Source organism: Lepidochelys kempii, chromosome 9 (genome assembly GCF_965140285.1).
Source record: "Lepidochelys kempii isolate rLepKem1 chromosome 9, rLepKem1.hap1, whole genome shotgun sequence".
Lineage (NCBI taxonomy): Eukaryota > Metazoa > Chordata > Testudines > Cheloniidae > Lepidochelys > Lepidochelys kempii.
The window spans coordinates 7,414,740-7,484,330 of NC_136388.1; the positions used below are offsets into that span (position 1 = coordinate 7,414,740).

The following is a 69,591-nucleotide window of genomic DNA, read 5'->3' on the forward strand; positions in this document are numbered from 1 at the left end:
CTGCTGGAGAGGGTTCATGGTACCAGGGTCTGTGATGTGTATGGCCATAGCTTACTCCTGATTTTCCAACCATGGCGCTCCGCTGAGCTGTCGGGTCGTGAGACTGCGCTGTTCGAGAGCCGAGGTGCTCCACACCAGAGGTGGCTGCACTGAGGCAGGAGCTGGAATCCCATCTGGCTTATGATGCATGTTGGGGGGCCCAGGCATGTCAACGTGGCACCTGGTCTGGGGCAGCTGGAGAGACGCGCCAGAGTGACGAGCGTGCCGGGAGCGGAGGGGAGGCCCAGGATGCTCCTCTCCGGGTGCCCTAGTGCTGCTGGGACACTGAGAGGTTGGCATCAGCTAACCGGGCCCATCCGGCTGGAGCGACGGGGTGGGGGACAGCCAGGGCAGGAGCGTGCATGCTGCACTTCCAGCAACATCGCCCAGTGGGGAGCTCTCTGCACCCCAGGAACTGGCTCAAAGGGGCAGGGCCTCCTGGCTAAGCTGACCCAGTGCTGCAGTGATTTCAGGGGAACAGCCCTGCCCCCCGGCAGCAGGGTGGCAGCGTGGGCCCAAAAGGGCAGTTCATGCTCCATCGGGGGGCTCTCCAGATGAGAGGCTGCACCGCCCAAGCTGGGGCCATCCTTATGGGGCACAGCAGAGCCCCCCCTGGGGCAAGGCCGTGCCCTCCCCAGCTGCAGCCAGGAGTCTCCTGCCTTAGCTATGGCTGGAGAGCTCAGTAACGGCCCCTCTGCAATTGCCACCAGCTCTACCTGCCCCACTTCCCCTCCCCCCCACAGATCTAGGTCCCCCATCTGCCTCCTCCTGCCCCATCCCTTCCCTGCCTGCCTCCCACCTCCTTTCCGGCCCTTCCAGCCGCCCCCTTGGCTGCCCAGTTCCTCACCCTCCCACTGCAGCCCTGGTTCAACACTTACACCCTCCAGAACGGCCTTTCACTTGTCCAGGTCTTTCCCCCACTTGGCTCTGTCTGTCACTATGGCCCCCCTCCGCCCCCCACCTGCACTTCACCCCTCAGCCCTTCACACCCAGATCACAGACAGATCACCGGCGTCGTAAGCTAGCCTGGCCCCCAGCGGTACCGTGGTGTCTCTCCATGCTTCGCTCTCCTCCACCTGTCCCTCTTCCGCCCTCCCCACTGTGTGGTCTGCCCCGCCAGCCCTCCACCGCCTCCACCCCTGCTCTCACAGCCGACCCCCACTCCAGATCTCCCCCCCGGCTTGCCCCTCACCGTACAGCCATGCTTCAGAAAACCCACCCTTGGCCCCACATGCCTCTTCCAATGCCGCCCCAGCTCCCTTTCCTTGCTGAGCTCTTTGAACGCAGCTACAGGTTCACCCCACCCCACGCCAGGCTCCAACGACCTCTTCCTGGCCAAAGCTAGAACCAGCCCTCCAGCTTCCTCCCCGGCCTTCAACAGCGCCAGCCATGCTCCTCTTCTCCACGTCTCGTCTTCCCTGGGCTCCCGCCACTGTCCTCTGATCGCTGCCTCAGTGTCCCCCTGGGAGGATCCTCTCACCCCTCCGCCAGTGTTCTGTGGGGGCTCCCCAGGGCTCGCTCCTGGGACCCTCTTCTCCCTCCACACCTTAGCGCCAGGTGATCTCATCCACAAAGACAAATGCTCCCCCCATCGCCATGCTGAGGTCTTCCAGCTTCCCCACCCCCTCTGGGCCAGTCTCCTGTGCAGACTAAGATTTCAGCCTGTCTTTGACAAGGCTCAACCGGAGCTCCTAATCTCCCCTCCCAAGCCTTCCTCCAGCCCCACCACCCTGCCCGTCACTCAACTCTCTAGCCCCTCACAGCCCGGCTGGGTCCAACCCCTGCTGATTCCTTCTGCACAGCGGCTCTTGGCCCAGCTGTCCCCGCGTACGCCTCCCTTATGGCTGCCTCCTTCGCTCCAGCCTTGGCAAATGCCCCCCCCATCTCCATTCAGAACACGCTCCCCTAGCCCGGCACTGGGGCCACGTCAACCCTCTCTTCGCTCCCCCTCCAGCGCCGCACACACAAGCTGCTTGTCTTTGCAGTCCTGGTCCACCCGCCTCATCAGCTCTCCCTGATGCTCGCCTCCCATCAGCCCATGCTGCCAGCCTCCATCGCCCACCTTGGCGCTTTCTCCCAGGCTGCCTCTCAGGCCTGGCAGAAGCTCCCCGGGACCACTTCCAAAGCTACATTATCCCCTTGCAAACTCTCCTTTCCTGGGATGCCTACTGCAAACAGGGCGGGCTCAGGTGTGGGTGGGCGCATCCTGCACTGGGGCACCCGCCAGGCTAGTGTGGGGGACAGCTGGAGACGTGGGGACAACATCAAACCCAGAGACTCAATAACCAAGGCCAGGGCTCTGCCTGGAGCCTCCCATGGCAGATTTATTTTCAAGTAACACGTTCAGTTCAATTTAAGTTACTGGCAGCTTCAGGACACGGGCCCTGCCCGTCATCCACGCTGGGCTAGGGCCATTGCATCTGCCGGGGTCTTGTTTGACTCCACGCCCCCCCTAGATCCCAGCCCGCCAGGGAACACAGAGACTCCAAGGCGCTTGTCACGTGCTCCTCGTGTCTCGTGACAACCGGCCTTTCACCATCAGGGCCGGCCGGAGTCTCCGTGCCCGTCACTGCTGCTGCCCAAGCTTCTCGGGGGCTGACCGGTTCTCCAGCAGGGGCACGGAGCAGTTCAACAACTCGCCCACAGTCGGCGTCAGGACAAGAACCCAGGTGTCCTGAGCCCCCATCCCGGCCACTCTGCTGGGCATTAGCAGAGTGACCGCTGCGTGTGCTTTGCTCGTGGGATTGCCAGGGCCTCGTCCCCACACCGCACCAGCAGGGCCAGGAGCAAGGGCAGGGGCTGCAGCCACAGGCCGGGTGCTGTGGGGCTGCAGAGGTTGGGTTAGGAGAGGCCTGACGGCCGGGAACCTGCGGAGCAGTCCAAGTCCCGGCAATTAGCCAGCCACTCACACCAGCCAGGACAGGGCATGACTAGCAATCACCCATCGGGAGGGTGCCCAGCTGGCAGAGCAGCAGTGGGGGTGCAGGAGACCTGAGTGAGCGCGGGGTGTGTGTAGGGAGTCCCCGGGTGAGGGCAGCATGTGGGGAGAGCTCGGGGGATTCTCTGACAGGGAGGTGCTGAGCCAGCCCGGTCCCAGTGCCGCAGTCCCCTTGCCCGTTGCTGTGCCAGGCCTGGGGGCCGGGCCGGGCTAGAGCTCGGTGCTGGTGACGGCGCTGATGCCGTGTACCAGCAGGGTGGGGCCCAGGTCCCGGGTGAGCAGCTCCAGCTGGTGCAGGTAGCTGGGGTAGAGGCTGGTGTCGGCGGGGGGCCGGGGCAGGTAGAGGAAGCGGATGGTGGGCGAGGGGCTCTGCTCCAGGATCAGCCTGTTGGCTGCTTTCAGGTACTCGTCGGAGATGCAGGTGGCATTGCCAGGGAAGTTCATGGTTGCCTCCACCGGCCTGGCCCACTGCTCCTGCTGCTTCTGCCAGTGCAGGGCCACCACGGCGTCCCAGGGCACCATGTGGATGGCAGCCTGGATGCGCAGCTCCTTCAGCAGCTGGCGCAGCTTGTCCTCCTGCCCGCGGGTCCTGGCCCCGGTCTCCACGCACAGGAAGAGGCGGAGCTGGGCGCGGCGCCAGGAGCGTGCCATGCTGAGCACGCAGGCCATCTGCAGCAGGAAGAGGCTGCAGGTGTCGGCGTAGCGGGCGCTGTCTGGGCGCAGCAGGTTGAGGGGCCAGACGTCGATGGCGGGCGCCCGCGCCTTGTCGAAGTGCTCGAAGGAGCGAGCCAGCATCACGTTCCGTAGCATCTTCACCGCGTCGGCCACCACGGCCACGTACTCCTGGGGCGACAGCCTCCTGGGCGCCGTGGGCCCCCGCACTGGTGGGAAGCTCAGCAGCGCCGTCTCTTCGCTGCCCTCGAAGGCCGGGTGCCGCGCCAGCCTGTCCTGTGGCACCGTGCCGTCGTAGAAGCCCAGCACGATGGTGTTGGGCCGCATGCCACCTGCGAGACAGAGCGCGGCCCAAAGTTAGTTGCTGGGGCTGGCTGCTCACAGACATCACCCTGCCAACTGAGCGCTCCCGGTGTCCCAGCCCAGCCTGGGGGCGCGGGGCCAGCGCATCTGTGCCCTGCAGTGCTTGGGGGCAGCCCCTCGGGCTCTAGGTACTCTGTGCTGCCGGCCGGCCTGCCCTGAGAGCAGCACTGAGGCTGGCAATGGCCCACCAGGCCACCTTCTGCCTGCCTTGCTGACTCAGCACCTGGCAGCTGCAGTTCGCTGCACCACGACTTTGCCCTACTGTGCAGAGCCAGGGACTATTGAACCTCCGGAGCCAGGAGTGAGGAGGTGGGGATTTGCTGTAATATTGTTACCAAGCTGATGTGTGCCTCAGTTTCCCCTATATGCTGCAGGGCTATTTAGGGGGAAGAAAGGGCTGTTTGGTCTCTGCAGAGGCTCAGAGACTCATGGCTTTTGGCTGTCTGGGGCCTGGGCCCCATATCATGGAGCATTTTGAGAAGACAATGGCAAGCCCAATCACTGGGATTTTGATATCAACGCCAAGCCGTGTTTGCCCAGCTGGGGAACAAAGGCTGGAGGATAGGGGGCGAGATGGAAGTTAAGTGTGGGGAGCTGTCTGGACTCACACAACTGAACACCTGTCTGGACTCACACCTGTCTGGACTCACACCTCACAGGGAAACAGAGAGGTCACCGGCGGGAGGGCTGGGGCTCTGGCTGACCAGGATGGGCCAGGCTGTAACCGTCTTTTCTCTGGGCTCACCAAGGCCGCCCTGTGCTGTGTCCTTTGACTAATAAACCCGTCTGGGTACCAGCGCTGGGTGCTGGCGGAGGGCTGCGTTGCCCCCTGACTTTGTACAGGTCTCCCTCAGGGCTCTGCCTCAGTGGGGCTGGCTGAGCCGAGCTCACGTGAGAAGCAGGCCCAGGCCCAGCCTAAGGAGGCGGTGAAGCCGTGGGGCTCACCCTGGAGGAAGATGAGATCCCTCGGGGGTCTGGAACACTGCAGGGGGCCTCCCAGAGACTGTTCCAAAGCTGGGCCTATGGCCCCGATCCTGTGGGTCTGTGACACCAGCCCTCGCGCTCTGCCCCGGCTGAGCACCATGCCCTGGGCAAGGAGGGGTCGTCAGCTCCAGCTCTCCCAGAGAGGAGGGGGGATGAGCCAGCTGGCCTCCCAGGGGGAGCGAAGCCATGTCCTGCCCGAGCTTTCTGTCGCCATCGGCTCCCACCACCTGGCAGGGGAGGGCTGGGGTGGCTGGCGTGACACCCACACACAGAGTGTCCCCCAAGCTCAGGACGGGGCCGAGGGCAGGGGGGAACATGGGCAATCCCAGGCTACATTGGCCCAGGGCCCACGGCTGCCCTGAGCAGGGAGCGGGCATGGCAGTTCAGGCAGGCATCTCTGCCCCATCCCCACAGCTGCCAGGAGAGGCACCAGCAGGAGGTAACCCTGATGGCTGGGCCATGGGCCCCCCTCCCGCAGAGCCCAGCACAGGCCACGCGGCCGGGGGGGCTGCAGGTGGCGAGCGGCATCCGCGAGGTGGGCGGGGACTCACCCAGGCCGGAGATGAAGAGTAGCTGCTGGACGCCGTGTCTCACCGAGTTGGCCAGCGTGAGATTCACGAAGGCTTTGACGTTCAGCCTGTCGACCAGCAGGAGCCAGGAGTCGGCGTGAGTCTGCAGGGGGTCGGAGGGCAGGGAGTCTGGGGAGAGACGGGGCAGCGTCAGCCCTGTGCGCTGAGGCTGGTGGTGAGAACAGCCCCCTTCCCTGAGCTGCCAGCCCCAGGCCCCACCCCCGGGGGGAGCTCAGGTCCGAGGTCTCCTCCCTCTTGCAAGAGTGTCACCCCCAGCCCCTGAGCTCTGCTCCCCTACGGCCTGGATTGCCCGGGGGTTTGCTCTGTCACCACGGCAGCCCCCGCGTGCCAGCCCCTCTGTGCCATGGGGGCCCGGGCAGCAGGCCCTGCTCTCACCTAACTCCGCCAGCTCCACGTGGCCCAGCACGTACAGGCCGCTCTTCTTCAGGTCGTTGATGAAGCTGATCAGCTGGATGCTGGACCGGGGGTTCTGCACCATCAGCAGCATCTGGGGCGCCAGAACTTGACGTGCTCCTTACGGACGTCCAGCATCAACAGGTACTTCCGGACCTGGCGGCAGGGGCAGAGCGGAGAGTCAGGGCGGATAGACTCCCCCCAGATTCAATGGCATCTCGTTAGCCCTTGGCCGGCCTGAAGGGACGTGTACCTGACATAGGCACCTCCGCACCCAGCTGCCCCCTACCCCTCCCACTCACCCCGGCACAAGGAACAGGGGCCGACTCAGCTCTGGGGTCCATTGGGAGCCAGTGCCAGTCCAGTGGGGCAGTATCTGCCCTGTGCCAGGGTGGGGTGAGCGCTGGGGAAGGCGGGGCTGCAGCGTCTTCCCCGCCAAGTCCCACCAGCCGCCAAGCCCCGTCTACACTAGGGCACACACTGCCCCACGGGCGCAGACAGCCTCAGGCATCACCCCCTGGGGAGGTGAGACCCCCCCCACCCCAAGGAGGCTGCAGACAGTTATGGGCACCCCATGGCCAGAATGATTCTGCCCCAAGGAGGGGCTTGGCGAAGAGCCACCAGGGGCCTGAGGTCCAGCTCCTGAAAGGGGTTTTGGTGCCTAACTCCCACTGGACCCCAGTTCCAAGGGGTGACTGGGCGAGCCCAACTGGCAGGGGCTGGCCAAACGGGAGTGTCCCACCACTCAAGGCCCAGCCCCTGCGGGTGGCGCTATCTCTGCAGCCTGCCAAGCAGCCCCCAGCCACACCAGGGATGGCGGGAGCTGTTGTTTCTGCCTGTGGGCAGTGCCTAGCTCAGTGCGGGTGCTACCCCACTGCCAGGGCCTGTCTGTGGCACGCCTAGGAGCCCATCACTGCTTCACACCAGCCCCAAAGACGCGGGGGCCCGGGCCTGGGCAGCTTGGCCCTTTGCCTGTTTGTTACAGGACCCCCAGCTGGATTTCATACAGCTCCTGAGCCCTGCTCACCACTGGTCTCCCCTTGCAAAGTCTTTTTTGCTTCCTGCCTTAAATGGCTGCATGGTAGATAGCTGCCATGTTCTACCCCAGAGGTGGCTGCATTTCAGAGGTGAGGCTCTCGTAGGCACTGACTTCCAGACGGTTTGTGTGATGAAGTGGGAATTTACTGTGACATTTTTATGACCCCATGTGTGCCTCAGTTTCTCCTGTATTTCGCATGGCTACCCAGTGGCCGGGGAAAAGGAACCCTTTGCTCTCAGGGCAGGCTGAGAGAGAGACATGGGTATGAATGTCACCCGTCTGAGCCTGAATGGATCCTTAAAAGGACTGACCGAGGCTGACCCCATCTGAGTGGAAAATCTGAGAAGATCATGGCAAATCCAGTCACCAGGACATTGACACCTGGCAACTGATGCCCAGAGGGAGAGGGGTTTCCCCACCGCTCAGCAGGGAAACTGAGCAAAATCCCCCAGCTCGAGAACAAAGAACTGGGAAGGAGTGAGGTGGAGGGATCGGAGTTGGCTGTTGGAAAGAGTCGGGCCTCTCACCTGGGAACTGCCCCTGGAGGTCAGAGTGAGAGAGAGAGAGAGAGAGAGACACAAGTCTGAACATGGAGTTCATTATAGCTTGGCTGGGCTCTGAGCTAACCAGGATGGGCTTGGACTATGCTTTAACCTTCAGTTCTCTGAGCTCATCTAAGGACTTCCTAGGCTGCGACCAACTGACTGATAAACCTGACGGTTTTTGACACTGAGCGTCACTGCAAATACTAGTGCGTTAATCCCTACAGGGTGGACAAGTCTCTACCAGGGTCCGTCTCAGCTGGACTCTCTGGACGGAGCTCACAGGGTGAAGCAGGAGGGCTGGACCCCAGTGGTCCAGGCTATGGAGGTGTGTGGCCTCCCCTGAAGTGAGACCCGGGGGAGTCTGGGGTCTGGCCCGGCAAAGGGCCTGTCCCATAGCTCTGATCCTGGGGACCCGTGAGCTTTGGGATGAAATGGACAAGATTGCTGCATGGGGGGGAGGGGGGAGAAGGACAGGACACACCTGGGGAGGGGGAGGTGCTAGGTAGGTTGGGCTGAAGCCGGTCAGGAGCTTGCTTCCTCCTATGCTGGAAGTTGTCCACCCCCTCCCCCGCATTTTACACCCCCCCCATTCCTTTCAGCCCCAAGAAAACAACATCCTGATTCTCTGTAACTCAGCACCCCACTGGTGGCAGCTCCTCCACCCCCACCCCAGGGACACCCCCAGAGCACAGGCGCGGCTCACACCATGTGCTGCAGGTATGGGTGGCTTTAGTCCCCTGCAGAGGCCAGGGCTCTGGGTCCCTCCATGCCAGGGGGGAAGGCAGGCACCTGCCCCCACTCACTTCTAGTGAGCCTCAGTGGCTTTCCCTGCTCTCCCCCTCGCTCCTGGGGGGTGTGAGTGGTGCCCCGGGGCCAGAGCAATGCAAATGGCACAGCCCAGCTCCTCCAAGCCTCACGCCATTGCTTTCAATGGAAATTAGGAACCTAAATACCCTTGCCTGAGCCACGTTCACCCCGCCCAGCCAGCTCCCTGAGCCCCACAGACTAGGAGCCCGACTGATCTCACACTGGCGTCATCAGGAGTGACACCGCCGAGGCCTGTGGAGTAATGTGAGATTGCGGCCTCTGGGTGTGGCTCCCACCGGGAACAGTGCCCGCTGCTAGGATGGTGCCCGCTGCTAGGATACCACCTGCCATCAAAGGCAGCTGGCCATTCCCTGAAGCGTGTGACTCTGGAGCAGCCCCACTGACCCCACAGGGTCCCCCCGGATTTACACTGTGTCAGTGAGAGGAGACCCCCCGCTCCCGTTCCACTCACACTGCCTGGCGGAACGGCAATGAGGAGTGAGCTCCCGAACGCCGCCCCGGTGCTCCGCGCAGCGTCCGTTAAGCTCTAATGGGAGTTTTCATAGGTGATCTGACACCTCGAAATGACAGGCTGGGCGGGCGAAGTGGCTCCCGCCCCGGGGCTGGGGAGGCCGCTGGGAGCGTGAGCCCAGCGCTGGGGAATGGGGCCAGGCCCAGGCTGCGCCGGGGCAGGGGATTGCTCTGAACGAGCAAGGAGCCGGGACTCCCAAGGCGGCAAGGGGAGGGAGGAAGGTGCCCCCGATCCCCAGCAGGGAGGGAGACACCTGGGAGGGGGCAGGCCCAGCTAACCTAACTGGGGGAGGCGCCCACGCTTACCTGGTGGAAGATGAGGGCCTGGCTGATGTAGCCCCAGCTGCTGCTCGGGGACAGGTAGTGCAGGGCCAGCAGAAGCAGCAGCATGAAGGCCATGCTGGCCGAGGCGTAGATGGGGCTGATGAGGAACATCATGACCCCGCAGCCCAGAATGCCCAGCACGCAGGTGTGCCAGGTGAAGTACTGGAACGTGGGCCTGCAGGGGACAGCAGAGATGGGTCCTCAGCGCGGGCAACAGGAGCCGTGAGCCGTGCAGGCACCTGGCTCCTCGGCTAGCGAGAGGGAGCCCAGGGCTAGTCAGCAGGGGCAGGGAGAGGGCTCAGGCGGGGGTAGCCTCGGGGTCGGGCTGGTTCTAATCCAACTGGGGACTTGTGCGGGGGTGGGGGGGGGAATCTTTCCCCCAGGAGAGCAGCCAAGGGGAGAACTGGACCCAGCATGACTGACCCCTCTGGGAAGGGGCATCGGGAGAGGGCCACGCCAGGGCCGGGCTTTACAGCCGGTGGTTCCCAATCCCCATCCCAAACCTAGCGCTTGGGGCCTGTGGGATGGACCTCCTAGGCCAGGCACCACCTCGACCAGCCAGGCATGGCGAATCTGTCACAGCTCAGCTGCCCACAATGGCAGGAGCCACTCGTGCTCCGTGGCACCAGCGGGCACCAGCCCAGCCTTCTGACTGGTGAAAACGGGACAGACGCTGGCCAGCCGCTTGCCTTCATCCAGCAGGGCCCTGAGTCCGACCACACCCTGGCTGTCTCCCCACTCAGCATCCATGGGGAAGAGCCCTCCCCAGCCCCCCAGCGCAGCAGTGGCTGGATGGGAGGCATGGGCCGAAGGCTCTCATGGGCTGCTTTATCACTGGCAATCCTTAGTTGTTTTAATTTCATACTTGGGAGATCGGGGGGTCGGACCTGGGGATGAGCCCAGTAGAAATACAGTTCCCCAGTCCGGGGCCGGCACTCAAGAGGGGCTGGGATTTCCAATGGTGCATGTTATTAAAAGGCCGGCGCAGGGCTCAGCTTGGGGGGGGCCGTATATGGCTTAATTACCCAGTACTCATCTCACCCGCTGTCTGAGCAAGATTGCCTGGGAAGATTTAAGGAAGGCCGGTAATGATGCTCCCCACCCCCAGCCGCAAGCAACAACCCTGCAAACCAGAGACAAAGGCCAGAGGGGAGGGAGGCGGGGGCAGTGTGTGTGTGGGGGTTGCTTCTGCTCTAAAGGGAAAAAAGGTGAATAATAAAGTGAGATTGCGGCTAAGTGGGGAATCGATCCTCATAAACGCTCCCCCCACCAGCCCAGCAGAAGAGCCGGCTGGGATGTTAACTCTTAGGATGCTGGCAGGTGACATGCATGCTCCCCCAGGTCCCTCCCGCCCTCAACCAGGGCCCATCTCCAGGGCCCACCTGGATGCAAGCGTGCTGGGGAGGTGTACACCCGGAAGCGCCATGGTACCAGAGTGCCAAAGCCCTGACAAAGCCCTGGCTGGGATGATTTAATTGGGGATGGGTCCTGCTTTTGAGCAGGGGGTTGGACTAGATGACCTCCTGAGGTCCCTTCCAACCCTGATATGATTCTATACCAGCTACCCCCATCCCAGCACCTCATGGGGACGCTGCATTAGCCGAGGGGGACCAGCCCACTTGGGGAGCAGACTGTCCCAAGTCCCGCTCTGCCAGGACCATGCCACTCGACCCCAGCAGCACCTGTGTCGCCCCGGGGTGGGGAGCCGGGGGCAGACCCGATTGCCCGTACCATGGAGCTTTGGGCTGGGGTCTCAGCAGGCCAGGCCGCGCAGCCAGACGGACCCATCCTCTCCCTCCGGGGGGGGCTGTGGGTGGGCACAGGCCGCCCAGGGGCGTGCTGGCGCACGGTCTGCTCCTCAGCCCCCACGGCAGGAGCGTTCCCCGCCCAGGGCACCCTTCCTGGCGGGCACGGGGTCCCTTCCCCTTGCGGCTGGGCATGGGAGCCGGACCAGCCCCCCACCGACACCTGCTGGCAGGGTGAAGGGCAGCACTGAGCACGCAGGGCTGGAGGATGTGAGGGGAATTCAATGACTCGGAGCGCCGGGGCCTGCCAATCACCACGGAGAGCCGGTGCCGAGTGTCTGATAACAGCGGCAGTGATCGATTGGGGAAGGCATTTTATCCTTCATCTCCAGGCTCCCCGCGCGTAATCAAGGCTGAGGGGCCCCGATCCGGAGCTCTGCGGCACTGCCTCTGCTCTCACTGGAGGCTACAGGAGCAGGCCTGGCAGCGTCTCTGGGGAAGCACCCAGCACCCTGCAGGATGGGCCCAGGAGGAGCTATCTGCAAGGGGACACACTGCTCTGGGCTGAGGGGCTGGGAAGCCCTGGGGCAGGCAGCAGGGTGCTGACAGAAGAGGGAGACTCCTAGCCTCAGCCCCACGCCACGGCCAGACAGCATGGGCTGGAGCAGGGGGCATGGGGCTGAGAATCAGGCCCCATGGCTCTGTCATGAAGTCCCCGGGTGCTGCTCTGGAACTGCTCCCTACGCAGCCAGTCAGGACCTGGGGAAGTCTCCTCTCTGGGAGCAGCCTGTCTGCAGGACACACAGCTCACCCGGCTTCCACCTTGCTGGGTCTGACCTCGGAGCATTCAGCCTCCTCTGCCCCTCCGTGCACTTCCCACAGCGAGTCTACCCAGGCTGGGTCCTGGGGAAGCCAGAGGGTCCTGCCCCCCAACGCCACAGTCAGACGTGACTCTCAGCCAGCCAGTAAAACAGAAGGTTTATTAGACGACAGGAACATGGTCTAAAACAGAGCTTGTAGGTGCAGAGAACAAGACCCCTCAGCTGGGTCCATTTTGGGGGGCAGGGAGCCAGACAACCACGTCTGCCATTCACTCCATGTCCCCAGCCAGCCCCAAACTGAAACTCTCTGCAGCCCCTCCTCCTCTGGGCTTTGTCCCATTCCAGGGCCAGGAGGGCACCTGATTCCTTTGTTCTCCAACCCTTTAGCTCTCACCTTGCAGGGGGGAAGGGCCAGGCCATCAGTTGCCAGGAAACAGGGTGTCGGCCATTCTCTGTGTCCAGACCCCTGCACACACCTGCCCTCTAGGGCTCTGCAACAATCATACACCCTTATCCCACCACCTAGATACTTAAGAAACTGAGGCACCCCCACAACATTCAAAGGAAACATTAAGAACAGTCCCGCTTCCTCACAGGCCCCTTCCCAGCTCTGCCACTGGCTCCCTGTGTGACCCCAGGCCTCAGTTTTCCCACGGATCTTCAGGGGGAGGATTGTGTCAAGCCAAATTCGGGGCTTATTTTCCTTCAAAATGTGTCTGGATCATTAATTCCTTCTCATGGAGGCCTCTTGGCTTCCCCAGCTGGCTGCGGTGCCCAGCAAACTGGAGCGGGACAGGGACTGTCAATTACTATCCACTTAGTAATTGGTTCTTGGACAGCTGGGCCAGCGGGACCCCAGACACACCTGAAACTATCCTGAGCTCCTCGAGCCTGTCTGCTCCCGTGCCTCCATGCAGAGCTGCCCAGCTCCCCTTTGGGGAGACGCTGAAGACGTGTGTGTGGATGTGGGCACACGTCTGCCGGGGGAGGGCGCAGAGTTGGGCCACTGCCACTAGCCCCCTCTGAGTTTTAACCCTGTTGCTTCACATCTCACCAGATCACAGGCCACGCCCAGCCCAGCGCCCTGCCCGCCCAGCACTCAGATCTATGGGGCAAACGCCAGATCTCACCGGGCCAGGCCACCTCTCTGGTTTCCGAAGGCTGGGGAACTGGGGGCTCCCTTCTGCCTGCTCACCGGCCCGAGCTCTGGGGCTTCTCCCTATGAGAGGGTTTGAGCATGTCCTAGTGAACAGGAAGGGGTGCTCAGGGCCGTTGCCCCCAAAGCCTGAGCCCAGCATCCTGCGTGAATCGGGCGGGTGGTTCGGCAAGCGTAGGGCTGGGAGAGGAGACTGCAGCCAGGCAGCCCGCTCTCCTTATGTGTCAGGCTGCTTGATCGTTAGCTAATTACATCGGAAGCCGCTAATTGCTCTTTGTGCGAAAACGAGCCCAGTGCTGCTCTGGGCAGAGCAGCGAAGAGCCGCGGCCTGGAGGGAACATGCCTGATGTGTCCTTGTGTGGCTGAAGCAGCCGCCCCCAGCAACAGGCTATGTGCATGAGCTGCAGCTGGCCAGCTCCTCTCGCCCTGCTGCTGCTCCCCGGCTCCCTGAGATTTCTCCTCCTCTGACCTCTGCCTAGCCCCAGGGTAAGGGGTGAGCGCCGGGATCGCACCCGAGAACAGCTTCCCATTATCCCATTATGCTGCTTGCCCCATAACGGCCAGCTATTTGCCAGGAGCACTGGGGAGCAGTAACAGACGCTAGGCTGGGGTCTAGCCCTTAGACACTGCAGTCTAGAATGATCAGAGATACACATTGTTGCAACAGATGTTCTTGCCTGCACCTGTGCTCCATTCATGGTCACAGAGCCAGAGCCATGCCCTAAAGCAGCAGGAGCGTACCATGCAGGGGGACAACTCTGAGGCACATTCCCTCTTGAGAATCTCCTTTCCGGGCTGAACAAAAGGGCAGCGTTTGGCCGAGGAAACCCTCACAGGGCTTGCAATTCCTCACATTGGGGGAGCTCAGTGCACAGGTGCTGCAGGAAGTGGCACCCTAGTGAGATACCAAGGGGACCCCCATCTCCCATCTGAGTGAGAGAGGGAGGGAGCCAGCGATCATGCCAAAGGCTGGGAATCCCGTTGCCATGAGGCTTGGACCCATTAACTTCTTCATCCCTCATCTACCTGGGAAATGGGCACAGAGCATCGTCCCCATTTCACAGGTGGGCAAACTGAGGCAAAGCGGGGGAGTGACTTGTCCAAAGACAGAATCAGAACCCCGGAGTCCGGGATCCCAAGCCTAGGTCAGCCCGTGAGGTCACAAACGCCACCTACCACTGGCAGACCGCGAGAGCTCTTTGGGGATGATTATGGTGGTGAGTTGGAGTTCTGGAGACGGCTCCAGCAGGGAAGCTCCAGGGAGGTGGAGACGGCTCCGACAGGGAAGCTCCAGGGCATCCCAAAGTGCCAGCTACGCTGCACCCTGGGCATCGCTGCCCGGCTTCGCTCTGTGCGGGAAGCAAAGCGGCCCTGCTGGAGAGACGTCGCGCCACTGAGTTGCCTGCATTTGGTTTCAATTACAACCTGCTCTCGGCGCCGTATATCAAGGCGTTATCCGTGATTTACAGAGCGTGGTACAATATAATCACAACTCGGCAACAATGTGCAGACCAGATTTACTTCTCCCAAGCAAATATGTCTCCGCGTAATTCATTACCCAACGGGACTTCAGCTCACAACTCATCATCAAGCCATTACCCAATGAGACTGGCACTCACGACGCATCACCAACCTGCTGCCCAATGGGCTCGCAGCTCAGGACTCATCATCAGCTCGCCGCCCAACGGAAGCCATGCCCGTGCCTCGGCGCCGAACCGCTAGCCAATGGGACGCCAGCTCGCAACTCATCATCAATGCCCGGTCCAATGGGGCATCAGCTCACAACTCATGCTTAAACAACCCGACTTTGGTTTATTGTGCCCCAGATTTACGGCTTATAAACAACTTATTATCTGACACGTTTCAGCTCATTGCAAAGCCGAGCCACGGGTCATAAACAATTCATTACCCACTGCGCCGCCAACAGACTGCAGGCTGAATCAGCGCCAACCCCTGGCACGGGCGCGCCCGGCGAGCGGCACTCGCTGGAGCAGATCCTCCAGGGGCCGTTCCTGCCCTTGGCCGCACGGCTCAGCATGGGGCGAATTCAGGGCTTGGGAAGGCGGGGAGCACTCGGGGAAAACGCCCCCCCTCCTCGCCCCTTCCGACCATGGCAAAGCGGGACCCCCACCAACGGCCCTGGGGGCCAAGGCTGAAGCCAGATCGACCAAGTGCAATCCCACTCGGGCACTGAGTGACGACAGATCCGTGGCCTCTGAGGCAGGAGGCCTGGCCTCCCCAGAGCAGCTGGTCTGGAAACTGCAGAACCGCCCAGCACAGGAGTCTGCTGCTGGTGCCCGCGGGTGGCATGGGCAGAGCGCGCTGCTGCCATCTGCCCGCTACCCGGGGCAGCTGCAATGGAGGAGAGAGGGGCTGGCAGGAACACAAGCAGCGCTCCAGCAAGCCCAGAGGAGGAGCCTCCTAGGAAAGGCCAGGCTGCAGGATCCAGAGCAGGGCAAGGTGGGGAGGGAGAGGGGCACATGGGGGGCCCAGAAGGGGGGCGACAGGAAATTAAGGGAGAGGATGTTTCCGAGAGAACGGAGGACCAGAAGGAGAACCAGGGAAAGTGAAGGCAAAGCCCCTTATTTCCCAAAGACGGAGGGTGTCAATGGGGCTGGACCAGTGGCCCAGCGCCTGAAGGCCTCCCTTTCCCTCCAGAGCGGGTGCCGCCAGCCAAGCGCCCTCTGCAGGGAGCAGCCGGAAGGAGCACCCGCCAGCCTGGGGGCTACAAAGCCAGTTCCACTTGTGCCGAGCTGGCTGTGGTCGCCCTGGCGCTCTTGAGTGCGGCAGGGCTGGGACCCACCACCTCATTCTGCCAGCCTCTAGCCCCCTGGCCAGGCAGTATGCTGGCCTCAGCAGCGGTCCCCGTCCCCTGCTTGCACCTTGCCCAGCCCAGGAGAGCCAGCGGGTGGCTTGACCCAGGGCTGTGTTGTGGCTGCAGGAGCCAGCATGAAGTGGCCCCAACCGGGCGGGAGTGGCCCCCTCTGGGCTTGCTGGGTGCCAGGCTGCTGTGATCACAGGGCGCAGGGCATGGCCAGGCGTTCCCACCCCTGTTCCTCTGCCCACGGCCCCGGGAGTTGGCGGGGACTGGCATCAGCTGCGGACTAGCTGATGGCTACTGAGCCGGCCTGGAGAGCAAGGGAGGCCGGCCAGAGGCGATCACAACTCACACTGAGCCAAGGCGTAGCCCAAGGGCCCTCAGCGGACTGGAGGACAGGCTCGGCATCTGGGCAGCTACAGGTGGCTGCAGTGGGCAGGAGGTAAAAGCTATTTGTCACCTGCCTGGCCCCGTCACTGCGGGGGCGGGAGGGAAGTGGGGGATTTGCTCAGCATGGGCATGTAATACTGAGCTCTGGGAGGGGTTAGTGGTTAGAACGGGAGTGCCTGGGAGTCAGGACTCCTGGGTTCTGTGCACAGCTCTCAGAGGGGAGGAGGGTGTAGTGGGTTAGAGCAGAGTGGGGGTGCCTGGGAGTCAGGACTCCTGGGTTCTGTGCACAGCTCTCAGAGGTGGAGGGGGTGTAGTGGGTTAGAGCGGGGCGGGCGGGGTCTGGGAATCAGGACTCCTGGGTTCTCATACAGCTGTGGCATGTGACCCTGAGCTATCCTTTGCTTCAGTCCCCCTCTCCTCTGCCAGAGGAGCTGATGGACACTTCCCTACCCCAGGGAAGTTTTGGGGGGCGCAGCGCCCCCTTCTCGGGCAGGTGCCCGGAGGGGAAGCTACGTTGGAGTGGGGAGCTCAGGACAGCTGAGGGGAGAGAAGAGGCTGTGGCTGGGGGTGCGGGAGGGCCTAGGGGGCAGCTGAGTGGCCCACCGTGGCACCTCCTTGGGAGGGGAAGGGGCCATGTGAGGCAGGGCCTGTGAGTGCCGTGGAGTGGGTGGGTTGCTGTTCCAGTGGGGCTGGGCGGCGGGGGGTGTGCAGAGAAACCCCAGGCTCTCTCCTTCCATCTCCAAAGCCATGAGTTGCTCGCGTGCCCCCCACAATCGCCACCCACCCCCTCCCACCTCCCGCTCCATAATAAGAGCTTAATCACAACATCCATTAGGCAGGGCCCGGCGCCGGCAATTACCATCTCCAGCAGACCCCCGCCTGCGCTAATGCAGCCAGCTGCAAAAATTGCTCTCCGCCTCAGCGCTGCCAAGGGGCCCCCTCCCCAGGTCGCTCCAGCCGCAGCTCCCCCAATCGCCGTGGCAACCCCCCACACCCCCCATCCACGCCAGTGACCCTGGCCCCTGGGAATCGGTAGGGGAGGGGCCTGGCCGCTTGGCTGGAAAGAGACGTGCTGCCTCCGGGGGGCACTGAGTTTTCCTCCCGCACTACTTGCTCCCCAGCCCTCCGGACCCCTCACCCTAGGGGCGCTGAAGGAGGCACGCACAGGCTGGGGCGTCTCCAATCCTAGCCACAGGTCAGTGCATGGTGGGAGGTGGGGGACAGCACTGGGGTTGGGGGATATGCATGGAGCTGACAGCTTCTGCTAGCAGGGCAGTAAGACACCCTAGCACCATGTGAATGGCCACCAGTAGGTTTCAGAGTGAACGCCATCACTGCGGTGAGTGGGGCAGGTTGACCTGCTCAGAGCTCAGTTCAGGTTGGCTGCAGACTCAGACGGGCTCCCCCCTGGGCACCCTGGCTCCCGCCCTTTCATGCCTCTCCCCAAGCAGGGGAGATCCCGGCAGGCACAGCGTTGATGGAGCCGTCCTGCACTCCAGATCCATGAGCCACGAACGTGGAGCAGAACCCGCTCCCCAGGCCCTTAACCTTTAAGAGAGAGAGAGAGCGCGGCTAGAACAGGTGAAGAGCCCCGGCCCACGGGGCAGCTCCACTACGAGACGCAGTCGGAGCCAGCCAGATGGGTGCCAGCAGACCAGGGCGCCCAAGCCGGCGTGGCACGGGAGCAAAGAGGAGGCGGGCCCGCAGAAGCTGTTATTTTCTCTAATTGTTGTTTTTGCTGAAAGGTAATTAAAATCCCCTTTTTATTTCGCATGTCGGCGAGGAGCAGGAGGGGGAGCCAAGCGGTGGGGAAGGGTGGGGAGAATGCTGCATTGAGGCAGGGGAGGGGGAGAGCGATGCAGAGGGAGGGGGAGATGCAGGATGGGGCAGGCCGAGAGCCCTTTAGCCAGGCCAGCCCCAGCCCCACTCTAACCAAGCCCAGCTGCCCACCCCTCAGCACATGCTCGGGGCTGCCCCCACCATCCGGCTCTGGGGCTACCTCTCCCTGCCAGCTCTCCGTTCTCGCCCCAGCCCCGGGAACTCACGGGGCATCTTCTCACGCTGTCCCCTCTGCCTGGCACAGCTTCCTGCCACCCCTGGCCAAGCCACCGTCACCTGCCCTGTCTCTGCTCTGGGGCCCTGCACTGGAGCCTGGCCCCACGGGGATGGTGGCGTTCCAGCCGGGGCAGAGACAGGCTGGCACCTCATCCCGCAGGAGAATCAAGACCTTGGGCAGCCCAGAGGCTCTTTGGAAAGCCACGACCAGGGGACACGCAGGGCCCCACCGTCACTCGGCTGGCCCAGGGCTCAGCCAAGCTCAGCTCCTGACAGCGGCTGAACCAAGCCAGCTAGCGGGGACGCGGGTGGGCAGAGGACAGCTCCCGGCAGAGTTTGCAGCTACGGCACAGTCTGCTCTGCACGACCGCAGCTGGCTGAGTCAGCCTGGGGTCAGGAGGCGGCTGGGTTCCCGGAAGACACTGAGCTCTCGCCTAGCAGCATCCATGAGTAACGCCTCCCCCCTCTGCGGCTGAGTGGGAGATGGTCCCACCGCGGACGACGCCCCGACCTCGGTTATTCTCACCTCTCAGCAGGACGACAGCCATGTGCCAGGCTTGGGCACTGAGGCCTCAGCAAACGCCAGCCAGTCCAGCACTCTGCAACACCTTGGCAACAGGCTACCGCAAGCCCACCCCACCCATGCAGAACAGGGCCATGCTCAAGGCCTCGGCTCCTCCCCGTCAAGGCGCTCCATGCCCTGGGCCCAGGGTATCCAGAAGAGCCTTGAGCTCTGGATTGGGACCGTGGTCAGCAGCTCTGCTCCTCGGGCCAGAGGAACTCTCCACCACCAGGGTCAGGCTCATCAGTTCAGGGCTTTCTCAGGGGCCGGTCCCAGACCAACCTCCCCATGCAGGGCATGGCCCGCACAAAGAGGAATGACCCCGGTGAGGGCACCCCATGGCACCCCTAGCTCCATGAGCTGCCGGAAGGTGCTCAGATACCCCGGGGACTGAACAGGACAGACCAGGCCCGGGGGCAGGATACCAGACCAGATGGACCAATGGTCTCCTCCAGGGTGGCAGTGGCTGTTGTCCAGGGAGTGGGGCCCACTCTGGGCCCAGGGGTTCTGCCCAGCAGTGAGAGACGCTCTGGGGTCTGGTTTGGGGCCCAGGGAGGACAGTGCAGGTTTGTGCAGAGTGAAGTGGCTGAGATCAGCGCTGACATAAACAGTAGGTACCCAGGGAGAACCCACTGAGGTGCTGCCCCCCACAGCCAGGCCCCTCACCTGGGTCCCCATGGCACAGCAGGCTCCTCCTTAGTATGCCTGCAAATGCCTCTCCATTGCAATGGCAATGCAGGGAGCCACAGTGCAGACAGGCTGCTGGCGCCATTGCCATTTAACGCTGGGCAGCGCAAGACAGGGAGAGCAGCTCTCAGCAAGCACCAGGCCATGCGGGCTGTGCCACACCGAGGAGGAGTGAGACAGGATCAGCCTGACGCGCGGAGCCCTGCCCACACTCCACACCAGGGTGCCTTAGAAGTGCCAGCCCCCAGCCCCAGGTCCCCTGCAGGCAGGGGCGCCATAGCCTGAGCCATGCCAACCACAGGAACCCTGGCCTCTGGAGGGCTGTGCCACTCCCAGCCATTAACTTCAGCACGTCACCCCTGGGCCCGGGCACAAAAAACGGACAGAGACTGGGCCGTTTTCACTAGACTCTTCCTAATTCAAGTGCCATTTTCTCCAGGCCTGGGAAACCTGTGGCATCCACCCCATAGGCGCAGCACCCGCTCTTCCCCTCCAGCAGCCGGGTCTGGTAGTTAGCACCTGGAGAACCCCACCGCAGTCAGGACCCCATTATGCCAGGCGCTGCACGTGCCCATGGAGAGAGAGTCCCTGCCCCACACGCTCCCAGCCTGGATGCACGCACCAGCTAACGGGGGCGGGGAGGGGAATGTCAGTAGGGAGAGGCAGCGCAGGCTAGTGGTTAAGACGTTTTCTGAGGCTTACCAGAGCTGGGTTCTGCCCTGACCTGTGATAGGACGTCCCCCTCCCTGGGCCGCCTTTGGGTCTCCTAGACTCTAACCATGGGGTCCTCATATCAGCCTCTAGCCCCTTCCCCTGCAGAAGGGGACCCACCCCTGTTGCACGGGTGAACCCTGAGCAATGCAGTGGCTGGACCAAGGGGAATGGGGCCAGAGCCCAGGACTCTGTCTGGGTCTTCACCACCCAGCCACCTTCCTCCTCCTGAGCAGGCCCCGCTGCCCCCCGGCAGCGCCCTGCCTTTGCTGGGGGGCAGGGCAGCGGGCGGCCGTGCTGTTCCAGGAAGGAGGCTGGGCTCTCCCTCGGTTTAATTACGGCTAATGGAAGGCTTACTCCAGCCCTGCCTGGCATGCTGCCCCAGGAGCGCAGCAGGACGCGAGCCATAAATTTCCCACCAATCGCCCGGCGCGCTCGGGGCTTGTGTTTCCATTGGGCGGTTGGTTTTTTCCCTGACTAAAAACGGTATTTGCTCAAGGGCAAAAGCTTTTTAACCAGCCTCATAAATGCTTATTACCCAGCGCCCTGCTCGGCTTGATGGGATTAGAGGTGGGCAGGATTGATCACACGCGCCCCCCCACCCCCAACACCACGAGATCACACCGCGCTGGGGGTGGGGGCTCACATTGATTGGTTCGCGCCCAGCAGGGGGGAGGTTCATCGGTGAGAAGCAGGGGGGAATCTCCTCTGATACCTCGGTGCAGGCTAAGATCCCTGCTCTGGGGAGGGCTGACCAAGCCAGGAGAGCATCTCTGCCCCCCAGTCCCAGGGAGGTGGGGCAGAGGGGAGACAGCATGACCCGCACAACCCCTGCGTACGTGTCGCTTGCTGGCCAAGCTCCTGCCCCCGTCTGCCAAGCACGGGGCACCCAAGAGGGGGGACTTAGGTGGCAGCGGCTGCCAACGCAGGGCTAGGGGGACCTAAGCCCCGTCCAGTCCATCCCTCCACTCCACCTGCTTCTTCCACGCACACAGCCTGGGGAAGGGTGGCGGGGTGGGGGAGGGGATGTGGGGCTGGCAGATTCTAACCCAGTGCCGGCTGGCGGGGAAAGGCCTGCCCTCCCTCCCTGGTGGGTTTGGAGGGGATGGGGGTACCTAATTAACAGCCCAGCCTGGCCTCCCACTGCCTGGGGGCACTAGTGGCATTGCGAGTCAGGGGTTACCAGGCGGGGCACGGCACGGGGGTGTGCCAGCCGCTCCTGGACACCCCGCTAGCAGACAGTCTTCTTGCCACAGTCTCTTCCCCCCCCACCTCCCACCCCGGTCCGGGTACCTGAAGTTGGGGGCTGACGCCCACTCGAGGGCCAGGCAGGCCAGGTCAATGGTGGCGTAGACCAGCAGGAAGAAGATGGTCACAATGGCGGCGATGGTGTTCAGCTTCCCGGAGAACAGCACCAGCTGGGAGAGACAAGAGTGTCAGGCACCCCCTTGGCTGGCACAGCCCTGGGCTGAGCCATGGGGGCACCCGGGGCTGGGCGAACGGAGCCCGCACACCTTAGAGGGCTGGAGGCTACTCTGGCTGGTAGAGCAGGGCAGGATCCAGCAGCAGGGCAGGAGGCAGCATTGGGCAACCCCAAGGACACTGCCAGCTCTGACCTGCCCCAGTGGTTCTGAAAGTGCTGAGCCAGATACTGGGCCCCCATGGCCCTCTGAGGGAAGCTAGGATGCCAGCTCCCCTGCCATGGGCTCCCTTGGCATCTCTGCCCAGGGCACCTCCCCCTCCTCCCGCGCCCACCTGTGTGGCACAGAGAGACTGGCACCATGTTCACCTGGCTCCCAACCCCAGGCACGGCGCCCCACCATGCCCCCCACGCTGGCCCTTCTCGTTCACCTCTCACGGGGGGCCGCAGGAGTGAAATCCAGCCCCTCCACCCTGGGGGTCACCGCGGAGCCACCCCCCTTAGAGGAGCAGCATAGGGCGGGAGCCAGATCTGCTCTCAGTGGCCCCCCTCCCAAGCCAGAGGCTGCCACGGGGAAGCCGAGCACCGAAGCAGCAGAGGCAGGGAGCCAGCGCCCGGCCCAGCAGGCTGTCCCCAGTGCCCTTCCTGGGGGAAGTGGGTCCAGAGAGCCACTGAACAGCTGAAATCTTCCTGCTGGGAGGGGAGCAGTGCCAGGGCTGCACCCCAGCCTGAGGCACTGGCATGACACAGGCGCAGTGTGGCCGGGCTTGGGGGGGAAATAATGGCCCCTTCCAGCCTGATGTATTCGACAGCTAAACCCACCCGGCTATTACTGCTACGTCCATTATTGGGGCAGCTGGCCTGGGCGCTCCAAATCATGGCCACAGCCTCTCCCACGGGGGCCGGGCCAGCTGGCTCCAAATCAGCCCAGCCATGGCTGAAGGCCTGTCCCCACATGGGCTGCATTGCGCTGGGGGTCCCAGTGGGCTGAGCCCAGCAGCGGAGCCCGCACATGGGGAGTCCACGGGGCCATGGGTCACAGCCAGCCCAGTGTGTCAGCCAGGAAACAGCTTCTCAGAGGCTGCCCGGCCGCGTGCGTCTGGTCATCTGGGCCGGGATCTCGACTGAGTCCTGGGGGAAGAGCTGATCGGAGGCTGGGGTGGGGGGGCTCACTGAATCTGGCTCCTGCCCTGAGAACAATGGATGGGCCTGTCCCCAAGGCCCTGGGCAAAGGAGGGAAGCAAGCAGCCTGGGCAAAGGTGGGGATGCGCAGGGGAGCGTGCGGGCCACGCCCAGCCCTGGGGTAAAGGGGGGACATGGGGGGGAGTGTGCAAGCCACACTCAGCTCTGCAGTAAAGGGGGGACATGCAGGGGAGTGTGCAAGCCACACTCAGCTCTGCGGTAAAGCAGGGGACGTGCAGGGGAGCATCCGGACCACGCCCAGTCCTGGGCTAAAGCGGGGGGCACCTCAGCTGGATGGAGGGAGCTAGATCTAAGCACTGAAGAGATGTGACCGGCAGCCCCATGATCCTGAGCCTGCTGGTGCCTGCACCCCCGGGGAGGGCCTGCTGCACTCTTGGGGAGCTGCACCCCAGCCACCCCCACCCCAGTGCGGCCGGGAGCTGCTCTGAGCCGCGAAGCCAGCAGTGCAGCCTGACCCGCAGCAACCACTCCACGTGGGGCGCTTTAGATTATTCAACCCATTTCAGCAATTGGGAATTTCAGCTCGTTGGGAGCTTAATAGCGCCGAGCCACGGTAATCGTGCCTGGCTGCGCTAATGGAGGCCCCCACCCCCCGCCCTCACTCGCCCAGCCGTTTGCCTTTGATTTATAATTCAGTTAGCTGCTCATCAAGGGAAAGGATCTGAGCTGAAAGGTAGCAAACCCCAGAGCCAGCAGGGCAGGGGGGCCAGGCGTGGGGTGGGGGGAAGGCAGCAGGGGGTGCCGGGAGAGGCTGCTATCAGGGAGTCCTCAACTAGCTGCTGTTTGGGGAGGCTGGGAGGGGGAGATGAGGGGTGGAACGGAAACCTGCAGGGGGCTGGGAGCAGGCCTGGAAATGGCTGTCTCAGGCAGGCTGCCAAGGGCCATTAGCTGCTAGGACATGGGGTGACTCCCTAGGGCTGGTATGGTGCCCCAGCCCTGCCACTCCAACCCTGACCTGCCCACACAGCTCTGCCCGTGCCCCTCACTCCCGACCGGCAGCCCCCTGCTAGCTCAGCCTGGGCTCCCCACCCACCCCCCAGCTCGGCCCGGGCCCCTCAGTTCTGACCCACAGCCCCCTGCCACCCCAGCCCTGGGCTCCCCCAGCTCTGCTGCTGCCCCGGCTCGTCTGGGTCTGGGCTCCCCCACCCCCAGCCCTGCTGCTGGCACTGGGCTCTGAGCTCACGTCACCCTCTGCTGGCGGGAAGCTGGGGTTCAGCTCCTGGCCTGGGAGCCCCATCGCTGGAGCCTGTCGGGGGGGCCGCCCCCACCCTGGGCCCCGGAGCTGGTGGGGATGGGTCTGCCTGGGGCCTGTCCAGGCCGAGCTTCCCTGATTCCGGCGGCAGCACCAAGGCGCCAGCTCGGGCAGGGAGTTGGCATTTCTCTCAACAGCCGTGTGTGAGGCCCTCACCCGTGCCATGTGTCAGTGCCATGGGGCACGCTGCACCCATCAGCCAGGGCAGCCGCCCGCCATTTTGGATCTGCAGTCTGGAGCTCATGTGAGAGTCACCAGAGTGCCTGGGGGGCTGGAGAGACCCCCATTGCCTCTGGGCCCGAGCACCCCAGGGCAACCCAGCTGGGACCGATGCCAGGCAGCCAGGGCCTGGGGCAGGTCCCTCTCCATGGCAGAATGACGCTCCCCTAGCAGGAGCCCGCCCAGCGCCAGCCCCTTGAGGCAATTTTCAGCTCCCAGCTGCCCGGCCCGCACCAGCACGGGTGGGCGCTCTCCCCCTTCCCGGGGCTGGGCCTGGCCCCTTGGCGAGATGCAGCCATTAGCTAATGGCAGGGGAGGGCGATTCCTCCCGCACACCACGGGGCTTGTGATTCAATTGACTCCAGAGGAAGAAAATCTCTCAGGAGCAGCTGCCGACTGGAGCTGGCCAGGCAACGGGTCCCCCTCTCGCACCGGCTGGCGCTGCCCTGCCATTCAGCACTGGGCCCAGATGGCTGCTGCATTCAGGCCAGTGGCCAGCGTGCGGCCCACTGGCGTCTCCTGGTCTCCACCAGCTGCCCCTCGTCTTACACCGAGACTGTCAGCTCCCCGGGGCAGGGGCCATCTCTCGGTTCTGCGTTTGTATGGCACAGCGGGCTGGGACCTGGAGCCTCAACGGGCCGCAGCTCTAGCTGGACGTTGGCAGCAATCCACTCCTCTTCATGCCAACCAGGTGTGGTCCCAGACAAGCTGTCCACGTGGCCAGCGGCCAAAGGGCCAGATCCTCAAAGGTATTTAGGCTCCTAACTCCCATTGGCTTCAATAAGAGTTAGGCACCTTTGGGTTTGCGGCTCTGTCTGTGAGTCCCTGCTGTCCATCGCCCTGGTTCTCCTGTACTGGCATGGAGCTGGCACTGGGCTCCCCCCGACGCCCCGTCACGTGCCTACTCTCTGCAGGTGGGTGCTGGGAGCCCAGGCCCCAGAAATGGATTTTTATCCCAGCCACTTCCAATCAGGGCTGAGCTGGCGGAGGTCAGCGCGACATCTCATGCATGCGTGTGTCCATGTTCCCTGCCGGCTAATGGGGCAATTTTTTAGCATTACATATATTTGTCCAATTTGGCGGAGTGGAGACGAGCTCGCTCTTGAGTCGGGAGCTGGTGCTGCCTCCCCACTCCTGCAGCCTGGCTGATGGCAGGTTCCGGGCACAACGCAATGATCCATGCGGCAGCACAGCGACACCCCCCCACCCGCACGGGGAGCCCTTTGTGCATGGAATTAGAGCGATTGTTTCCTTCCCCTGGGAGGTCTCGGGGGGAGAGCTCACAGCTTCACACAGAACTGGGGAGTGAAGCCCTGGGACCCCAGCTGCTGCCCCGGGACCCCGACTGAACAGCACCCCTAGAGACACCCCCACATACAACCTAATGACTGTGACATGCTGGGACTTGAGAACAGGGCCCACATGGTGCCTGCCTGGCTGCCAAAGGGGCCAAGTGCCCCCTCCCAGTTCCTGTTGACTTCAGTGGGGGACAGACTCCTTTGAAAATGAGGCCCCAAGTGCCCCACAGGGAGCCAAGCCAAGGGCCAGATTCACCCCAAGGGGCAGAAGTGGAAGCAGCCCAGTCAAGGGGCATTACCAGGTGCCAATGCTGCATAGAGTGGCCGCTGGCATGCAGCAGTGAAAGGGTTAAGAGTGGATCCGGGATCCTGCCGGCCGCAGAACTAGAGGGATCTCTGTGCTGCGGATACCGGCCAGCCAGGAGGGAGCCCCAAGGCCCAGCTGGCCCACAGATCCAGGTGACTCCCCCTTCTGGACTGCCCAGGCCCTGGTGTCTCAGCCCCTCACTGCACCAGCTCAGCAGGGCAGGGTTGTGTGCTCACACCAAGCACTGACCTCTCCGTTTCACAGGCGGGAAACTGAGGCACAGTCTCCAAGGTCCCACAGGGAGTCTGTGGAAAGATCCCAGACCTCCTGAATCCCAGCCCAGAGCCTTAATAACAAGGCCAGCCAGCCCCTTTAAATACACTCCTTGTGCCCAGTTCACGGTTGAGATCCCATGGCCCTTCTACGGGTCTGGGCCCGTGTCCTCAGCCAGTCCCACCCACCATGGACGTGCAGCACTACGGCTGCTGCTCTCCACCCCAGAGGTGGCTGCATATCTGACTGCTGCTTGGGCCTAGCTTTGGGCTCCTCTGCGATGAGATGCCAGATGAAGAGCGCAGCCAACTCACCTGCACCAACACCCAGGAGAGGATCACAGCCACCCAGGGGTTCCCACCACGGGAGGTTTTCTTTGCTGGCGCCAGAGCTCTGCCTGCAGGGGAAAAGGAACCAGACGCTCTGTGTGAGAGAGGATTTCAAATGGGAGCAGAGACAGTGCCAGGAGGGGGGCAGGGATCAGCACCGGTTAGGGCAGGGCTGCAGAGGCCCCAGCTGGGACACTAGGCCAGCAAAGCCAGCGATCGCAGCCCGTCCAGCCCTCGCCTGTGTGACCCTCACCACAGGCATTGCCCCTCCCCGCCCCGGCCCATCACACACCCAGCGGCAGAACCAGCGGGTCCCAGCATCCCTGCGGGGGGAGGATCAGGGCCAACGCAGGAACAAGGTTCAGTCCATGCCAGCCGCGAGGTCTGAAATACACAGCGTGTGTAGCTCAGACTGGCATGGCCCCACCCCCAGCCAGCGGATCGGGGCCCTGCCGAAAGCTGGCTTGCTTTCCCAGGCAATTTGGGGAACACGGCAGCGAGGCCCAGGAACCGCGCCCACCCCACAGCCCTACTCTGGCCCTGTTACACAAACCAGCCTGGGAGCACCAGCCAAGACAGGTCCCCGCAGGCTGGCTCCAGGGGCTGCTCGCACCAGGGCCTGCAACAGCACTGGCCTCGGTGGCCACTCCACTCATCAACGGCCCTTCACCAAGACCCAGCCTGCCGGAGCAGCCCAGTCCCTAGGGGGGCGGGAGACCAGCCACAGTGTGACTGGAGGGCGCGGGGGGGCAGGAAGTGGGGAGTCCTGTGCCAGCAGGCAGGGTGCAGTGCCCCAGCATGCCAGCAGTCACCACAGGAGTGGCTCCTCCAATGGGCATTAACTCAGCCAGCACCATGGCACCCCTAGCACCACTGAAGCTTTGGGGTCAGCACTGACTGAGAGGGGACAGCGCCCCCTACTGAGCCCCCCTCTCCACTCCCTGCAGCACAGCGCCCCCTACTGAGCCCCGTCTCCACTCCCTACAGCACAGCGCCCCCTACTGAACCCTCCTCTCCGCTCCCTACAGCACAGCGCCCCCTACTGAGCCCTCCTCTCCACTCCCTGCAGCACAGCGCCCCCTACTGAGCCCCCGTCTCCACTCCCTGCAGCACAGCGCCCCCTACTGAGCCCCGTCTCCACTCCCTGCAGCACAGTGCTCCCTACTGAGCCCTCTTCTCCGCTCCCTACAGCACAGCGCCCCCTACTGAGCCCTCCTTTTCACTCCCTACAGCACAGCGCCCCCTACTGAGCCCCCCTCTCCACTCCCTGCAGCACAGCGCCCCCTACTGAGCCCCGTCTCCACTCCCTACAGCACAGCGCCCCCTACTGAACCCTCCTCTCCGCTCCCTACAGCACAGCGCCCCCTACTGAGCCCTCCTCTCCACTCCCTGCAGCACAGCGCCCCCTACTGAGCCCCCGTCTCCACTCCCTGCAGCACAGCGCCCCCTACTGAGCCCCGTCTCCACTCCCTGCAGCACAGTGCTCCCTACTGAGCCCTCTTCTCCGCTCCCTACAGCACAGCGCCCCCTACTGAGCCCTCCTTTTCACTCCCTACAGCACAGCGCCCCCTACTGAGCCCCCCTCTCCACTCCCTGCAGCACAGCGCCCCCTACTGAGCCCCGTCTCCACTCCCTACAGCACAGCGCCCCCTACTGAGCCCCCCTCTCCACTCCCTGCAGCACAGCGCCCCCTACTGAGCCCCGTCTCCACTCCCTACAGCACAGCGCCCCCTACTGAGCCCCCCTCTCCACTCCCTGCAGCACAGCGCCCCCTACTGAGCCCCGTCTCCACTCCCTGCAGCACAACACCGCACCCCCTACAGAGCCCACTCTCCACTCCCTGCAGCACAGCGCCCCCTGGAGCATTGGGACCAGCACTGACTGAGAGGTGAGAGTGCCCCCTATGGAGCCCCGCTCCCCGCAGCACAGCGCCCCCTACAGAGCCCCCTCTCCACTCCCTGCAGCACAGCACCCCCTACTGAGCCCCCCTCTCCGCTCCCTACAGCACAGCGCCCCCTACTGAGCCCCCTCTCCACTCCCTGCAGCACAGTGCCCCCTACTGAGCCCCGTCTCCACTCCCTGCAGCACAGCGCCCCCTACTGAGCCCCCTCTCCACTCCCTGCAGCACAGTGCCCCCTACTGAGCCCCGTCTCCACTCCCTGCAGCACAGCGCCCCCTACTGAGCCCTCCTTTCCACTCCCTACAGCACAGCGCCCCCTACTGAGCCCCGTCTCCACTCCCTGCAGCACAGCGCCCCCTACTGAGCCCTCCTTTCCACTCCCTACAGCACAGCGCCCCCTACTGAGCCCCCTCTCCACTCCCTGCAGCACAGCGCCCCCTACTGAGCCCCCTCTCCACTCCCTGCAGCACAGTGCCCCCTACTGAGCCCCCCTCTCCGCTCCCTACAGCACAGCGCCCCCTACTGAGCCCCCTCTCCACTCCCTGCAGCACAGCACCCCCTACTGAGCCCCCCTCTCCGCTCCCTACAGCACAGCGCCCCCTACTGAGCCCCCTCTCCACTCCCTGCAGCACAGCGCCCCCTACTGAGCCCCCTCTCCACTCCCTGCAGCACAGTGCCCCCTACTGAGCCCCCCTCTCCGCTCCCTACAGCACAGCGCCCCCTACTGAGCCCCGTCTCCACTCCCTGCAGCACAGCGCCCCCTACTGAGCCCTCCTTTCCACTCCCTACAGCACAGCGCCCCCTACTGAGCCCCGTCTCCACTCCCTGCAGCACAGCGCCCCCTACTGAGCCCTCCTTTCCACTCCCTGCAGCACAGCGCCCCCTACTGAGCCCCCTCTCCACTCCCTGCAGCACAGCGCCCCCTACTGAGCCCTCCTTTCCACTCCCTACAGCACAGCGCCCCCTACTGAGCCCCGTCTCCACTCCCTGCAGCACAGCACCCCCTACTGAGCCCTCCTTTCCACTCCCTACAGCACAGTGCTCTCTACTGAGCCCCCCTCTCCGCTCCCTACAGCACAGCACCCCCTACTGAGCCCCCCTCTCCACTCCCTGCAGCACAGCGCCCCCTGGAGCATTGGGACCAGCACTGACTAAGAGGTGAGAGGTCCCCTTACGGATCCCTGCTCCCCGCAGCACAGCGCCCCCTACTGAACACCCCCTCCACTCCCTACAGCACAGCACCCCTTCTGAGCCCCGTTCCCTGCTCCCTGCAGCACAGCGCCCCCTAGAGCATTGGGGTCAGCACTGACTCAGAGGGGACAGCGCCCCCTAATGAGCCCTGCTGCTGCCCGCAGCACAGCGCCCCCTGGCATCACGCTGGAGCTTTGGGGTCAGCACTGACAGAGGGGACAGCACCGATTCAGAGGGGAATATCGAATCAGTAACGTGCCTGTGGGCCCTGGGAGGTGGCCCTGCCAGCGTAGCTGGGGAGCTCTGAGGAGCTCCAAGCCAACGGCCGTTCAGCTGCAGGCCACACGTGCACCAACCCCCATCCCCGGCAAGCAGGCGCATGGCCTGGGCTCACGGCACGTTCAGCTGGTGATCGTTACCCGGTGGCTGATGCGCGTTACCCAGGAGCAGAGAGCCACCCGGCTGGGGGCAGTGGAGCAGGGACACGCCTTAGCACACAGGAAAACCGCCTAGAGACCGGAGTGTCGCACGTGCTGTGCCAGAAGGGGAACGACCCAAAACACGGCCCTTCGCTCCGGCCTGGGGTGCAAACTGCCACCGCACCCCCTCCCCTGAACTAGCCCCGGAGAGAGCCCAGCCCCCACCCAGCGCCGAGCCGCTATGCAAACGGTTAAGTGGCTGCATGCATTAGCGAGCCGAGAGTGCAATATTTCATGCCGCCAATGGCAGCGAGAACATAAACTACCTGCCAGAGAGGCTTTCAGAGCTGCCTGGTTTAGTCCATTCCAGGGGGTTTAGTGATTGTCACAAACGTCCTTGGGAATCCTGGCTCCAACCCCAGCCCAACAAAATCCGCCGCAGGGCACCTAATGGACCCTCCTCTCTCTGGTTACCGTCACGGCACCTGGCAGAGCCAGCTCCCCATGAGCCAACCCCTTCACCCCCCTTTGGGCTGCAAAGCTCGGGTCAGTGCCAACCAAGCCGGGCCTCTCCCCGACACCCCCACTGCTGGGCATGGGCTCAGGGAATGGCGCCAGCTGTTGCCAGAGAGACAGAGGTATCCACTGTCACAGATGCACAGGGGATCAGAGACGGGCAGGCACCAGGGCTGTGCTCTGCCCCTGGGCCATGCTGAGCCCCGGGCTCCTGCCCACCACCCGCCAGGCCAAGGAGAACGCAGCCCGGGGCAGAAGGGTGCTGCTCTGCATGGCAGGGAAGGGGCATTGCTGAGAATCAACGGCCCGACAGGAGCCAATTGGATCGAAGGAACCACATCAGCAACCCGCTCACCTAGGGTTTGAGTGGGGGGCTCCCAGTCAGCATATGGGGGTCCCACCCGCCCAGGGGCTCACTAGCCCCTCTCCTGGGATGGAACTCCATGGACACATAGGCCTGGGCATTCCTCCAAGCACAGCTATGGTCTCTCCCGGGGGAGGGCTCGGCATGGCTCTCCAGGGCATCTTGGGAGTGCTTTGTAGTGCAGGCCCTCAGTGACGACATGGGGTAACCCCGTGCTCTGCATCTGAGCATCTCCAGGGTGGGGCAGAGGTGACCCTATACTACACATGGGGAAACTGAGGCACCAAAGGCAACTTGGAGTCCTGTCTCCCACCCCCCACGCTAATCACTGCACCGTCCCCCATCCCACCCTGCAAGGCTGGGGTCTTCGAGTGCCAGCGGGGGGCTGGAAGCCCCTGGCATTGGAAGGCGGTGGTGGGGGGAGAGCAGGGAGCACCAAGGGATATTTATTCATTGGCTGGAGAAGCCCAAGTGGGCCGAGGAGCTAATGCAATCCAAGTGCCCATGCTCTTTCCTGGCAGGGGCTGGCGCTGCTGCAGCCTGGACTCTGAGTCACTGGTGCCCCCCACAGGTCTGTACTTCATGTCTTCAGAGCGCTGCACGGGCACAGCCATGCCAGCCCAGGGCTCCCTGGGACCGGCCAAGCAGCCAGCCAAGCACAAGCAACGGGCTGGCTGAGCAAAGGTGGGTGCCCGCCCCAAAGCCCCACTCCAGCACTGTAGGCAAACCTGCTGGGGAAGGCTGCCAAGGGGCCAGGGGACTTGAAAGGATGTGCGGGCACCTGCGCCTCGAGCCAGAGGGACCGTCAGCGAGCGTGGTGGGGGGTGGGCAGGGGGAGCCAGGGAGAGCAGCTGCAAGGGTCCGTATGACTGGAGCGGGGCTGAAGGGCAAGGGACTGGGATCCCCCACCACCACTAGGGACAGCCCATTTTGGGGGTGGGGAAGAGCTCATTTGGGGCGGGAGTAGGGTGGTCAGGGAGCCGAGGGCTTTGGGTGGCTCTGTGCCCAATGCGTGAGAAGAACTGCTCCCCCCAGCAGATGGCCAAGGGGGTGCCCTTGGAGTGGGGGGGGGGGCTGGCGTGGCTGCTGCAGGGGCCGAGGGCACCACAGGGCAGACCCAGGGGGTTTGAGAGTGGCACCCTCCCAGCAGCGAGGGTGGGGCTGGCTCACGGAGGGACAGCCAACCACGGAAAGAGCCTTCCCTGAATGGACCATCAGACCCTACCCAGTGCTTGTGCCCTGCCCACTGCCCTGAGTGACAGGGCACTGTATGGACCGGGCGGAGCAGACGGAGAGGGCCAAGAAGCCCAGTACCACCCTCCCCTGCTCACACAGGACTGGAAGCTAGAATCTAAGCCACCTCCATGTGCGGGTGGGTGGATGTGTGTGGCTGTTTTCCCCACTGCCCTCTGCTGGATGGAATCAGAACTGCTCACCCACGTCAGAGGCCCCGTACAGTTCACAGCTTGTGGAGACTCCCCCGAAGAGGCTCCAAGTTCTCTCCCCGGCCACACCTTAGTGACGCTGTATCTGGCCCAGGCCCACAGGGTGGCTGCACAGCAGATGGCGAGGGGGGTTCAGAGCTGTTCCCCCAGGGAAAGCCCAGGCAGGGTAGCAGGGAGTGGCTCGTGCCCCGGGGACTGCTCAGTGCCCCTTGTGTGGGCCTCAGTCCCTGCTCCTGGGGACAGGTGCACAGCATAAAAACCACCCACACTGGTGGCTCTCCTGGCTGCCTTTGTGGGGTGGGGCTGACCTGACACGCCCCTTCCTTCTCCCATGGACTGTGCTGGCAGTGGGCTGCCCCACCCCAATGAGACGGCAGCCAAGTCAGCCCCATACAGCACTGTCCTGGGCGCTGTCTCGGAGCATGGGATGGCTTCAGTGCTCATCCTGTTAACCTGGGGGGAGGAGTATCCCAAAGGGCCAGCCCCCCGTCGTTCTGCAGTGGGATCCCCACTGATCTAGGGGGCTGGGGGAGGGATATTCCCAGGGCCTAGACCCTGTCACTCTGTGGAGTTGTGGGGGGATCCCCACTTATCTAGGGGGTTGGGGGAGGGGTATGCCCAGGGGCCAGCCCCCCTGTCGCTCTGTCGAGTTGGGGGGGATCCTCACAGACCCAGGGGCTCGGGGACGGGGGGCACTCACCGAAGATGTCGTCCTTGGCCAGGGCGTAGAGGATGCGGGAGGCCCCAATCAGGTTGCTCATGGAGGCCGAGAGGGTGGACGAGTAGATGCCAATGATGACAAAGGGGGGCCAGATGTTGATGTCCCGCAGGAAGCCATAGTCCTTCTGGAGCAGGGTCCTGTCGACGGGGCGAGAGGGGTGAGCTGGGGCAGCTCGGCGAGAGCTTGGGGGCACATGCCACCCCCAGCGGCACCCCCACATGCATGCCGCAGGCCAACCAGCCACCCTTGCACACTTTGCCACGTGCACACCCGTACGTATGCCAGCACACACCGACACGCCCTGCACACGACATGCCCAGGGGCACACCCACATATGCCAGCACGCACCGACACGCCCTACACATGCACATGCCCGGGTCACAATGAGCAATTAACCCACCCACCCCACACCGGGCCGTGCACAGGCAGGGTGAAGAGTGGCTCCAGCAGCTGGTCTGTGCCCCCCTCTGGCCAGGACGTCTCAGGGAGTTGGTGGGGAAGAGATCTCCCCCGAACCCTCGTACCAGCTTCTGCCTGGGTCCTTGGGCCCCCTTAGCAGCACCACAGCCCCCGCTCCTGGAGCCAACCCCCTCCCCCGGGGCACCTCTCCCGCACCAGCTGCCCTGCCCGATGGGCAAGATGAGGACAGAGGCCATGGGAGTGGGGGAGCCGGTGTAGGGGCTGGGTGTCCACTGTAGGGGGGCGCCGTATGCCTGGCAGGGCTGGCCCAGGGAAGCAGGAAAAGCAGACGCCAGGAGGATCCAGGGGCAAGTTGGCCGTGGAGCTCGTTGGAGAAGCAACGATGCTAAGAGCAGCCATCAGTGCAGAGCCAGCAGCCCTGGGCAGACACAGCGTGACCTGGCACTGGCCTCCCCACCCAGCTCCAGCCTGACCTCACTACACCCCCCTTCCCCGCAAGGCACTGCCCAGCCGCCTGGCGCCTGCGCTCTGCCCACGCTTCTTGGACCAGAGCCATGAGCAGAGCTGAAGAGGAAATCTGCCCCATCTCCCCCGAGGAGCCAGGCGCAGCCACCCCCCAGAGAGGGGAACTGGAAAGCTCTGGCTGCAGGACAGACACACCTTGCTACTCCATCACCTACACGGAGGGGTTTGTTATTGCAGGGTCTCTCCCAAGCACTGTGTTTATTGTTTGTTAGTGCGGGGGCCATCATGAGCACTGTGCAGGCGGGTGCAGTAGGGTTGGGGGTCCCCAAGGGGACAAGGAGATGGGCACGAGGGGGGGGGCTCCCCAAAAGGCCAAAGGGCCAGGTTTGGGCACATGGGGAGGGTCCCTGATGGGCCGAGGGGCAAGCACGGGGTTGTGTGTGACAGGCCAAGGGGGCAGGTGCAGAAGGGTCCCCGACAGGCCAAGGGGATGGGGGCAGGAGTGGGGGGGGGCCCTGACAGGCCTTGGGGACAGGCACAGGAGCACGGGGGGTCCCTGACAGGCTGAGGTGGTGGGGGCCAGAGCAGGGGGGTTCCCTGATGGGCTGAGGGAGCGGGCATGGGGGTGCCCTGCCCAAGCCCCTGAACACTGCAGCCCTTGCAGAGCTCGATTCCTTCAGCGGGGCCCCCAGGCGGCTCACTGGTAATTGCTCTCCCAGCCCATTACCGTGCCAGGGCCCAGCAGAGCCAATTGCTACCATCAGTCTCCCAGGAGGCAGCGGGTCGGGCCAGGGCCAATCGATAGCAAAGCAGTTACGGCCAGGCTGGCAGACGGCTCGTGCTGGGCGCTGGGTTAATCAAACCATCCAGCCCCGAGGCAGCTGATTTCCAGGAAGACCTAAAACACCCCCCCTTTCCCCACCCTCATGCTAGCTCCGCAGCAGGACCAGCTCTGCTGGGGCACGTCACTGGCCAAGTCCTGTCCCGGAGCAACGATGGGGGTGCACAAAAGACACCGACAAACCCAGCCTGGCATCGGAGACAGGGTCAGGGACACAGGGATGGAGTGCCTGGGATCAGGCTGGCACCGGGTGGCGCTTCCAGCCCGGGGTTTGTTTTGTAAAGGCGGCAGGGCGAGGAGCCCAGGCCACGCAAAGTGGCCTCCCCAGCATGGCATCACGCCCATCCCCGCGCACAAAGCACAGCCACCGGCGGGCAGATCAGTGGCTCCAACACAGCCCTGCCGGTGGGGCAGCCTGCTGGGCCCAGCTCCGGGCTCCCCAGGATGCTGCCCGAACGCTCTGCCAGGGCCAGGCTCCGCTCCGGGGGAGAGACATGGGCAAGGGAACCTGCAGATTTTACCTTCTGCACATCAGGGTGTACCCCTGAGTGACGCAGCTGGGCGGAGTGCCCCAGGGCTGGGCTGGCAGGGGGCTGCGGGTCAGAGCTGTGTGGGGGCTGGATGAAGCAAGACACCACGTATGCCGTGTCTGGCTGAGGCGGGCGCCCTGTGATTTGCATCACACTGGTGGCTGGAGTCTCTAATACTCCCAGGGAAATCGCAGTGGGAAGGGACATCCAGGTAACTCACCCGTCACTTGCAGAGTCAGAAAACCAGCGTGGGAGAGACCTGGCCCCGCCAGGCCTCTGTGTCCGCTCCTAGACATGTGGATTTCAGGGCTACTCTCTCGGAGGCCCTGGGAACCCCTCCCCTGGGGGAGTATGGCCAGGCCAGCTTGCGGGCGAAAGGAATATCCTTTCTGAGGCAGCATCCGGGCTGGGGCATCAGCTCTGGGGTCCCACAGTGCCCAGTTATGGCCTGTTTGCCCTTTGGATGCCCGCAGGGTAGCACTATTGCTTGGTAGGAACATCCCGGGCCACGGGCCCCGCTGCAGCCAGCAGACACAGCCTCTTGGCAGATTCCTGCTGCTGGCACGAAGGGTGGGTTCTCAGAGCCGCTCGGCAGCCAGAGCTGCCTGGCCACGAGCATTTCATTGTGGGTTGGAAGCCACAGGAGCCATCGATCAGCTGGAAGCCACCTACCCGGGGTTTACGAGACAGCGGCCCATATAGCCCCGCAGCAGCCAACTGGCCAAAACTCAGAGAGGAACTAAGCGGGGAAGGAGCCATTTGCCGATGCTTTACAAGGATACAAATGGCCCAGCCTTTAATTGGATTTTAACTAGAGTCTGAGAGCAGGTGGGAGATAAATTAGCCCAGATCTGAAACCTCAGTGTGTCTGGCAATTAATACCTAATTATCTGGAAATTGATCACCTTGCTCAGAGTGGCAGCAGAGCACTGGTCCAGTGTGGGGGCCCAGGACAAGCTTCCCCCACCCCGGCTTGCAACACACCCACTGGGGAATCCTGGCCAAGCCCCACTGCTCTGGCTGGCTGCCCCCTGGCTGCATTTCAAGGGCTGGCTTGACCTGCAAGGCAGTGAGGGTGGGGGGGGTCGCCTAGCCTCTCACCCACCAGGCTGGACAGCTCCAGTTCCATTGTACGGGGCGTTTGCACCAACCCTTGGCAATCAAAGTCCTGCCTTCTCCACAGGGACAGGAGCCCCCCAGGACCTCTCCCTTGGGGCTGGTTTGCCCCGAGTCTTCGTGCACTGCCCGATGTCCTCCTCCCCAGAGCAGGCTGCTGCCCCTAACCTGCCAAGTAGCACTGCTCGGGCGAAGGAAGGGGGTGTGGTGCCTGCCAGCAGGGGGCGTTGGGGAGGTGCCCCCGCCAGGCAGGCCCCAAACGGGCAGGATGTGGGAGGAGCTGTAGAAAGAATGGTTGGTGAGGCCACCCTAAATGAGAAGAGGATTGTTTTTGTGTAGGTCCTACCTAAATAGCAGCTCCTGCAAGCTTGTTCTCAAGGCTGACAGAGCCAAGAGTGAAACCTCGCCCCCCCCTGCCTTATGCTAGCCTATCTCCCCTGTATGGTGGGGGAATGGGGGTGGGGGGAGAACCCGCAACTGTAGGCTCCAAGCCAAGCCCAGAAGTCCTCACACGGGACGGGGGTCCACCCCCGTCCCATGCCAGCCCAGGGCTTGGCGGAGCTAGGCTGCCAGGGCAAGGCTCCCAGCTACCCCACCCCGGGGGGAATGGTCTCCAACAGGGAGCAGCCCCCTTCCTGGGGAGCCACGGGACTTACAGCAGGGCTGAGTCAGACCTATTATCCCTAGTGACTAGAGGGGGAAACTGAGGCAGAGCCTTGTCCGTGGCAGCGGGGGGGGGGGGGGCGGGCGCTGGAGGTAAATCACAGCCCCCAGGTTTCCAGCTCCCCATCATGTGCTCGCTCCTGACAAAGTCTGGTCAGGCCAGCCCCTGCGGAGCTGGCCCGCTGGGCCCAGCTCTGAGCAGCGAGCAGGCTGGAGCTATCCACCGGGAGGGAGGCTGGGGAGGGGAGTGGGGGCCCCCCTAGGGGAGCCAGAGGGCTCTGGGGGGCAGGACTGGAGCCAGAGCCCCCCCTCCCCCAATGTTATCCAGCAGGCACAAGGCCACTGCCCTGGATCTCACTGGTGGAGCTGTCCCTCCGCACAGCCCCTGGCATTGCCCAAGCTCTGCCGTGCCGTGCCCACTGCCTGCTGCCAAGGCACTAGGTGCCCCAACATCGCTCAGCCAGTGACACCCCACCCCCGCACTACCCAGGGGTTGGGGGCAGGGATGGGGCCCATGCCCTGGGACTGTCTCGCTAATTAGCTGGGGGGGAGGGGAGGCGAGCGAAGCCCACGACCCATTCCTGAGTAGCAGCCCCACACCGGCCTGTCCCCTGTTGCTCTGAGCAATGGCTGTGCATTAAGATATTAGCTGCTGACAGCTATAACTCTCCCGATTCCTGCCAGCCGCCTGCCACCGGCCCGATTTATGGCACCACTTTCCAGAATGGAAAATTAACAGCTGAGCTCGGGGCGTGCTCCGGGCAGCCCCCGGGGCCGGCACAGCAAGGCGGGCCCTGCCCGGCAACCCTGCGGGGCCCCAGCTCCAGGACGGGGAGCGCAGCTGGACCAAGCAGGTGCTTCCGAGCGGGCTGCCATTGGCACAGCGGCATGGCATGAGCTTATGATGGGGCCCGGGCACCCAGTCCTTGAGAGCTGCAAGCCCAGCGCTGGGAGGAGCAGGCCCCCAATGGCTCTGGGTGACCCCAATCCCAGGGCCTCCCAGCCCGCCCATGCCTGGCTGCCTGCCAGCCCCAAATCAACGCGGCTCTTCTGCAGGTGGATTGCTCACCAGCCCCCTGGCCCAAGCCAGCCTGCGGCCCGTCAGCTCGGCCTTCCCTGGGCTCCGGCTCCACTCCGCCCTGATAGCTGGGCTCCCCCGCACCCGCTGCCTCCAGGGAGCTGGGCTTCCGGCAACCCCCCACGGCACTGCAGCCCGCTCGCCCCGGCGGGGGCTGGCACGGGCCGGGGGCACGTACCTGTCGCAGGTGCAGCAGAGTGTGACGGCCAGCAGGTTGTAGATGACGTAGGTGAAGAGCACGGCGGCGATGGTGCCTCTGGGGATGGAGTAGCTGGGGCGTTTCAGATCCCCTGCGGGGGGAAAGCGAGGGGACGCCGTCAGCCCTGCCCCATGGCCCCCGGCCCCCCTGGCCTTTCCCCTCCCCCGCCCGCCCGGCCCCCTCCTCACCAGACATGTTGGAGCCGGCCATGATGCCGGTGCAGCCGTTGAACATGACGGCAAAGACGGTGCTGAAGCTCATCAGGCGCCCCGTGGTGTAGTCCACGCCGTAGGCGGCTGCCGGGATGGAGGGGAGAGGTGAGGAAGGCCCAGCAGCCCCAGCACCAAGCCCCCAACGCAGGCCGGACCATGGGCACCGGCTCTGTCCCCCCACGACCCCCGGCTTGAGCGCTGTGTCAGGCTGGGCTGAGAGCGTTGGGCAAGGGCGGGGCTGAGGTCAGCCCGGCAGACAGCTCTCTGCCGAGCGAAACTGGCATGGGAGCCTGCTGGGTGCGGGGCAGCACCACTCGGGGCACAGCCCTGGGGGGGCCGCGGCCGCGCTGCCAGGGAGCTCCCCAGTGCAGCCATGCTGGCAGGGTGTAGGGCTACCCTGACAGCTGGGGCGAAGCCAGGGAACAGCCCCTGCCATCTGCCTCTAGTGGCACCAGGCAAGAGCAGATTGCGGGCACGGCCATTCTGGCAGTAAAGCTGGAAGACGGCTCATGGCCTGGGCCTTTAAGGGCTGGGGGAACTGTAACTCCCAAGGTGAGTCCCAGCAAAGTGCCAGGCTCTGCTGGGCAGGGCAGGCAGAGCTGGACGGGATAAGGTGTGCCAGGGGGTTGGGGGGAAGCTGGGGGCAGGGTTAGGTGGGGAGCCTGGAGGTGAACTGGGGGCAGGGCCAGGGGCCGAGTGGGGTGGGAGGTTGCTGGGCGGGGTTGGGAGGGCTGGGTTGAAGGTTGCCAGGAAGGGTCAGGTGTGTGGTGGGCAGGCTGGGTGAGGGGTTGCTGGGCGAGGGGTGATTGGATCGGGCAGGCTGGGTGAGGGGCTGCCACGCAGGGTCGGGCGGGTGGTGGCCAGGCCGGGTGAGGGGTTGCCGGGTAGGGATGGGCATGGGGCGGTCAGGTTGGGCAGGCCCGGCGAGGGGTTGCTGGGCAGCATCGGGCGCGGGGCGGTCGGGTAGGGTACGCCGGGCAAGGGGTTGCCGGGCAGGGTCAGGCATGGGGCGGTCTGGGCGGGCAGGCCGGGCGAGGGGTTGTCGGGTGCGGGGCAGTCTGGGTGGGCAGGTCTGGGCGGGCAGGCCGGGCGAGGGGTTGTCGGGCAGGGTCGGGCGCGGGGGGGTCGGGTCGGGCAGGCCGGGCGAGGGGTTGTCAGGCAGGGTCGGGTGCGGGGCAGTCGGGTCGGGCAGGCCGGGCGAGGGGTTGTCGGGCAGGGTCGGGCGCAGGGCGGTCGGGTCGGGCAGGCCGGGCGAGGGGTTGTCGGGGAGGGTCGGGCACGGGGCGGTCGGGTCGGGCAGGCCGGGCGAGGGGTTGTCGGGCAGGGTCGGGTGCGGGGCGGTTGGGTCGGGCAGGCCGGGCGAGGGGTTGTCGGGCAGGGTCGGGCGCGAGGCGGTCTGGGCAGGCAGGCCGGGCGAGGGGTTGTCGGGCAGGGTCGGGTGCGGGGCGGTTGGGTCGGGCAGGCCGGGCGAGGGGTTGTCGGGCAGGGTCGGGCGCGGGGCGGTCTGGGCAGGCAGGCCGGGTAAGGGGTTGTCGGGCGTGGGGCAGTCTGGGCGGGCAGGCCGGGTGAGGGGTTGTCGGGCGCGGGGCGGTCTGGGCGGGCAGGCCAGGTGAGGGGTTGCTGGGCGAGGGGTGATTGGATCGGGCAGGCTGGGTGAGGGGCTGCCACGCAGGGTCGGGCGGGTGGTGGCCGGGCCGGGTGAGGGGTTGCCGGGCAGGGATGGGCATGGGGCGGTCAGGTCGGGCAGGCCGGGCGAGGGGTTGCTGGGCAGCATCGGGTGCGGGGCGGTCGGGTTGGGTACGCCGGGCAAGGGGTTGCCGGGCAGGGTCAGGCGCGGGGCAGTCGGGTCGGGCAGGCCGGGCGAGGGGTTGCCGGGCAGGGTCGGGCGCGGGGCGGTCGGGTCGGGCAGGCCGGGCGAGGGGTTGCCGGGCACCGTTGGGCGCGGGGCGGTCGGGTCGGGCAGGCTGGGAGAGGGGTTGCCGGGCAGGGTCGGGCGCGGGGCGGTCAGGTCGGGCAGGCCGGGCGAGGGGTTGCCGGGCAGCGTCGGGCGCGGGGCGGTCGGGTCGGGCAGGCCGGGTGAGGGGTTGCCGGGCAGCGTCGGGCGCGGGGCGGTCTGGGCGGGCAGGCTGGGCGAGGGGTTGGCGGTCGGCGTTGGGCGGTCTGGGCAGGCAGGCCAAGCGAGGGGTTGCCGGGCTGAGGGCAGAGCCGGACGGTGCCCACCTGCCAGGTTGCCCCGCAGGGTGGCAAGCCGGAAGCCGGTGAAGGAGCCATTGACAGCCAGCGAGCCGTTGCCCTGAGGCAGCGGCACCACGGTGGGGCCCACGGCGAAGAAGCTGACGAAGACGGTGACCAGCACCAGCATGACGATGAGGAAGATGAGGAAGGTGGCCTTGGCGTAGATGGAGGCACCCACCAGGCAGACCAGCAGGCAGACCAGCAGCAGGGCCGTGCCGTAGAGCAGCTCGTACCAGTAGCTGCGGGGCAGGACCTGGAAGCCGCTGCCCATGGTCTGACCTGCCGGGAGATGGGGCGGTTAAGGGGCCCAGAGTGGGCATGGCATGGGGGCAGCTCCCCACACATCCCCTGCCTTGGGACGGGAGCGCAGGCTTGTGCTGAGGCTGCCAATGGGGGAGCCAATCCATGCCAGCCTGAGCCCTGGGCATGCCAGGGTGGGGGTTACCTTCACCCCTGCTTCAAGAGGGCCATCACTGCCCCGGCACAGGTAGGTAACCCGGGTTGGGGGGGGCATTCCTACCTGGGAGTGGCAGGCTCCTTGGGGCATTAACCTTTCTCCTCCCCCTGCCCCACATCCCTGTGCCAATGGGGCTGATCAGAGAGAGCAGCTGGAGGGCTGGTGCAGCCAGGAGGGGAATCGGCAGGCAGCTGCCAGGGGCCTTCCTGCACCTCCGTGGGCCACGTGAGGGGTAGCTGGAGTCCAGGGGCCATGGGGATGGCAGCCATCCACACCCAGCACAGCACTGTCGCTGCCAATAGCACCAGCAGGTGGCGCTCAGCCCTACGCAGCATAGTCCCCGGCTTTGGCAGCCCCACGGCTGCCCTGCCATGCCCGGCTCCCCGGGCTGCTCCCCCCGTACACCATGCATGGACAGAACCCCACAGGCGCCTGCAGGTAAGGCCGGACAAGCCCTCTTTGTAACAGCAGGGGAAACTGAGGCACAGAGCAAGGCAGGGCCTTGCCCAAAGTCAGGGAGGGAGCCAATGACAGAGGCGGGCAGGGACCCAGGCGTCCAAGACCCCTGCTTTCACCGTTCGCGCAAGGTCCCCTCCCTGCAGGGTGGTTCGCGGGCAGTCTCCTGGGGTCTAACAGCAGCCTCGCCCACTCCCTGGCTCCCTCTCTGGCTACGTGGGGAACTGCAGCCCCCAAACCAAGGAGTAGCTCTGCAGGCCCATGAACCCCAGGCGATGCCCCTACCTCAGCTCTGGGTGGGGGAGCCCTGCCTCCAGCCCGCCCACCCACCCACCCTGGGCACCGGCACAACGGGGGGGGCTGGAGCCAGGATCAGACGGGCCCATCCTGGGGCAGGCAGTGGAGGAGGGATTGACCGGGCAGCCGAGCTGGGCTGTTGGTGGGGAGGGAAGGGGGACCCCACTTACCTAGAGGGATCCCGAAGATGTCGACGATGGCCTCCACCAGCCCCAGGATGTACAGGGCGCTGCCGCAGACGTTGGCCAGGAAGAACATGATCCCAATGCTGCCCCCAAACTCGGGGCCAAGCGCACGGCTGATCATGTCTGCGCTGGGGTCAAGGAACACCAAGGGTGCGGGGGGATCCCAGCGTCAGCAGCTCCTGCCCAGCCCCCCGGGCCTGTGGGAGCCCAGGGAGATGCTGGCCACGCAGGGCCAGGCGCTGGCAACAGCCTGACAGGCCTTGATTCCACGGCAGGAGCCGGCCCATGGCACAGAGTGTGTGTGTGGGGGGGTGTCCCTGTGCCCGGCACAGCGGCTGCCCTGGGCGTGGCACATTCCTAGCGACCTGGATCAGCTCCCAGCTGGCTGCAGTGAGCAGGGCGGGAGCCCAGTGCCCTCAGCTTCCCTTTTCTAAGGCACTTCCAGTTAAAGCTGGTGAGGATTTCCCCTCCCCGCAGTGCCATGGGGACGCCTGAGGCCACCGCCCAGCTGGCAAGGGGGCACGTGCTGGGAAGAGGGGTGGGTGCAGAGAAGCAAAGCCTCTGGCTGGCAACCGGGCACAGCTTGACCCCACCCCAGGGCACACGGCTGCCAGCCAGAGGGCACGGGCTGTGGGGATTTCAGTCTGTCTGCGGAACCCCAGGCCTCGCCCCCCACAGCACGTGCCAGGGGACCAGCTCTGCCAGGCCAGGCTGCTGCCCCCCAGACCCAGACCAAGGGGAACTGGGCCGGATGGGCTGCCGAGAGAGAGGCAGCGCCGGGGCGGGGGTGCCAGGGAAGGATACAGTAGGCTCCGCCGGCGTCCAGCGCCCCATTGGTGGAGATGGCGCACACCGACAGCACCGTCATGCCGATGATGACGTAGGCCACCACAAACATGCCCAGTGCCTCGTACAAGCCAGCCTGGCCCACCACAAACCCTGCCGGCAGAGGGGGGAAGTAAGGGGAACGTGGCACGGAGCCCCCGCCTCCTCTCAGTTCCCTGTGAAGCCAGGCCAGCCCAGCCTGCCCCCGCCCCCCGGGGCAAGGGTGAGGGACATGGCGCAGGGGCCTTGGGCAGGCCAGGTATCTGTCCTCCCGCCCCAAGAACCTGCCCCCCATGGGCCTGCTCCCCCACTGTAGGAACAGCCTTCCAGCTAGAGACCAGTGGGGGACCCGCTAGGGACCTGATGCTAGGGGTGCTGGGAGCCTGAGCACCCGTCCCCGCTGTGCTGAACGGCCCAGCCATACTGCGCCAGCAGCTCCGCTCCAGGGAAAAGAGCAGTTATCAGAGCCCACGAGCTGCGGCACTAGGGGCTTAAAGCGAAGCACCAGGGGGATTAAAGCAACGCTCAGCCCCACGCGCAGGGAGAGCCTTTAGACAGCATGGGGGGGTGGGGGTACAGCGCCAGTGAAGGGCTGGGGGGGGACCAGCAAATCACCAGGGCGAGTCCCTGTACATCTACCCCGGCATGGTGTCCCCAGGGAGGGGGAGAGCCGGAGCAGGGAGGAATCCAGCCTCCAGCAGGGACAATGCCCTGGGCACTCCCTGAGCTCAGGGCGATTGGGGGAGGCTGGCATACCAAGCTGCCCACGGGCACTGGCATCTGGCCTCCCCCCCCCCCCCCGTGGGCTTTCTGCTTCAACCATGGCTATTCGGTGGCTGCTAAGTGCCTGGCCCCCTAAGGGGTGTGAGGGAGAAGCAGCTTCCATCTGGGGCTGCTGGGAGGAAGCAGTCACTGCCCCCACCTCCCGATCCTCCTCCTGTCATTGTGCCAGCCTTCCCCCCCCCTCACCATCCCAGACGCAGCTTGTGACGAAGTGGGACTGTTCTTAATGACAGGTTTCAGAGTAGCAGCCGTGTTAGTCTGTATTCGCAAAAAGAAAAGGAGTACTTGTGGCACCTTAGAGACTAACCAATTTATTTGAGCATGAGCTTTCCTGAGCTACAGCTCACTTCATCGGATGCATGCAGTGGAAAATACAGTGAGGAGATTTATACACACAGAGAACATGAAACAATGGGTGTTACCGTACACACTGTAAGGAGAGTGATCAGGTAAGGTGAGCTATTACCAGCAGGAGAGTGTGTGTGTATGGGGGGGGGGCGACGACCTTTTGTAGTGATAATCAAGGTGGCCATTTCCAGCAGTTGACAAGAACGTCCAAGGAGCAGTGGGGGGCGGGGGATAAACATGGGGAAATAGTTTTACTTTGTGTAATGACCGATCCACTCCCAGTCTCTATTCAAGCCTAAATTAATTGTATCCAGTTTGCAAAAAACTGCAATTCAGCAGTCTCTTGTTGGAGTCCGTCCCAAGTTTTTCTGTTGAAGTATTGCCACCTCTAGGCCTGCAATCGAGCGACCCGAGAGACTGACGTGTTCTCCAGCTGGTTTTTGAATGTTATAATTCTTGACGTCTGATTTGCATCCATCCATTCCTTCACGCAGAGACTGTCCAGCCTGACCAATGTACACAGCAGAGGGGCACCTTGATTATCACTACAAAAGGTTTTCCCCCCGGCTGGTAATAGCTCACCTTAACTGATCACTCTGTGTTACAGTGTGTATGGTAACACCCATTGTTTCATGTTCTCTATGTACATAAATCTCCCCACTATATTTTCCACAGTATGCATCCGATGAAGTGAGCTGTAGCTCACGAAAGCTTATGCTCAAATAAATTGGTTAGTCTCTAAGGTGCCACAAGTACTACTGTTCTTAATGGTTCCTCTGAATAACGCGGGGGTGCCTCAGTTTCCCCATGCAGTTCTTAAGTATCTAGGTGGTGGGATAAGGGTGTATGATAGTTGCAGAGCCCTAGAGGGCAGGTGTGTGCAGGGGTCTGGACACAGAGAATGGCCGACACCCTGTTTCCTGGCAACTGATGGCCTGGGCCCTTCCCCCCTGCAAGGTGAGAGCTAAAGGGTTGGAGAACAAAGGAATCCGGTGACCTCCTGGCCCAGGAAAGGAACAAAGCCCAGAGGAGGAGGGGCTGGAGGGAGTTTCAGTTTGGGGCTGGCTGGGGACATGGAGTGAAGGGCAGATGTGGTTGTCTGGCTCCCTGCTCCCCAAAATGGACCCGGCTGAGGGGTCCCGTTCTCTGCACCTACAAGCTCTGTTTTAGACCATGTTCCTGTCGTCTAATAAACCTTCTGTTTTACTGGCTGGCTGAGAGTCACGTCTGACTGCGGAGTTGGGGGCAGGACCCTCTGGCTTCCCCTGTACCCCGCCTGGGCGGACTCACTGGGGGAAGCGCACGGAGGGGCAGAGGATGCTGAATGCTCCGAGGTCAGACCCAGGAAGGTGGAAGCCGGGTGAGCTGTGTGTCCTGCAGATAGTCTGCTCCCAGAAAGGAGACTTCCCCAGAGTCCTGACTGGTTTCATAGGGAGCAGTTCCAGAGCATCGCCCAGGGAGTGCGTGACACAGCTCTTGTAGGTTTTGCTTTCCTGCGCTGGGCAAGGACGACACCCGCCCAGCTCCCTGCAGCCCCACGGCTGCTCCTGCTGGTACCAGCTACCTCTGGGCACCACAGGACAGCTGCCCAGGAGGGAATCGCTGCAAGGAAACATCCAGCTGCTCTGGTGGAACATCAAAGTGAGACTCCCCGGACTTGGGTCACTGTCCCGCTGGGTCCCACATGTGGGCAGAGCACCACGGCTCACAGCACCAGGCAAAGCCAGATACCACGTGCCCCTGGGCTGCATTCACAGGCAGCGCCAGATGGAGCAAAGGGCGGAAGAGAACCGCTGCCATGCGAAGAACCCGGCGCACTCAGGCTCATCCCGGGGAATGCAGGAAGTGGCCCTGTTCCACAGAGAACTGAGACGGGCACAAAGCGGGCAAGTGATGCCACGTCCTCTCCTGCCCACCCAGCACCCTGTCAGCTTTAACTACGCACCAATAAGCTACCTGCATAATAAGCCCCCATATGAGAGTGGGCAAAAGGGACAGGCACCGTGACCCACCGCATGGAGACGGGACGGGCGTGTGACAAAGTGGGACTGTTCTTAAATGTTTCCTCTGAATAGTGTGGGAGTGCCTCAGTTTCCCCTATACAGCTCTTGAGTGTCTGGGTGGTGGGGTAAGGGTGTATGATCACTGCAGAGCCCTAGAGGACAGATGTGTGCAGGGGTCTGGACACAGAGAATGGCCGACACCCTGTTTCCTGGCAACTGATGGCCTGGCCCTTCCCCCTGCAAGGTGAGAGCTAACGGGTTGGAGAACAAAGGAATCAGGTGACTTCCTGGCCCGGGAAAGGGACAAAGCCCAGGGGAGGAGGGGCTGGAGGGAGTTTCAGTTTGGGGCTGGCTGGAGACATGGAGTGAAGTACAGACGTGGTTGTCTGGCTCACTGCCCCCCAAAATGGACCCAGCTGAGGGGTCCCGTTCTCTGCACCTGCAAGCTCTGTTTTAGACCATATTCCTAATAAACCTTATCATCTAATAAACCTCTGTTTTACTGGCTGACTGAGAGTCACGTCTGACTGCGAAGTTGGGGTGCAGGACCCTCTGGCTTCCCCCGTACCCTGCCTGGACGGACTCGCTGTGGGAAGCGCACTGAGGGGCAGAGGATGCTGAATGCTCTGAGGTCAGACCCAGGAAGGTGGAAGCTGTGTGTGCTGAAGACAGGCTGCTCACAGAAAGGAGACTTCCCCAGAGTCCTGACTGGCTTCATGGGGAGCAGTTCCAGAGCATCGCCCACGGACTCCGTGACAGGGTGTCCCCAGCACAAATCCACCCCAGGGGCAGGCCAGAGGAGAGAGACAGCTCTAACTTCCAGGCACCTTTTGGGGGATCTTGGCTGCAACCCCGCTGAGCGTGGCTATGGCGCTGCGCCAGGTGAGACAGGGTGTTTGACGGTGCAGCTCTGAAAGGCAGGTTTACAATGCTTGTGGCTGCCTGCGCCCAGACTCTCTTAGTAAACAAGGAAGGGTTATTTTCTCCTTCTCATAACACAAGAACCAGGGGTGACCCAATGAAATTAATAGGCAGCAGGTTTCAAACAACCAAAAGGAAGTATTTCGTCAAATATCACACAGTCAACCTGTGGAACTCACTGCCAGGGGATGCTGTGAAGGCCAAAAGTATAGCATGGTTCAAAAAAACAAAAACAAAAACTAGATAAGTTCCTGGAGGATAGGTCCATCAATGGCTGTTAGCCAGGATAGGCAGGGAGGTAACTCCATGCTCCGGGTGTCCCTAGCCTCTGATTGCCAGAAGCTGGGTGAGGGCGACAGGGGACGGGTCAGTCGATCATTGCCCGGTTCTGTTCTCTCCCTCTGAAGCATCTGGCACCGGCCTCTGCTGGAGGACAGGACACAGGGCTAGACGGACCCATTGGGCTGACCCACTGTGGCCGTTCTGATGCTCTACATGTATGTGACTCCCGTGGGGGAGTCGTCCCCAAAGGCCGGTGCAGAGGGGAAATTGATCCGGCAGCACTGACTGTAAACACCCACTGGGAAGGTGGGGCCTGGGCAGGGCAGTTTGAGGGATCGCGGGGACTCCGCTGAGCGCCCGAGACCCCCGCAGCCTGCGCAGGCCCCAGATGGAAGGCGCTAGGCAGGGTGAGCCTCTGCTGACAGCCCTGTTCCCACAGCCCAGGGCTACCCAGTCTGCCAAGGGATCCAGGCGAATCACACCCACCCCCAGGAAAGGGCCTGGAGACTCCAGCCAGGAAGAGAGGCCACGGCCATGCTGGGCACCTGGGCCAAGGAGCGGAAGAGAAAAGGGGTGGCGGGAGGGGAGATGGCCTGCCTGGGCCACGTCATTTCTGCACGGATAGTCAGCAAGAACTCAGAGACATCATGGAGAGGAGAGACCAGTTCAGTTGGGTCCTCTCCATGGGGTCTGGGATAACTCCCTCCCTCCCTCCCACCAACCCCAAACTGGGCCAGGATCACTCCCTCCCCACCCCCCCCAAATTGGGCCAGGATCGCTCCCCCACCCAACTGGCCCCGGCCAGGATGCTCCTCCCAGGAGTAATTCCCCAGTTTCAGATCTGACACCTGGGAGAGGAATGTGAGCTGTGACAGAGGCCTGGCCTAGCCAGGGCGGCCTGGCAATGCACTGGCCTGGTTCTCTGGGCAGGTGCGTGTGTAGTTACTGTTTGCGCAACATAGGCTGTAAAGTGCCATGTCCAGGCCACCTGTTGCCATGATCAGTGTGAGAGAGAGAGCACCACTGCCCTCTGCTGGATGGACTCAGAACTGCACACAGGAGTGGAGTCATAGGCCCCACGCCGCTCCCAGAGACTCTCCCTTTGCTCCAGAGGCAGAGCTTCTGGAGCAGGGGAAGCTGAGTTCTATCCTTGCCACCGCCAGGAAGTCATCAGGGGCCATGGACCAGTTACCGAACAGGCCAAACGAGCCACGCTGCAAGACCTGCACCGCCCAAGAGCAGGGCTCCCCTCCCCAAGCATGTTCTGGTATCCTGCTAATTAGACTGTGACCTCCTTAGGGCTGGGGCTTGGCACTCTAATGGCCCATAGAGCCCCAGGCACGCCAGCAGCGGGGACTCAGAGGAGACCTTGCAGAGGGGTGGGAGGGAGCCGGCTTGGGAAGTGATGGAATGGGGGGGTGCCTGACAGTCAGGACAGCTTTATCCCTCCATGGCCGGGGAACAGAGCAAGACAGTGCAGAGCAATCGGCAGCTTAGATCTCTCCTTTTCCTGCGTGTTGCCCCCTCTTAATGCCCATTACCGCCACATCAGCCGGCTGCCTGGATAGACAGGGAGCACCGGGACGGAGGACGTAAGGCCACTGCGCTTCACTAGAAAGGTTCTCCCAAGCTGGGGAGATGATGGAACTAAAATCCAAGTCACGCCGGGCTCAGGCAGCCGGGCAGATGCAGGAAGCGAACCAGACAGGAAACCCACATCCCCCGAAGGGGAAGCAGCAGGCCATTGCGCCTCACCCTGAAGGCTACCTCAGCCAGGCTCCTGCACGTACGGAAGAGCTCCACAGTGACAAAGCCCCATGGTGAAGGAGCTGGCTCCCATCCTCCTGGAACCGACACACGGGATGGTGAGCGCTCCGTGTTGCCATCCCAGGATGCAGGGCGGCAGATGGTCTTGCCAAGTACACTGACCTCCCTTGTACTTAAGGCTTTGATGCACATGGCTTGACGAATTTAACAGACGTGAATCCTGTTTGCCAGAAGGCAAAGCCGGGGCGAGGCACGGGGGCCGGCCCACAGCATCCAGGGGCTACACCCTGCTGAGGCACCATCCCCATCTCCCCCTCCTCCCCAGTTCCTTCTGCACCCCCAAAGCCACAAGATCAAACTTCAAGATGCAGCATCTAATCGGGGGGGGGAGGAGCTCCCCTTCTGGGTGCCCAGCTTCAGACACAAGGGCCTGACTGTCACCGGTGCCCATCAAAGCAGGCCCAGAGGGAGCAGGAAGCGCTCGGCACCTCTGACAAGCTGGCACTGTGGGCCCGCTCCTCCTCCACTCAGTTACACCAGTAGGAGCCAGGAACAACTCACAGAAGCCAATGGGACTGTTCCGCTACATGGCTGGGGCAGGCAAGATCAGAGACAGGCCCTGGGGGTCCCAAAAGAAGAGGCCACTGCTGCAAAATCAGCCCCTGGCATCTCTGCAGCCGGGCTCACAGCTCCCCAAGGAGCAGCATGAAGGTGACCCAGTGCTGGTAACTTGCAGGGCTTCCCCCAGTGCAGCAGTGTGAAACTGGCGAATTTCACACCCTGGAGCCCACTCCAGTCACATGCACATGGCTGTTCCCACCATACAGGCTAGAAACTAGCTTCTAAGGCTTCTGTTCTGCAGAAGCTGGAGGCTCAGGCCTGCCCCGGCCACAGCAAGCTTCCCTTTGGTCATAAGCCAGGGCAGAAATTTCCCAAGTTGGGCTTTAATAATTATTGGTGGGACGCGCTTGACAGGCACTCACAAAACGACAGATTAAGGAACCTAAATGAAGGAGAAGGGGGGGGGGGAGGGGGAAGGGTGAGAAAACCTGGATTTGTGCTGGAAATGGCCCAACCTGATGATCACTTTAGATAAGCTATTACCAGCAGGACAGTGGGGTGGGAGGAGGTATTGTTTCATATTCTCTGTGTATATATAAAGTCTGCTGCAGTTTCCACGGTATGCATCCGATGAAGTGAGCTGTAGCTCACGAAAGCTCATGCTCAAATAAATTGGTTAGTCTCTAAGGTGCCACAAGTACTCCTTTTCTTTTTGCGAACCCCAGAGAAGTGGATCTCGCAGGACTCAGAGCGTAAAACCCTTCGCCATTCAGTGTTGGCTTGGCCGCAGTTACAGTAATAGAGAAGTAAACAGAATTGCAGGTTGCCTGGCCAGCAGGATTTACTCTTGCATCTGCCTGGGTTTTCCTACCAATCCAAGACTCAGCACGGGGTGAGAACACAGGCTAAAACTGTCCCAGCGTTTTGGAAGAACTCCTCGGCACTGGGGAAGGCCGGAGTTTGCTAGGGTGTGCCCGCACAGCAGTCCCGGGGCAGCTCAAGTTAGATGTACCCAAAATGGCTTTAATCCAGCTAGCGGGTGTACAAACAGTGGCAAAGCTGCGGCAGCTCGGTGAGAAGTTACCCAGGGCTCTGCACGGTACAGTCCACCCCAAACCACACACTGCTATGGCTTCTCTGCTCCAATATCCAAGCTAGATAGATGAACCCCCACCCATCCCAGCAACCGTGGTACAGACACACCCTTAGACGGAGGTGCTACCAGAGGATCAAGCCTTAGCCTAAGGCTAACAGCATTTTGGGCTGTATAAGTAGGGGCATTGCCAGCAAATTGAGGGACATGATCATTCCCCTCTATTCAGCATTGGTGAGGCCTCATCTGGAGTACTGTGTCCAGTTCTGGGCCCCACACTACAAGAAGGATGTGGAAAAATTGGAAAGAGTCCAGCAGAGGACAACAAAAACGATTAGGGGACTGGAGCACAGGACTTATGAGGAGAGGTTGAAGGAACTATGGTTATTTAGTCTGCAGAAGAGAAGAATGAGGGGGGATTTGATAGCTGCTTTCAACTACCTGAAAGGGGGTTCCAAAGAGGATGGATCTAGACTATTCTCAGTGGTAGCAGATGACAGGACAAGGAGTAACGGTTTCACGTTGCAGTGGGGGAGGTCTAGGTTGGATATTAGGAAACACTATTTCACTAGGAGGGTGGTGAAGCACTGGGATGCGTTACCTAGGGAGGTGGTAGAATCTCCTTCCTTAGAGGTTTTTAAGGTCAGGCTTGACAAAGCCCTGGCTGGGATGATTTAATTGGGAATTGGTCCTGCTTTGAGCAGGGGGTTGGACTAGATGACCTCCTGAGGTCCCTTCCGATCCTGATATTCCAGGATTCTATAGTCTAGCTAAGGCTCCAGTAGCTGACATGGTGTTAAAGATGCCAGAAGTGGATGGGGCCTGGCACTGGGGCTCCTGCCAGTGGGCATCTGTCAAACCCCATGGTGGAGCGAAGCCCTGGGTGTACATGAATGGAGACAGCGAGGCTAGGAGGAGTCAGGGGCAGCAGTGCTGGCTGACCGGCCTGGCAGAGCAGGGAGGGGGCACGGAAGGGAATGATTTGCAGCACAGCTTGGAAGAACCAGGAGTGGGGCAGCAGCCCCGGATCTCTGGAGGCAGACAGGTCCAGAAGGGGTGAGAAATACAGGAGGCTGGATTTCAGCCAAGTGAATTTGGGGAGGAGTCCGCTGAGGCAGGGGAACTGGATCCAGCAGCTTGTCTGTACGTAAGCCATTGTAGGTTCAGGCTCACTGTGTCACAATCCATCTGGAGGAGATTGGCTCAGGTGAGAGGCAAAGGGATGTTTTCTCGAACAGTCAGCCCTGCAAACCCAGCCTGGGCTCCCAGAGTCACGCTGGGCTCCCTCTGGCTGGGGCAGCGTCACCCACTGAACAGATCCTGCAGGATCGATTCTGCCCTTGGTTACACCCATGCCATCCCCCATTGTCTTTGGGGGTGGGGGGGGAGGTGGGAGACAGAATCCAGCCACACGTCTTGGTTTACACCCCAATCCAGTGACTGAATTTGCACAGGCTCAGGGGTCCGCAACACCTTAGCTGATGACCCTGCTACCAGAGGACAGACTCCAGATCGCTCTCCCATAGCGCCAGGGGCCAAGAACCACTCCTAGCAGGAGTGAAACACCTTTGGGCATCCCTGAGGTCCCAACAGATGTGAGGCGGATACTCCCTGAGAGGGGATCGCACTAGGCCGGTGGGTCTTTGCCCTTGTCAGGGGCATCCCACATGCCAACCCAGGATCGCGGTTCATGACCGCCAACTACGGGCATCCACCAGACCAAGGGGGAGACAAAGAGAAAATGGCACAGAGATGCCAGGCTGGGGTTTCCGTGACGACACAGTTAGACGTTAAGGGCTGGGAGCAGAAGTTCACAGCAGGTCCCTGAGCCTCAAACTTCACGAGAACCACACCCAGGAGCCAGAAAGTGCAACTGAAAAGCAGTTTTACTTCCACATGCCCAGCTGGAGAGGCTCCAGAGGGTGCTGCTCGCTCATTTCAGCCCAGCCCCCCCGGACAAACCCAAGTTTCTGGCGCTTTGTCTTTTCTCAGTTCTGGTTTGTATTTGTACTAGGAAGGTGGAGCCCAACCGCAAGCAGGCAGCAGTTCCCCAGCCACCAGCTTTGGGAGCCATTTCAGGCTCTGTCTCCAGCAGGTTCTGCCTGTGCCCACCCACCGTTCATGAACACAACCGGGGGCTTTCCTCCAGCAGGAGCCCAACATTCACCTGCCGGGCGGCACAAGGGAACTCTGCAGAGCCGGGCAGCTCACACCTGGACCACTGCGGGCTCTGGGCTTTATTTTCCCAGCCGCTAAAACTTGCTCCTCAAACTCTGGGAAAAGGCACCTTAGTCTTACAGGGCCTGGGCTTGAGGCAGGATCTTTGGCGATCCAGAACACTGGACACAGGCCGCTGATTTGGACAGGGTGCCAGGGATATCGGGGTGCTGCTAGACCAGGTTTGGGGATGTGGACGGAGGGCGGGGCTGGGGATGGTGGGGGAGGGGTTGGGGGGATGGTAGGACAGTGGGGAGCTGTAGGCGATGGGAAGTTAGTGGGGGTTACAGGAGCTGGGTGGGATGAGCGGGTTCAGAGCTGTGTGGAGATGAACTGGGGAGTTCGTGAGGGGCTGTGGGACAGGTGTGAGGATACTGGCACCCTCATGCCCAGTAACCCCCGGACACCCCAGGACAGCCCATGGCAGGAAGGGGGGCTGAGAGAAGTTAGGTCCCAGGGTATAAGAGGATCAGGAGGATAAGGGCAATAGAATAGCTTCAGGGGGTGGTTACTGGAGTGCCAGGTTTGGGGGCTGGTTACTGGGGGGCCAGGCTAGGGGAGATCTGGTGTGAGGGTCATGGTTGGCTGGCTGGGTTAGGGGGTGGAAGGTCACTGGGGGGCTGAAGTTGGATGCAGATTTGGGTGTTGGGGGGGTCACTGGGGGCAAGGGTTGGGGTACCCCTGGGAGTCCTCAGGGATCCCAGGTGGGAGGCAGGCTGAGGGGTCCCGGTTGAGGACCAGGCTGGGGGGGGTCCCAGGTAGGGGATCCTGGGGGCCCGGGCTGAGGGGTCCCTGGGGAGGGGGCAGGCTGAGGGGTCCCTGGGGGGCCGGGCTGAGGGGGATCCTGGGGGGCCGGGTGGAGGGGTCCCTGGGGAGGGGGGAGGCTGAGGGGTCCCTGGGGGGCCGGGCTGGGAGGGATCCTGGGGGGCCGGCTGGGGGGGATCCTGGGGGGCCGGGCGGTCCCTGGGGGGCCGGGCTGGGAGGGATCCTGGGGGGCCGGGCTGGGAGGGATCCTGGGGGGCCGGCTGGGGGGGATCCTGGGGGGCCGGGCTGGGCGGTCCCTGGGGGGCCGGCTGGGGGGCTGCCCGACTCACCGAGCCGCAGGAACAGCACCACGCTGAACATGGAGAGCAGGGTGGGCACCACCACGCCCAGGAAGGTGCGGAGCTTGCGGGAGCCCCGCGCCGCCGGCCCGGGCTCCTCCACCGAGGTGCTGCTGCAGAGGCGGTAGGTGAGCAGGGGGCTGCGCTCCGAGCCCGCCATGGCGCCGCCCGGCCCGACCCCAGCGCCCGGCCCGGCCCGGCCCGGCCACCTCGGGGAGTCGGGGGCGGGCCCGGCCCGGCAGCCCCGCCCGGCCGCTCCGCCCCGCCCCCGGCCCCGGCCCCGGCCCGGGACAGTCCTCCTAGGTCCGCCGCTGGCCCCGGCAGCCCCGCCCCGGGCTCTGGGCACCTCCCCGCAATGCATCCCCTCGTGCCCCCATCCCCCTCACTGCGTCCCTCCCTATCCCCCTCACTGCACTCATCCCCCCTCACTGCATCCCTCCCCGTCCCCCATCCCCCTCACTGCATCCCTCCCTATCCCCCTCACTGCACTCATCCCCCCTCACTGCATCCCTCCCCGTCCCCCCATCCCCCTCACTGCGTCCCTCCCTATCCCCCTCACTGCACTCATCCCCCCTCACTGCATCCCTCCCCGTCCCCCATCCCCCTCACTGCGTCCCTCCCTATCCCCCTCACTGCACTCATCTCCCCTCACTGCATCCCCCCATGCCCCCATCCCCCTCACTGCGTCCCTCCCTATCCCCCTCACTGCACTCATCCCCCTCACTGCATCCCTCCCCGTCCCCCCATCCCCCTCACTGCGTCCCTCCCTATCCCCCTCACTGCACTCATCCCCCCTCACTGCATCCCTCCCCGTCCCCCCATCCCCCTCACTGCGTCCCTCCCTATCCCCCTCACTGCACTCATCTCCCCTCACTGCATCCCCCCATGCCCCCATCCCCCTCACTGCGTCCCTCCCTATCCCCCTCACTGCACTCATCCCCCCTCACTGCATCCCTCCCCGTCCCCCCATCCCCTCACTGCGTCCCTCCCTATCCCCCTCACTGCACTCATCCCCCCTCACTGCATCCCTCCCCGTCCCCCCATCCCCCTCACTGCGTCCCTCCCTATCCCCCTCACTGCACTCATCTCCCCTCACTGCATCCCCCCATGCCCCCATCCCCCTCACTGCGTCCCTCCCTATCCCCCTCACTGCACTCATCCCCCTCACTGCATCCCTCCCCGTCCCCCCATCCCCCTCACTGCGTCCCTCCCTATCCCCCTCACTGCACTCATCTCCCCTCACTGCATCCCCCCATGCCCCCATCCCCCTCACTGCGTCCCTCCCTATCCCCCTCACTGCACTCATCCCCCTCACTGCATCCCTCCCCGTCCCCCCATCCCCCTCACTGCGTCCCTCCCTATCCCCCTCACTGCACTCATCCCCCCTCACTGCATCCCTCCCCGTCCCCCCATCCCCCTCACTGCGTCCCTCCCTATCCCCCTCACTGCACTCATCTCCCCTCACTGCATCCCCCCATGCCCCCATCCCCCTCACTGCGTCCCTCCCTATCCCCCTCACTGCACTCATCCCCCTCACTGCATCCCTCCCCGTCCCCCCATCCCCCTCACTGCATCCCTCCCTATCCCCCTCACTGCACTCATCCCCCTCACTGCATCCCCCCATGCCCCCATCCCCCTCACTGCTTCCCTCCCTATCCCCCTCACTGCACTCATCCCCCGTCACTGCATCCCTCCCCGTCCCCCCATCCCCCTCACTGCATCCCTCCCTATCCCCCTCACTGCACTCATCCGCCCTCACTGCATCCCTCCCTGTCCCCCCATCCCCCTCACTGCATCCCTCCCTATCCCCCTCACTGCACTCATCCCCCCTCACTGCATCCCTCCTCGTCCCCCCATCCCCCTCACTGCATCCCCTCGTGCCCCCATCCCCCTCACTGCGTCCCTCCCTATCCCCCTCACTGCACTCATCCCCCCTCACTGCATCCCTCCCCGTCCCCCCATCCCCCTCACTGCGTCCCTCCCTATCCCCCTCACTGCACTCATCTCCCCTCACTGCATCCCCCCATGCCCCCATTCCCCTCACTGCGTCCCTCCCTATCCCCCTCACTGCACTCATCCCCCCCACTGCATCCCTCCCCGTCCCCCCATCCCCCTCACTGCGTCCCTCCCTATCCCCCTCACTGCACTCAACCCCCCTCACTGCATCCCTCCCCGTCCCCCCATCCCCCTCACTGCATCCCTCCCTATCCCCCTCACTGCACTCATCCCCCTCACTGCATCCCTCCCTGTCCCCCCATCCCCCTCACTGCATCCCTCCCTATCCCCCTCACTGCACTCATCTCCCCTCACTGCATCCCCCCATGCCCCCATCCCCCTCACTGCATCCCTCCCTATCCCCCTCACTGCACTCATCCCCCGTCACTGCATCCCTCCCCGTCCCCCCATCCCCCTCACTGCATCCCTCCCTATCCCCCCACTGCACTCATCCGCCCTCACTGCATCCCTCCCTGTCCCCCCATCCCCCTCACTGCATCCCTCCCTATCCCCCTCACTGCACTCATCCCCCCTCACTGCATCCCTCCTCGTCCCCCCATCCCCCTCACTGCATCCCTCCCTATCCCCCTCACTGCACTCATCCCCCTCACTGCATCCCTCCTCGTCCCCCCATCCCCCTCACTGCGTCCCTCCCTATCCCCCTCACTGCACTCATCCCCCCTCACTGCATCCCTCCCCGTCCCCCCATCCCCCTCACTGCATCCCTCCCTATCCCCCTCACTGCACTCATCTCCCCTCACTGCATCCCCCCATGCCCCCATCCCCCTCACTGCATCCCTCCCTATCCCCCTCACTGCACTCATCCCCCCCACTGCATCCCTCCCCGTCCCCCCATCCCCCTCACTGCGTCCCTCCCTATCCCCCTCACTGCACTCAACCCCCCTCACTGCATCCCTCCCCGTCCCCCCATCCCCCTCACTGCATCCCTCCCTATCCCCCTCACTGCACTCATCCCCCTCACTGCATCCCCCCATGCCCCCATCCCCCTCACTGCATCCCTCCCTATCCCCCTCACTGCACTCATCCCCCGTCACTGCATCCCTCCCCGTCCCCCCATCCCCCTCACTGCATCCCTCCCTATCCCCCTCACTGCACTCATCCGCCCTCACTGCATCCCTCCCTGTCCCCCCATCCCCCTCACTGCATCCCTCCCTATCCCCCTCACTGCACTCATCCCCCTCACTGCATCCCTCCTCGTCCCCCCATCCCCCTCACTGCGTCCCTCCCTATCCCCCTCACTGCACTCATCTCCCCTCACTGCATCCCTCCCCGTCCCCCCATCCCCCTTACTGCATCCCTCCCTATCCCCCTCACTGCACTCATCCCCCCTCACTGCATCCCTCCCCGTCCCCCCATCCCCCTCACTGCATCCCTCCCTATCCCCCTCACTGCACTCATCCCCCCTCACTGCATCCCCCCGTCCCCCCATCCCCCTCACTGCATCCCTCCCTATCCCCCTCACTGCACTCATCCCCCCTCACTGCATCCCTCCCTGTCCCCCCATGCCCCATCCCCCTCACTGCATCCCTCCCCATCCCATCCTGCCCCCCTACATACACATCCTGTCCCCCTTACAGCGCTTTCCCACCCATCCTCTCCACCTCCCAGAGCCACAACCCCCATGTCCCTCAACCCCCACAGCCCTGCATCCCATTCACCTCCATACACTGCTGCACTCCCGTGATGTCCCTATACACCCCGTGCCCCCCACATCCTCATGCACTTGTAGCCTTCTGCTCCCCCTGCATCCCCATTCACCCCACATACCCCCGCCACACCCTCCTCTCTCCTTGAACTCCCCCCTCTCACCCCACCCCGCTCTCGGCCTTGGCCTCTTTTCTGCCGCATGCTCTCTCCTCCAACCCCCCTTCCATCCTTTCCCCTCCAGCCCACCCGCTTCCCTTCCCGACTGGGTGATTTAAGCAGCCCCTGGAAGAGTGGAGTTCTCCCGGGCACCATCATAATCAGACAGAGAAAATAAAAAGACTGTTAAACCAGACAATAAAACTCAGCCAGCAGCCCGGGGCCCAGGCAGAGCAGAGCCCCCTCAGTGCCAGGCGGCCAGCCTCCAGCCCCCTCGCTGTGGGGCCCAACCTTCACGCCGGGCACAGCAGCGCTGCAGCCCCCTGGGCGAGGGGCCCGCGGGCACGGGAAGTCTCCTGCAGCGGGAGGAGGGAGTGGGAGGCCCCAGCCCTGCGGCAGGCCGGCCCAGTGCACAGCAGCCAGGCCAGGGCCAGGACCACCCAGCTGAGCTAGGCTCCTGCCAGCGCAGGCCAGGGTTCAGTCACGCCCAAAGCTCCACAGGAACCGACCCCGCCAAGCTCTGGCTGTCTTTGTATCCCCCCTGCGACTCCAGTGGGCTCCAGGCAGCTGCAGCCGGGAGCTTGCCACGGATCCACAGGATCGGTGCTATGCCCCAGCTTTTCCCCCATCTCTGAGAGGAGCCCCTTCAGCGTGCCAGACCCCCCGCAGGCTCCCACTCTTCTGCGAGGACAGGCCACACGGCCTCGCCACCTCTGACACGGCCCAGGGAGCCCACCTGAGACAGACTCTGCTCAGAGGCATTGCCACTCTTCAGGGACCAGTGCACCTCAGCAAGGCCTGGCAGCCTTTTCAAGCCAGAGCAGGGATCCTGGCTAAGCCACCACTTATTCCAGCCACCGGACACCTCCCCTGTCCCTTGCCCCCCTCCCCGCCCCCGCAGCCCCAGGCTGAGTTCACACGCTCCTCTTGTTGGGTGTGGGTGGTTCAGTCCTGGGGGCACCCACTGTCATTGCATCCCAGGCAGCTCCGTGGCACCTGCCCTGCCCCAGGAGCCCCTGAACCCGAGCAGTGCCCGGGCCCGTCAGTCGCTGCCATGCGTATCATGCCTGAAAGTAGCGCAGATCGTTCCCGCTGCATCGACTCCTCCAGCCACCGCCCTGCAAGAACCCGGCAGCGATAACCCCTCCGTGGCCCGGGGTCGGCTCGGAAACACTGCGCCCGGCTTGCCGACCTCCCCCAGGTCCCACGGAAGCAGGGCTGAGCCTGAAATGCAGGCCACTGCCCTATGGCTGTGGGGTCAGTGGAGAAAGCTCCGGGGAATCCCTGCCACTCTGTGTGTGTGCTGGTGCCCTCCCGCCCCCTGGGCTCCGGGGGCGCTGTTGTCAGGGCATTGCCCCCCGTGCTGCAAGGGCTGTTGGACCACAGATGCCAAGGGCCCTGCAGGTGGCACAAAGCTCCCTCTCTAAGAGTGCAGGGCCCTGCAGGCGGTGCATGCCCCTGCCAGTCCTGTGCATCCCCTGCTCTTGTGGGGGCATGTCATATGCTGGCAGGGGGCCCCTGGGACCCCGCCGGGCTCCGTTCTCTAAATGGCCTCTCCTGCTGGCACATGTTGGGTGTGCAGCGCTCAATTCACTAATGGAAGGGCCCGGACCACCTGTGGACCTCAGAGCATGGCTGAGGGAAGGGTCAGGTGAAGACCTGACTGCAAGGGGGCCCAGCCAGTCCAAATCCAGAATGCCTCACCCGTGCCCAGGTGGCGGGGGCGGGCTGGGATCAGGTGGAAGGGGAAGGGACAAGGCCTTGGTGGCATGCGGTGGCATCACCTCTCTTCCCAGCTGCCAAGCTGCCCTCCAGGAGGCTCCCTGGGCACATCCCCCCCTGACTCCGTGGGGCAGCTGCTGGCTGGCCACAGGCTCTGCAGACCCCCCAGGAGGATCCCTGCCTCTGCCGGCGAGGGCTGGGGGTCGATTTCTGCAATTCCTGCGCTCACAGACTCAGAAGCACAAGCCAAACCTTTCCGAGGCTGCAAACTCTGCTCCAAACGCCTCCTGGCTTCTGCTTCCTTCCCCCGCAGTGGCCAGCCCTGGGCAAGAGGAGACTCTTATACAGCAGCTTGGGTGACATCCCTGCCCCAGGAAGGGCTGGAGGCACCTGTGATCTCTCGTGATCCCCCAATATAACTAGCCATCCCCCTGTCGTGAATGCCACGGTCCCCACCACCACCACAGGGAGCAGGATGGGTCATGTCTCCCTTCAGGCACAGCCAAAGGGGGTGCTGCAGGCAGCCTGCCCAGTGCGCCCAGAACCTGCCCTGGGGACCATCAGGCCTTCACGCACAGCGCTGCCTGGCTCTGCCAGCTGACCTCTCAGATCCGGGGCCCGGCACTCAGCCCGCTCCCTCTGCCCAGGGAGCCGTGGTACGGACCAGCCTGTCTCGCGGGACTTCTGGGGGCCTTCGGCAGGGGCCCCACAGGAGCAAAGGGCACCATGGCTGTGGTGCATTTCGGCTCTGCACCTGCCCATCGCTGGGGAGAGGAAGGCTGCGGGAGAGGAACGCGTCTGGCTGTCGGTGGGATCCGGGCCCTGCCAGCGAGCAGAGGTGTGGGGGAGATGGCATCACCTGGGCTGGCCAGGAAGGCAGCTCTCTGCACACACTGCCTGCCAGAGGCTGCCCCACGGCTGCCCACTCTTGGGTGTCACGTGTCCGGGGAGGCAGGGAAAGAGAAGCATAGGGCAGAACCTGCATAGCCCTCTGTTACAGACCCACAGGATCGGGGCCATGGGCCCAGCTTCGGAACAGTCTCTGGGAGGCCCCCTGTTCCAGACCCTCGAGGGATCTCACCTTCCTCCATGGTGAGCCCCACGGCTTCACCGCCTCTTTAGGCTGGGCCTGGGCCTGCAGCCCCCCTGCTTCCCACGTGAGCTCGGCTCAGCCAGCCCCACTGAGGCAGAGCCCTGAGGGAGACCTGTACAAAGTCAGGGGGCAACGCAGCCCTCCGCCAGCACCCAGCGCTGGTACCCAGACGGGTTTATTAGTCAAAGGACACAGCACAGGGCGGCCTTGGTGAGCCCAGAGAAAAGACGGTTACAGCCTGGCCCATCCTGGTCAGCCAGAACCCCAGCCCTCCCGCCGGTGACCTCTCTGTTTCCCTGTTCAGGTGTGAGCCCAGACAGCTCCCCACACTTAACTTCCATCTCGCCCCCCGCCCCCAGCCTTCGTTCCCCAGCTGGGCAAATACCAGGCTTGGTGTTGGTATCAAAGTCCCCGTGATTGGGTTTGCCTTTGTCTTCTCAAACGCTCCATTGATATGGGGTCAAAGGTCCACACAGCCAGGAGCCATTCACCCAAGTCTCTGAGCCTCTGCAGAGAGCAAACCCCACCCCCAACTAGGTAACAAACCACATACAGGGGAGACTGAGGCACACACAGGCTTCAGAAACATATTACAGAAATTCCCCCTTCATCCCATCTCTTTCCCCTTCGAGGCCGCACTGAGCAGGGTGGCTTTACCCTACAGAAGTCCACCCCCACCAGTGTTATCCAGAGATGCCACAGCACCTGTCCCATCTCTTGGTGGCCGTCCTACCAGGCACTTCTGAGATCCTTACAGCACGGCTGCTAATCAATCAAACGGCCAGTTGGCAATGCCCAGTTCAGAGCAGCGTCCCAGCCTCCCTCAGCTCGGGACTGTTCGACGGCACAAGCAGGGGGCACATGAGGAGTTTTGCCTTTTTGCCACCCCCCCAAACCTTTGGGTTTGAAACTGGGCTGGGTCCTGCCCTGCCTGGGTCTCCCCATGCTCAGCCGGGGCGCTAACTCCCTGGCACCAGGCTTCCGGGAAGTACAGCCTGAGCCGGTGTGACTCATGTGGAGAGGGGTGGGGCCCCAGGTGTCTGGTTACAAGCCAGGAAGGCCTCTCCTGCTGAGCAGCCTTTCCTTGGTGGTGCAAGCCGGAGCAGGGTGGCGGAAGGGGGGGGGAGAACCCCTCCCTCTCCCTGCCAGCCCAGCTCTGCATCTCCACCCATGCCTGCAGGCTGAGCCCGGTGGCGCAGAAGCAGGGACTGAACTTTGTCTCGGCATGATGCAGTCCAGCGGGATGTCAAAGCCGATCCCCAGGAGAACCCCAGCTCCCAGCCACCCCGGCCCTTCCTGGGTCCGCACAGCGAGCTGGGCCCTGGGCAGGGCAAGTGGCTCCGTATTTGGGCCAGAGGCTTGACAAGGGGTCTTTCCGTCCCAGAATCTCTCCGCCCCCCTGGGTGGCTCCCCATTGGCCACCACCGTCCACTCCCACCGGGGGTCAGGTGAGGCTGAGCCCCAGAGAGCCCTATGTGACGGGCGTGTGCTGGTGCCAGGAGCCTGTCTGCCACCCCCTGCGCCCCCCAGTTAATCCCTCTATCTCGGGCCAGCCTCACGTCATCCACCCATGGGCCTTTTGCCCACGTACACTCTGGCTTCCTACAGATATTCCACCGCAGGGGTTGGAGGTCCCTTGGGGGAATCTGCTCACGTTGGCCGCTTCCCCACTTTGGGTTCACCCGAGTCCCACTTCTGGGATACCTCCATTGGCTTCCCTTCTCAGGCCAGTCCCCTTTGGGTCTCTCCTCCCCGGACCTACTGCCCACAAACTCTGCCAACCGGCCGGCGATACACAGATCCCCAGGCTCCCTGCCCACTAAGCACATGGGGACGGATCTCAGAGTTGTTCCAACCCCCCCCGGGTTATACAAATCCTCCCGCATAGTCACCCCAGCACCCATACCCCATTCTTAGAGAGATTCTCCCAGCAGCGTGGGTCACACCCTAGGTCTTTTGCACACCCCAAAACCTCTTCCTATGAGCCTCAGGGTCAGCAGCGGCACCTTGCTGAGCCCTTTGGAGTCCCCAATATCAACTCCGTCCATCCGCCTCTCCGGGTTTGGGACCGACTAAGGGGTGAGACAGCGGAGCCGAGCCGCAGGGTCTACCTGGTTCAGATCACAAGCTGTTCAAAGGCACTGGGGTTGGTATCTATCCCCCGCGCCCCTGCCTTTAACGGGGGTAACCATTTGGTATCTACAAAAAAAACCCAAAACAAAACCAGGAGTACTTGTGACCTTAGAGACTAACAAATTTATTAGAGCATAAGCTTTCGTGAGCTACAGCCCACTTCATTGGGTCCATAGAATGGAACATATAGTAAGAAGATATATATATATATATATATATACACATACAGAGAAGGTGGAAGTTGCCATACAAACTATAAGAGGCTAATTAATTAATTAATTAATAAGCTATTACCAGCAGGACAGTGGGGTGGGAGGAGGTATTGTTTCATGATTTCTGTGTGTATATAAAGTCTGCTGCAGTTTCCACGGTAAACATCTGATGAAGTGAGCTGTAGCTCACGAAAGCTCATGCTCAAATAAATTGGTTAGTCTCTAAGGTGCCACAAGTACTCCTTTTCTTTTTGCGAATACAGACTAACACGGCTGTTCCTCTGAAACCTGTAATTAATTAAGATGAGCTATCATCAGCAGGAGAAAAAAACTTTTGTAGTGATAATCAAGATGGCCCATTTAGACAGTTGACAAGAAGGTGTGAGGATACTTAACATGGGGAAGTAGATTCAATATGTGTAATGACCCAGCCACTCCCAGTCTCTATTCAAACCCAAGTTAATGGGATCTAGTTTGCATATTAATTCAAGCTCAGCAGTTTCTTGTTGGAGTCTGTTTTTGAAGCTTTTCTGTTGCAGAATTGCCACCCTTAAATCTTTTACTGAGTGGCCAGAGAGGTTGAAGTGCTCTCCTACCGGTTTTTGAATGTTATGATTCCTGATGTCAGATTTGTGTCCATTTATTCTTTTGCATAGAGACTGTCCGGTTTGGCCAATGTACATGGCAGAGGGGCATTGCTGGCACATGATGGCATATATCATATTGGTAGATGTGCAGGTGAACGAGCCCCTGATGGCGTGGCTGATGTGATTAGGTTCTTTGATGGTGTCACTTGAATAGATATGTGGGCACAGTCGGCAATGGGCTTTGTTGCAAGGATAGGTCCCTGGGTTAGTGGTTCTGGTGTGTGGTTGCTGGTGAGTATTTGCTCCAGATTGGGGGGCTGTCTGTACGCGAGGACTGGCCTGTCTCCCAAGGCATTTAGGTATTTAGGTTCCCTGCGGAACTGGCATCCTGCAGTCTTTCCCCACAGCCCGCCGCTTCTCCAGCCCCAGTGCACAGTGGGCTGCTTCCCCCGGTCCGCTCGCTCCCTCTCATGGCCTGCGAGCCCCCGTCACTTTCAGCCCCTCCTGGAGCCCCGCTGGGGTCTGGAACCTGTGCCGTGGACCGAGCCGCCTTCTCCGGCTGTGCAATCAGCTGCGCCTTGTGGAGCTTCCCAACGCCTGACGCTCTGTCCCTGGGCAGGGTTGTGACGTCCTTCTTAGGGAGCTGGTTCTACACCATTTTCTTGGTGAGCCCAGAGAAAAGACGGTTACAGCCAGGCCCATCCTGGTCAGCCAGAGCCACAGCCCTCCCGCCGGTGACCTCTCTGTGTCCCCATTCAGGTGTGTGCCCAGACTGCTCCCCACCCTTAACTTCCACCTCACCTGCCCCGCCCACCACAGCCTTTGTTTCCCAGCTGGGCGTACACGGGAGACGTTGCTCGCGAGGTATCAAAGTCCCAGTGATGGGGTTTGTCATTGTCTTCGCAAACACTCCATGATACGGGGGCCTAAGAAAGTGAAGTGTTTCTGTGGTTTTAATCTTTTGACGAAAAATGTAACTGTTGGAGGGAAAATACAGTTTTTAATAAGTAAGGTCCAGACAGCCAGGAGCCATTCCCCCGAGACTCTGAGCCTCTGCGGAGACCAAACAGCCCCCAACACACACACACACACACTAGGTATCACTGCAGCATATAGGGGGAACTGAGGCACCCATATGGGGAAACTGAGGCACACACAGGCTTCATACAAATATTTACAGAAATTCCTATTTAGTCACACCCTCACCTGCGGCAGGACACCACCCTCTGGGATGCTCCAAGAATGAGTGACTCACTGGGGGCCTGGGAGAGAGGCCATGCCATGCTCAGATCCACCTCAGTGCAGGGCCTTTCCCTGGCTAGCCTGCACTTTCTCCTCCTTGGGCCCTCAGTCATTAGGAGGCTGTTCTCCTTTTAGACACTGTTCAGCCCACTCGGACAGATCAAACTGTTTGATTCTTCCCTCATAAGTCAGTCCCTGCAAGTCAGACAGTTAGGCTATGAATGGGGCTGGCACCACACTCTGCTATCCCCTACCTTATAGAAATGGAACAGCTGGGCTGTGTGCCATAAGCCCTATACTGTCAGCAGGGAAGGGAGAGTCTCCTTTAGCTCAAGAGGCAGGGCCTCAGGGCTGGAGGGACTCTGAGTTCCATCCCTGCTGCTGCCTTTCACTGCCAAATAGATGGAGTTGCCACCATCCTGGGAACTCTGCAGCCAGGGTGAAATCCAGGCTCCATTGAAGTTGCTGAGTTGAATGGGAGCAGGATTTGCCCCGGGGCTGGGAGAAGGGGAAGTGCAGGTGCTGGGCCCAGCCCTCAGACCTGGCAACCCTGCTCTTCCGGCTGCTTCCTCGCGTCCTGCAGAGGCGTGGCTGGGAGGAGGCCCCCGAGGCTGAAATGGAACCAGGGCATCACAAGTGTGTCGTCACACACAGCCACCCCCGCGGGGGGCTGGGGGCACGGCAGAGCTGCGGCAAAGCCAGCCGCACCGGTGCAGGGGGATGTGCAAAGCACAGGCCGACTCATGCCGGTCAGCGTCGGGGCCAGGAACCAGAGGTGGCAATGCAACCCCCAAGCGCAGTGGGAATGACCGTGTGTCCAAGCAGAGGACAAACTGGGAAGTAGCAATACCGGCTGCTCCAGGACACAAGGCAGCACAAGCTAGGAACTCCCTTGAGTGATCAGAAACAACCCTGGAAGAGGGAGGAGAGCAGCAGCACCAAGCAACCTGCCAGCGGGTCAAAAACAACTAAGGGACCCAGGCGTCCGGATTGCTGGGGTGCCCTGCTCTGGGCAGGTGGCGGTTGCCGGGGCCAGACCGGAGGGCACTGTCTGCATTTCACACCATGGCAGTTCTCGCACAGCCTTCCCGCTGGGTGGGGAAATGGGTGTAGGACCAGGGGCCAATGGCAAAGCTCTCTGGGCTCCCAACACACGTGCTGGATCACTCCCGCGGCGATGGGCCCGGAGGGGAGCAGGTCGCCGATCCGCGAGCCCCGGCCTCCCCACCTGCTTTGCTGTTCCCAGCGAGGGGCCTAGAGGCCTGGGAGCAGTGACATGACTCGTGCCTCAGGGGAAGAAATGCAGCCCCCTCTGGGGTGGGACACGGCCCCAGTGCGGAGGACAGAGCCTGGGGGCCACTCAACGCGCTGCACAGCTCTGAAGCCAGCATGGTATGAAAAACACCTCCTGCTCCCCAGACCCCGGCGCAGCCTCCCGCCCGTCACGCCAGCAGCCTGGACTTTGCATTGGAGCAATTACTTTTCTGCCGACGCCAGCGCTTCCGGCATGCGGAGCCACTTCACAAAGCAAGAACCAAGAGGAGAGCAGCAATCGGCGGCTGTAAATCCGCGGGCCCCTTCCCCCTGGCCCCTCAGCCCACCCCCAGCCTTCCCCGGCTTGGGCTCTGCCTTGTCCTCTAGCTACCAGAGAATAAAGTCCCACGTTGCTGTTTTGCAGCCACTGGCCCCGATTTCCCCCGGCCTGGCCCCCGTGCTCAGTGGGGCCAGAAGGTGACCCTGTGCTGCCTGGGTGAAGGAGGAGCAATGGGGCTGGGCAGCAGCAAATCCAGCCTGAAGTACTGTCCTGGCAGAGCGAGGGCGCCCCCAGCAGAAGGTGGCCAGATCAGCACAAGTCCATTGCCTGTAACAGGCACAAGTGTGACCAAGTGGGACTGTTCTTCATGTTTCCTCTGAATATTGTAGGGGTGCCTCAGTTTCCCCTGTGCATTTCTTAAGTCTCTAGGTGGTGGGATAAGGGGTGTAATGGTTGTAAAGGGCCAGGGTACATAAATGGCCGACACTGTCTCCTGGCAACTGATGGCCTGGGCCCTTCCCCCCTGCAAGGTGAGAGGTAAAGGGGTTGGGGAACAAAGGAATCCGGTGACCTCCTGGCCTGGGAAAGGAACAAAGCCCAGAGCAGGAGGGGCTGGAGGGAGTTTCAGTTTGGGGCTGGCTGGGACATGGAATGAAGGACAGACGTGGTTGTCTGGCTCCCTGCCCCCCAAAATGGACCCAGCTGAGGGGTCCTGTTCTCTGTACCTACAAGCTCTGTGTTAGACCATGTTCCTGTCATCTAATAAACCTCTGTTTTACTGGCTGGCTGAGAGTCACGTCTGACTGCGGAGTTGGGGGGCAGGACCCTCTGGCTTCCCCAGGACCCCGCCTGGGCGGACTCGTGTGGGAAGCGCACGGAGGGGCAGAGGATGCTGAATGCTCGGAGGTCAGACCCAGGAAGGTGGAAGCTGTGTGAGCTGTGTGTCCTGCAGACAGGCTGCTCCCAGAGAGGAGACTTCCCCAGAGTCCTGCCTGGCTGCGTAGGGAGCAGTCCCAGAGCAGCGCCCGGGAACTCTGTGACAACAAGCACTGAACCCCAACCCCGTCTGAGCAGGAGGCAACACGCATCACCTGGCCAGAGGGGGAAACTGAGGCACAGAGCAGCACACCGAAATCCCACAGTCACCCAGGGAGTCAGGCACTGAGACGGGTCTAGAACTCAGATATTCCCGGCCCACAATTCCCCAGGCCAGACGTCCTCGCGCCACGCCAGGGACCTGCTGCTGCTGTGCAGAGTGGGGGAGGGGAGGGTCTCCTCCTGGTTTCCAGCTGCTGAGTGGCATGGCTGGTCACTCAGCTCGATGCCCTGGCTCCTGCCCCGGGATAGTGACCAGCATCCACCAGTGCCAGGGTCCTTAAAGCAAAACTTGGATTTAGGGTCCCACACCCGAGAGCTGAGCCGGGGGAGTCAACTGAGGCTCTGCCTCCCTCTTACAGCCAGCCACTAGTGGGTAGGTCCTCCCCCCACCTTCGCCCAGCTACAGCACCCTCAGTCCTGACCTGCAGCCTCCCGCCCCCCCAGCCCTGCGCTCCCCACACCCAGCTCTGCCGATGCCCCTCACTCCTGATCCACAGCCCCCTGCCATCCCAGCCCTGGGCTCAGCACACAGGGACCCTGTAACACTCCCCAGTGGGTCACACTTTCCCTCTGGCGCTGGAGCTGGGACCATCATGGAGGGGTTTCCCCCTGGGCTGGGCTAGAAGACCCGCACTGAGCGGAGCCGGGCTGGGCAGGGGGTCGCTCCACGCCACCTTGCCCTGCGCCAGGCTGGCAGCACAGCATGAAGGGCCGGCTGGGCCAAGCCATCGGCCTGCAGGTGGCAGCAGCGTCCTCTCGCCCCGGGCCCGGCTGCCGTGCATGTGGAGGGGGCCGTGCCCAGTGGGGAGGATCCAGCCCTTCCTGGCTCCCCGGGCCCTGCTGCGAGCCCTGAGGCCTTGGCTGCCTCCCAAGCCCTATTGTCACGGGAGGGCGTTTGTGGAACCTGCAGCCATTGTCTGCCCTCCATTGTCCCTCGCCCTGCGGCCGGTTCCCAGGCCTCCCCTGCCAGCCGCTGGGCTCGGCTGCTCACACCAATTACCAGACAATGAGCCATGACCGAGCAGCGCTGCACGCAGCTGGCCTGGCAGGGACCCACCTTCCCCCCGAATCGTGCTCAGGGGCCCTGGCCAGGCCCGGGGAGCGCGGGGCCCCAGCCGGCAGCCGGTGGGCCGGGAGGGCTGGGATCCACACAACCAGCATGATCTCACTGACACAGCTGCTGAGAGCCTCGCCAATTAGGTTAATGAACGGGGCAGGACCGGCATGTCAGTGAGGGGCTGTGGGGGGTGACGTGAGGGCCCGCAGGGCAGGTCACAGGATGACTTGTGGGGGGCACAGCCCAGGCCACGGGGGTGACTCGGAGGGGCCGAGGGAGAGCATGGCACAGGGGTATCCAAGGCAGTGGCAGGCATACTTCCCCCACACGGTGCCCAGCCAACACGCCGCAATGCTCCCCACGAGGGACTAGGGCTTGGCGGGGAGCCGGGCTCACAGGCCAGTCAGCCCTCAGCCCCTCTGTTGTGGGGGCACGTGCTGCCAGGGGCGATGCAGACGCAGCCAGCAGGATCCGCACCGAGACCCGCTGGGCAGGCCCCAGCCAGGGTGGCGTTGGGTCACTCCCGATGTGAACACGGCACTCCCACCTGGGAGCACGTTGCTATCTGCTGGGAGCGTCCCGCCAGCCCAGCCAGGTTCTGCCCTCGACGGCTCTGCTCCATCCCCACGGCAGCCCTGGCCCTTAGCCCCAAGGAGGAGGAGGGGGGCTGCCCAGGGCCACTCACACCCTCATCATGGCACAGGGCGGGTGTCTCTCATTTTCCGTGGGTCAGCAGAGCCACAGGCTGCAGGCCAGGCCAGGGGTAGATGGCTGCATTGCCATCATCAATGGCAGTTTAACCAGTGGAACTCACTGCCACAAAGTATCAGTGAGGCCAAGGGCTTGGTTGGAGTCAAAAACAGAGCACACAGTGACCCACTGCAGAGGGTCTGAATGTCTCGGGGGATCAAGCAGGAGGTTGGGGAGAGGGTCACCCAAGAACCCTCTGTTACACAGTCCTTGCACCTTTCTCTGCAGTGGATGGGGCGGCCCCATTGGAGACAGGCCCC

General features: G+C 63.0%; 1 protein-coding gene across 1 annotated transcript; it reads right to left on the minus strand.

Annotated features, from left to right (window-relative positions):
* Positions 1-2,385: 2,385 nt before the first annotated feature.
* LOC140917091 (solute carrier family 12 member 9) lies at positions 2,386-54,304 on the minus strand. The gene is given in 14 exon segments (XM_073359156.2): positions 2,386-3,981; positions 5,548-5,694; positions 5,962-6,081; positions 6,084-6,135; positions 9,208-9,400; positions 21,464-21,588; positions 26,457-26,539; positions 33,007-33,164; positions 38,319-38,430; positions 38,528-38,635; positions 40,772-41,065; positions 42,167-42,304; positions 42,986-43,120; positions 54,076-54,304. Coding segments are annotated over 14 exon segments (2,628 nt in total). The 5' UTR covers positions 54,245-54,304; the 3' UTR covers positions 2,386-3,187.
* Positions 54,305-69,591: the final 15,287 nt, after the last annotated feature.